Source organism: Somniosus microcephalus, chromosome 4, assembly GCF_052327205.1.
Source record: "Somniosus microcephalus isolate GS21.2 chromosome 4, FLI_Smic_1.0, whole genome shotgun sequence".
Taxonomy (NCBI): Eukaryota; Metazoa; Chordata; class Chondrichthyes; order Squaliformes; family Somniosidae; genus Somniosus; species Somniosus microcephalus.
Window position 1 is genome coordinate 339,324,377 of NC_140990.1, and position 71,409 is coordinate 339,395,785.

The window sequence follows — 71,409 nt, forward strand, 5'->3', positions numbered from 1 at the left end:
CTATGATGCATTTCCCATTCATTTAACTGGTTTGTGAATGGAGTTGTCCCAGTTTGAAATGTCCCGCTGGTTTCTTGAGTGCTGGGTAAACAGTACTTGAGTGCTAGGTAAACAATCCTTTGTCCTGTGGTTACCGCCCAACCGCAACTTGATTGACAGCAACCACTTAAGCCCTTGAGTCAACACTGCTGAGGGCTTGTGTAAACAGAGTCCTTTGTTCCGTGTTGAAACTTCCTAACCGCAGTTGATTGACAAATTCAAGTACTTAAGTACTCAGAAGCTGGTTTTTTTTCAATCCTTTCGTCAGCCAGTGCTGGGAGATCCTCCTTTCATATTAATACAGGCTGTCTTTCTCTTTTGCCACGGGGCCGGCTACAGCCATCTTTGATGTCCTGGGTTTTTAAAGTGCACTCCAACCAGGTTTTCTTTAATCAAATAATCTTCGGGGGCTGCCGAAATTTTGTGAACCTTACAAGGAGGAAAGGAAATTAATGGTTCCCATGCTTCTGGTATATACCTCAGTTGAGGAAGCGCTCAGTCAATGTGGGGAGAGGGGTTTCCCAGGAGGTCACACTGGAGATGGGTGTCAGGCTCAAAGCTTCCACAACAATGGGTATGCCTGGTAAAAGTTCCCCCAGACTTGAGACAACAAAGTTCTGCCACCTACAAATGATCATCGGTGAAAACTCCTTTTTAATGGTGCAGCTACAGCTGTTAGTAAGCAATCCACTTGTGAGGCCGCCAGGATTCACTGGCGTGTTCCAGAGGAGGCGTGCAGCACGGGGGTAATTTCTTAAATTCAGAAAGGCCTCTCAAAATGGGATCATAGAGGCAATTAACTGGTAGCTAAGGGCCTTAAGGGCCTATCCCGCCTCTTGGAGGCTGGATGGAAACGGGGTCTGAAACCATGAATGTGGGAAAATTGGTCGGAGGTGGGATGGAGGTAGGATCGGAGCCGCCCGCCATTTCTTTGCGATTTTTACAACTCACACGCCTCCAACCCCGCCTCCTCGGGCCTGGCAAAATCGAGCCCTAAGACCCCCGATTGGAGTATCAGCATTTTTGCCAGTTCTGCAGGATACTGAGCTCCCAAACAACGACTGACCCCAATTCAACACATTTCAGGCTGGGAGCTGCCACTCTAATTGTGACATTGCTGTTCCATGCCAGCTTTACGAATATGACGTGTTGCAAATTGTAAGTTGCGGCATTCTGTGGGATTTTACTCAGAACATTTGAGCCGCTTCTCTTATGGGCTCTGCATTTTCTCTTTGAATTACAGAATGTATTGCAACACCCACTTCTATTTAAAGGGACACACACTGGACAGCCCTGTCACTCTGCTGAGATACAAAGCTGTGTTCATGTCACCAAACATTGCATGAGCCTGTGAGCCGTCCTCCTCTTTGCGTCTGGCACATTAGGTGTTCAAGAAAATCATTGTCTCAACTTACACACAGGCAAGAAACACCGACCACCTTTTGAGAAGGTATGTGGATATTAATCAGCACTTTAATTGAATTGATTTTGTAAAAATACATTTTAGTGCTCAGCAAGGCGAGCTCTGTTGGTGCTGGGAATCAGATATATAATGGGGGAGAGGTTAACTCCCTAAGCTGCAATCAGAAGATGGGGAGAAAGGTAGTAAAATGGCCCAAGAATCTTCGCAAGAGCGTTATCAAACAAGATTTGACACCGAGCCACATAAGGAGATATTAGGGCAGGTGACCAAAAGCTTTGTCAAAGAGGTCGGTTTTAAGGAGTGTCTTAAAGGAGCGAGAGGCGGAGAGGTTTAGGGAGGGAATTCCAGAGCTTAGGGCCCAGGCAGCTGAAGGCACGGCCGCCAATGGTGGAGCGACTAAAATCGGGGATGCACAAGAGGCCAGAATTGGAGGAGCGCAGAGATCTCAGAGGGTTGTGGGGCTGGGGGAGGTTACAGAGACAGGGAGGGGGTGAGGCCATGGAGAGATTTGAAATCAAGGATGAGAATTTTGAAATCGAGGCGTTGCCGGACCGGGAGCCAATGTAGGTCAGCGAGCACAGGAGTGATGGGTGAACGGGACTCGGTGTGAGTTAGGACATGGGCAGCAGAGTTTTGGATGAGCTCAAGTCTATAGAGGGGGGAAGATGGGAGGTCGGCCAGGAGAGCTTTGGAATAGTCGAGTCTAGAGGTTACAAAGGCATGGATGAGGGTTTCAGCAGCAAATGAGCTGAGGCGGGGGCGGAGACAGGTGATGTTATGGAGGTGGAAGTTGTGATGAAATATTCCATTCATCACTGCCTGTGACTGTGGTTGGTTTCAGGTTCCCCCTTACCATTGTATTGCCTGTGACTGTGGTTGGTTTCAGGTTTCTCCTCACCATTGTATTGTGTATTGGAATGTATGGAATGTGTTGTGTGTAGGGCTCCGCCCATACCTGGCCTCTATGTAAGCCAGCTCAGTCTGGCCTCACAGCCAGTACTGCAGACCTCCAGGGAAGATACCTCTCTCCACTGCGTGTTATCTTCTAAGTTAATAAAAGCCTTGTTTTGTTTCGCTAACATCGAGTCTCGGGATTATTGAGGCACATCAATTTTATTAACTTATTTTTCAACACAATGGATCAACTCCTGAAACCCGAACGTTTGGATTTGGATCAGCATGCTCCGGACGCATCAGCACGCTTCGGACACTGGTTTATGTGTATGGAATTCTTCCTGGACAATTCCGCAGCCGTCAAAGACGCTACGGACGCTGCGAGTATGAAACTCGGAATTCTGCGGAATTGGGTAAGCCACCGGGTTTACCCCCTCATCCAAGACGCCAACACATACCTGACCGCCTGCGACATCTTAAAGGCGCATTACCAGCAGCCTATGAATGAGGTGTATGCTAGGCATCTGCTCGCCACTCGCGCACAGCGACCTGGGGAATCGGTGGAGGAGTTCCTATGCACCCTGAAAATGCTTGGCAAAGACTGCAAGTGCCGAGATGTAAAAGCCGCAGTGTACACCGACGAGCTTGTTCGCGATGCCTTTATCACAGGCCTCAGCTCCACTTACATCCGGCAAAGACTGCTGGAAAAAACGGGATTGGACCTGAAACAGGCTGCGGACACCGCGCGATCCCTGGATGTGGCCCAGAGAAACTCGGACGCCTACTCTTCAGCCCGCGCCGTCCATGCCGCCACGTGTGCACCAAGGGCGCCGCCATCTTGGAAGGCATCTTCCCCGCCCGGCAGCCCGACACCGTCGGGGCCCCGCTCTCGCCCCAGAAGCCCTACGACAGCCGCGACGCGTCGGGGACCCAACTGCTACTTCTGCGGGCAGCCAAAGCACACCAGAAACCTGTGCCCGGCGAAAGGCACCAGCTGCTTTAAGTGTGGTAAGAAGGGGCACTTTGGGAAGGTGTGCAGAGGGAACCCCGCTGGAAAACCAAAACCCGCCACCGCCGCGTGTGCGCCGTGGGAGCGGCCATCTTGGACGCCATCTTGCCCGACCTCGTGGGGTCCGCCATCTTGTGAGCAGACAGCGCGGACGCCATCTTGTCTCGATCAGGGCCCTACAGTGGCATCAGTCACAGTGGACCAGACCAGGCCCCACCCGCTATCCAAATCAATGGTGGACATCGAGGTAAACGGGCGCGGGGTTAAATGTTTAATTGACAGTGGAAGCACGGAGAGTTTTATCCACCCGGAACTGGCACGACAACTCTCCCTAAAGGTGGTCCCTACTCGGGGTACCATCTCTATGGCTGATAAAACCCAGACATCGACCATTCTGGGTTACTGCACGGTACAATTGTCCGTTAACGGGACTGTATATGATAATTTTAAAGTATTAATCATGAAGAATCTATGCGCGAGCGTGATCTTGGGCCTGGATTTCCAGTGCAACCACCAAAGCATCACGCTCAAGTACGGTGGGTCCCAGCCGCCCCTCACAGTGTGCGGCCTGGCTACCCTGAAGGTAAAGCCGCCTTCGCTATTCGCGAACCTTACCCCTAACTGCCGGCCAATAGCGACCAAAAGCAGGAGGTACAGCTGGGAGGACAGGCGGTTTATCGCAACCGAGGTAGACAGGCTCCTGAAAGAGCGCATTATTGAACGCAGCAATAGCCCGTGGCGCGCCCAAGTGGTGGTGGTAAGGGGTAGCGAGAAGAAACGGATGGTGATCGACTATAGCCAAACGATCAACAGGTACACCCAACTAGACGCCTACCCGTTACCCCGCATATCAGAAATGGTGAACCAAATCGCCCAATACCGGGTGTTCTCCACCATCGACCTCAAGTCAGCGTACCACCAGCTCCCTATCAGACCAGAGGACCGCCCGTACACCGCCTTCGAGGTGAACGGACGCCTCTACCAATTCCTCAGAGTCCCCTTTGGGGTGACGAATGGGGTCTCGGTCTTCCAGAGGGAGATGGATCGCATGGTCGATGACCACCACTTGCAGGCAACCTTCCCCTACCTCGACAACGTCACCATCTGCGGCCACAACCAGCAGGATCATGACTCGAACCTCGAGAGGTTCCTGAAAACCGCACAAAAACTCAACCTCACCTACAACGAGGACAAGTGCGTTTTCAACACCACGCGCCTCTGCATACTAGGCAGCGTGGTGGAGAATGGGGAAATCGGACCAGACCCCGACCGATTGTGCCCCCTACAGGAGCTGCCCCTGCCCAACACTCCCAAAGCCCTGAAAAGGTGCCTGGGGTTATTTTCTTATTATTCCCAATGGGTCCCCAACTACTCCGACAAAGCCCAGCCCCTCTTGAAAGCATCCTCTTTTCCGCTCTCTGCTGAGGCCCATGCCGCCTTCAAAAGCATTAAGCAGGATATTGAGTGGGCCACGCTACAGGCAGTGGACGAGAACACTCCATTTCAAGTGGAAAGTGATGCGTCTGACTTTGCCTTGGCGGCCACCCTCAACCAGGCGGGGCGGCCCGTAGCTTTCTTCTCGAGGACCCTCCAAGGGCCCGAGATCAGACACTCCTCCGTGGAAAAGGAGGCCCAAGCCATCGTGGAGGCAGTGCGCCACTGGCGCCACTACCTAGCCGGCAAACGCTTCACCCTACTTACCGACCAGCGGTCGGTAGCGTTTATGATCAATAATAAACAGAGGGGGAAGATCAAAAATGATAAGATTCTTAGGTGGCGGATCGAGCTCTCCACCTTCGATTATGACATCATTTACCGGCCAGGGGACCTTAACGAATCCCCAGATGCCCTCTCACGAGGGATGTGTGCCAGCGCCACCGGGGATCGGCTACAGACCCTCCACAACGACCTCTGCCACCCAGGGGTCACGCGGCTGTTCCACTTCATAAAGTCCCGCAACTTACCCTACTCGATTGAGGAAGTTCGGTCTCTGACCAGGAACTGCCGCACTTGCGCTGAGTGCAAGCCTCGGTTCTACCACCCTGATAGAGCCCACTTAATCAAAGCTACACGGCCCTTTGAGCGGCTCAGCTTAGATTTCAAGTGCCCCCTCCCGTCCGTCGACCGCAATGTTTACTTCCTGAACATTGTGGACGAATACTCCCGGTTCCCATTCGCCTTCCCCTGCCCAGACATGACCAGCGCCACGGTCATTAAATGCCTCAACAGCCTGTTCTGCCTGTTCGGTATGCCGAGCTACATCCACACGGATAGGGGGGCGTCCTTCATGAGTGAAGAGCTACGCCAGTACATGCTGTCCAGGGGTATCGCCACGAGCCGTACCACCAGCTACAACCCCCGGGGTAACGGTCAAGTGGAGCGAGAGAACGGGACAGTATGGAAAGCAGTCACTCTAGCTCTAAGGACCAAGGGCCTCCCTATCTCCCGCTGGCAGGAAGTCCTCTCAGATGTGCTCCATTCGATACGGTCGCTATTGTGTACTGCCACTAATGCCACGCCTCATGAACGAATGTTTAGCTTCCCCCGGAAATCCACCTCAGGCGTATCCATGCCGTCATGGCTCTCCACCCCGGGTCCGGTATTCGTGCGAAGGCATGTGAGGGGCCATAAGACGGACCCTCTCGTGGAGCCAGTGCACCTACTCCACGCCAACCCCCAATACGCGTATGTCCGGCACGCCGACGGAAGGGAGGACACCGTGTCAATAAATGACGTCGCCCCAGCCGGTAACAACAACAACCACGGCAATAGCAGCAACAACGACCACAGCAACTCTTACCCACCCACTACTCTTTCATCACCCCCGGAAGAACATCGACCAACGGCACCCCCACCAACTACCCCTTCAACAACCCTGGCGGCACCCCCGGCAGAGACCCAGGAGGCCACCGGGGACACCCAGCCGACACCCGCGACACCACAACAGCCACGTCGGTCGCAGAGGACTACCAAACCCCCGAACAGACTAAATCTATAGAAGGGGTGAATGTGATGAAATATTCCATTCATCACTGCCTGTGACTGTGGTTGGTTTCAGGTTCCCCCTTACCATTGTATTGCCTGTGACTGTGGTTGGTTTCAGGTTTCTCCTCACCATTGTATTGTGTATTGGAATGTATAGAATGTGTTGTGTGTAGGGCTCCACCCATACCTGGCCTCTATGTAAGCCAGCTCAGTCTGGCCTCACAGCCAGTACTGCAGACCTCCAGGGAAGATACCTCTCTCCACTGCGTGTTATCTTCTAAGTTAATAAAAGCCTTGTTTTGTTTCGCTAACATCGAGTCTCGGGGTTATTGAGGCACATCAGAAGTAGTCAGTCTTGGCGATGGGGCGGATATGTGGTCGGAAACTCATTTCAGGGTCAAATAGATCTGGTTCAACCTGTGACAATGACCTGGGAGAGGGATAGAGTCGATGGCTAGGGAACGGAGTTTGTGGTGGGGACCGAAGACAATGGCTTCGGTCTTCCCAATATTTAGTTGGAGGAAGTTTCTGCTCATCCAGGACTGGATGTCGGACAAGCAATCTGACAAATCAAAGACAGTGGAGGGGTCGAGAGAGGTGGCGGAGGGTGTCGTCAGCACACATGTGGAACCTGACGTGTTTTCGGATGATGTAGCCGATGGGCAGCATGTCGATGAGAAATAGGAAGGGTTCAAGGATAGATCCCTGGGGGACTCCAGATGTAATGGTGCGGGAGCGGGAAGAGAAGCCATTGATTCTCTGGCTACCACTGGATAGATAAGAATGGAACCAAGCGAGGGCAGACCCACCCAGCTGGAAGACAGAGGAGAGACGTCGGAGAAGTTCAACCGTGTCAAAGGCTGCACACAGGTTGGTGTAGTGTCCGCGCCTTAATAACACACGGACTGCAGGAGAACGATAATAATAGATGTTTACTGCACAGAGAGAATACTGAACTGATAGTACAGAAGCCTGCTACTGCTTTATATACAGGTGTGGTCACTGCCGGTACTACAGCATAAAAGCAGTTCTCTCTTAAAGGTACATACACAACAGTTGGGGAGAGGGGTTTCAGGAGACGGCTTGGTGGTGGAGAGAAGCTGGGGGTTATCTTTGCATTCCACGATGATCCTGGAACAGTGAGAAGTTTTGGCCGAGGAGACCAGGTCCCAATAGTGCTCTAGTGGCCCAGCACAGATAGTGAGAGGCTGTGAGAGGGGGACTGTAGATTTCTATGGCAGGATGAGTGGGGCTGAATTGCCTCCCCTCTCTGTCTTTAACTTTATGAAGCAGCTGTAGCTCCTATGACCGGAAAGCCCTGCAGCGGGTAGTCAAAACTGCCCAATGCATTACCGGCACCCGGCTACCGACCATAGAGCACATATACCAGAAACGCTGTTTACGGAGGTCACGTTCCATCATCAAAGGCCCTACCCACCCCAGCCACAGTCTGTTCACCCTCCTGCCATCTGGGAGACGCTACAGATGCATTCGCACCCGAACGACCAGATTTAGGAACAGCTTCTTCCCAGGGCTGTCATCCTACTGAACTCCACAAATAAACTCTAAAGCCTGCACATCTGCCAATGCACTTTATTATGGTTATGTTTATGTTAATGTATTACAAGCCAAATGTATGTTGAATGTTTAAATGTCTTAATCTAAATGTACACTCTCGGGAGCCGCAAGCCTACATTTCGTTGTACTGCACTTGTGCACTAACAATGACATTAAAGTTGACTATGATTCTGATTATTATGATTATGATTTAATGTAAATGGGTCGACAGCACCACCAGCAGGAACACGTTAGCACTGTGCTCCACAAGCTGAAACTGGAAAGATTAACCCATCCTCTTAAGACTAATTTCCTCTTCATCACTCCCATTGATTGTGACTCACTGGTTTGAGTCCCATCCATCGATAGAATCTTTTCCCACTATCACTGTGCCCTGGCTTCAGTTCTTCCCATAGGTTCCATGGTCTCAGTTCCTCCTATATGTTGCAGGGCCCCAGTTTTCCCAAAATGGGCACGTCAGCTCTGGCTCAGTGTTGGCACTCCCACCTCTGAGTCAGAAGGTCATGGGGACACTGGTGAATTGAGCACACAATCTGCAGTGCAGTACTGAGGGAGCGCTGCACTGTCGGAGGGTCAGTACTGAGGGAGCGCTGCACTGTCGGGGGGCCAGTACTGAGAGAGTGCTGCACTGTCGGAGGGTCAGTACTGAGGGAGCGCTGCACTGTCGGAGAGTCAGTACTGAGGGAGCGCTGCACTGTCGGGGGGCCAGTACTGAGGGAGTGCTGCACTGTCGGGGGGCCAGTACTGAGAGAGTGCTGCACTGTCGGAGGGTCAGTACTGAGGGAGCGCTGCACTGTCGGGGTGCCAGTACTGAGGGAGCGCTGCACTGTCGGAGGGTCAGTACTGAGAGAGTGCTGCACTGTCGGAGGGTCAGTACTGAGGGAGCGCTGCACTGTCGGGGGGCCAGTACTGAGGGAGTGCTGCACTGTCGGGGGGCCAGTACTGAGAGAGTGCTGCACTGTCGGAGGGTCAGTACTGAGGGAGTGCTGCACTGTCGGGGTGCCAGTACTGAGGGAGCGCTGCACTGTCGGAGGGTCAGTACTGAGGGAGTGCTGCACTGTCGGGGTGCCAGTACTGAGGGAGCGCTGCACTGTCGGAGGGTCAGTACTGAGGGAGTGCTGCACTGTCGGAGGGTCAGTACTGAGAGAGTGCTGCACTGTCGGAGGGTCAGTACTGAGGGAGCGCTGCACTGTCGGGGGGCCAGTACTGAGGGAGCGCTGCACTGTCGGAGGGTCAGTACTGAGAGAGTGCTGCACTGTCGGAGGGTCAGTACTGAGGGAGCGCTGCACTGTCGGGGGGCCAGTACTGAGGGAGTGCTGCACTGTCGGGGGGCCAGTACTGAGAGAGTGCTGCACTGTCGGAGGGTCAGTACTGAGGGAGCGCTGCACTGTCGGGGGGCCAGTACTGAGAGAGTGCTGCACTGTCGGGGGGCCAGTACTGAGAGAGTGCTGCACTGTCGGAGGGGCAGTACTGAGAGAGTGCTGCACTGTCGGGGGGCCAGTACTGAGAGAGTGCTGCACTGTCGGAGGGTCAGTACTGAGGGAGCGCTGCACTGCCGGAGGGGTAGTACTGAGGGAGCGCTGCACTGTCGGAGGTTCAGTACTGAGGGAATGCCGCACTGTCAGAGGGTCAGTACTGAGGGAGCGCTGCACTGTCGGAGGGGCAGTACTGAGGGAGCGCTGCACTGCCAGAGGGGCAGTTCTGAGGGAGCACCGCACTGTCGGAGGTTCAGTACTGAGGGAATGCCGCACTGTCAGAAGGTCAGTACTGAGGATGCGCTGCACTGTCGGAGGATCAGTACTGAGGGAGTGCTGCACTGTCGGAGGGTCAGTACTGGGGGAGTGCTGCACTGTCGGAGGGGCAGTACTGAGGGAGCGCTGCACTGTCGGAGGGGCAGTGCTGAGGGATTGCTGCATTGTCGGAGGCCAGTACTGAGGGAGCGCTGCACTGTCGGAGGTTCAGTACTGAGGGAATGCCGCACTGTCAGAGGGTCAGTACTGAGGGAGTGCTGCATTGTCGGAGGGTCAGTACTGAGGGAGCGCCGCACTGTCGGAGGGGCAGTACTGAGGGAGCGCTGCACTGTCAGAGGGTCAGTACTGAGGGAGTGCTGCAATGTCAGAGGGTCAGTACTGAGGGAGCGCTGCACTGTAAGATGGTCAGTACTGAGGGAGCACCGCACTGTCGAAGGGGCAGTACTGAGGGAGCGCTGCACTGTCAGAGGGTCAGTACTGAGGGAGCGCTGCAATGATGGAGGGGCAGTACTGAGGGAGTGCTGCACTGTCGGAGGGGCAGTACTGAGGGAGCGCTGCATTGTCGGAGGGGCATTACTGAGGGAGCGCTGCACTGTCAGAGGGTGAGTACTGAAGGAGTGCTGCACTGTCGGAGGGTCAGTACTGAAGGAGTGCTGCACTGTCAGAGGGTGAGTACTGAAGGAGTGCTGCACTGTCGGAGGGTCAGTACTGAGGGAGCGCTGCACTGACGGAGGGGCAGTACTGAGGGAGCGCTGCTCTGTCAGATGGTCAGTACTGAGGGAGTGCTGCACTGTCGGAGGGTCAGTACTGAGGGAGTGCTGCACTGTCGGAGGGTCAGTACTGAGGGAGCGCTGCACTATCGGATGGTCAGTACTCAGGGAGTGCTGCACTGACGGAGGGGCAGTACTGAGGGAGTGCTGCACTGTCAGATGGTCAGTACTGAGGGAGCACCGCACTGTCGAAGGGGCAGTACTGAGGGAGCGCTGCACTGTCAGATGGTCAGTACAGAGGGAGCACCGCACTGTCGAAGGGGCAGTACTGAGGGAGCGCTGCACTGTCAGAGGGTCAGTACTGAGGGAGCGCTGCAATGATGGAGGGGCAGTACTGAGGGAGTGCTGCACTGTCGGAGGGTCAGTACTGAGGGAGTGCTGCACTGTCGGAGGGTCAGTACTGAGGGAGCGCTGCACTATCGGATGGTCAGTACTCAGGGACTGCTGCACTGTTGGAGGGTCAGTACTGAGGGAGCGCTGCACTATCGGATGGTCAGTACTCAGGGAGCGCTGCACTGTCGGAGGGTCAGTACTGAGGGAGTGCCGCACTGTCGGAGGGTCAGTACTGAAGGAGTGCTGCACTGTCGGAGGGTCAGTACTAAGGGAGTGCCGCACTGTCAGAAGGTCAGTACTGAGGATGCGCTGCACTGTCGGAGGATCAGTACTGAGGGAGTGCTGCACTGTCGGAGGTTCAGTACTGGGGGAGTGCTGCACTGTCGGAGGGGCAGTACTGAGGGAGCGCTGCACTGTCGGAGGGGCAGTGCTGAGGGATTGCTGCATTGTCGGAGGTCAGTACTGAGGGAGCGCTGCACTGTCGGAGGTTCAGTACTGAGGGAATGCCGCACTGTCAGAAGGTCAGTACTGAGGATGCGCTGCACTGTCGGAGGATCAGTACTGAGGGAGTGCTGCACTGTCGGAGGGTCAGTACTGGGGGAGTGCTGCACTGTCGGAGGGGCAGTACTGAGGGAGCGCTGCACTGTCGGAGGGGCAGTGCTGAGGGATTGCTGCATTGTCGGAGGTCAGTACTGAGGGAGCGCTGCACTGTCGGAGGTTCAGTACTGAGGGAATGCCGCACTGTCAGAGGGTCAGTACTGAGGGAGTGCTGCATTGTCGGAGGTTCAGTACTGAGGGAATGCCGCACTGTCAGAGGGTCAGTACTGAGGGAGTGCTGCATTGTCGGAGGGTCAGTACTGAGGGAGTGCTGCACTGTCAGAGGGTCAGTACTGAGGGAGTGCTGCAATGTCAGAGGGTCAGTACTGAGGGAGCGCTGCACTGTAAGATGGTCAGTACTGAGGGAGCACCGCACTGTCGAAGGGGCAGTACTGAGGGAGCGCTGCACTGTCAGAGGGTCAGTACTGAGGGAGCGCTGCAATGATGGAGGGGCAGTACTGAGGGAGTGCTGCACTGTCGGAGGGGCAGTACTGAGGGAGCGCAGCACTGTCAGAGGGTGAGTACTGAAGGAGTGCTGCACTGTCGGAGGGTCAGTACTGAAGGAGTGCTGCACTGTCAGAGGGTGAGTACTGAAGAAGTGCTGCACTGTCGGAGGGTCAGTACTGAGGGAGCGCTGCACTGACGGAGGGGCAGTACTGAGGGAGCGCTGCTCTGTCAGATGGTCAGTACTGAGGGAGTGCTGCACTGTCGGAGGGTCAGTACTGAGGGAGTGCTGCACTGTCGGAGGGTCAGTACTGAGGGAGCGCTGCACTATCGGATGGTCAGTACTCAGGGAGTGCTGCACTGACGGAGGGGCAGTACTGAGGGAGTGCTGCACTGTCAGATGGTCAGTACTGAGGGAGCACCGCATTGTCGAAGGGGCAGTACTGAGGGAGCGCTGCACTGTCAGATGGTCAGTACTGAGGGAGCACCGCACTGTCGAAGGGGCAGTACTGAGGGAGCGCTGCACTGTCAGAGGGTCAGTACTGAGGGAGCGCTGCAATGATGGAGGGGCAGTACTGAGGGAGTGCTGCACTGTCGGAGGGTCAGTACTGAGGGAGTGCTGCACTGTCGGAGGGTCAGTACTGAGGGAGCGCTGCACTATCGGATGGTCAGTACTCAGGGAGTGCTGCACTGTTGGAGGGTCAGTACTGAGTGAGCGCTGCACTATCGGATGGTCAGTACTCAGGGAGCGCTGCACTGTCGGAGGGTCAGTACTGAGGGAGTGCCGCACTGTCGGAGGGTCAGTACTGAAGGAGTGCTGCACTGTCGGAGGGTCAGTACTAAGGGAGTGCTGCACTGTCAGAAGGTCAGTACTGAGGATGCGCTGCACTGTCGGAGGATCAGTACTGAGGGAGTGCTGCACTGTCGGAGGTTCAGTACTGGGGGAGTGCTGCACTGTCGGAGGGGCAGTACTGAGGGAGCGCTGCACTGTCAGAGGGGCAGTGCTGATGGATTGCTGCATTGTCGGAGGTCAGTACTGAGGGAGCGCTGCACTGTCGGAGGTTCAGTACTGAGGGAATGCCGCACTGTCAGAAGGTCAGTACTGAGGATGCGCTGCACTGTCGGAGGATCAGTACTGAGGGAGTGCTGCACTGTCGGAGGGTCAGTACTGGGGGAGTGCTGCACTGTCGGAGGGGCAGTACTGAGGGAATGCCGCACTGTCAGAGGGTCAGTACTGAGGGAGTGCTGCATTGTCGGAGGGTCAGTACTGAGGGAGTGCTGCACTGTCAGAGGGTCAGTACTGAGGGAGCGCCGCACTGTCGGAGGGGCAGTACTGAGGGAGCGCTGCACTGTCAGAGGGTCAGTACTGAGGGACTGCTGCAATGTCAGAGGGTCAGTACTGAGGGAGCGCTGCACTGTAAGATGGTCAGTACTGAGGGAGCACCGCACTGTCGAAGGGGCAGTACTGAGGGAGCGCTGCACTGTCAGAGGGTCAGTACTGAGGGAGCGCTGCAATGATGGAGGGGCAGTACTGAGGGAGTGCTGCACTGTCGGAGGGGCAGAACTGAGGGAGCGCTGCACTGTCGGAGGGGCAGTACTGAGGGAGCGCTGCACTGTCAGAGGGTGAGTACTGAAGGAGTGCTGCACTGTCGGAGGGTCAGTACTGAGGGAGTGCCGCACTGTCGGAGGGTCAGTACTGAAGGAGTGCTGCACTGTCGGAGGGTCAGTACTGAGGGAGTGCTGCACTGTCGGAGGGTCAGTACTGAAGGAGTGCTGCACTGTCGGAGGGGCAGTACTGAAGGAGTGCTGCACTGTCGGATGGGCAGTACTGAGGGAGCGCTGCAGTGTCGGAGGGGCAGTACTGAGGGAGGGCTGCAGTGTCGGAGGGGCAGTACTGAGGGAGTGCTGCATTGTCGGAGGGGCAGTACTGGGGGAGTGCTGCACTGTCAGAGGGTGAGTACTGAAGGAGCGCTGCACTGTCGGAGGGGCAGTACTGAGGGAGCGCTGCACTGTCGGATGGTCAGTACTCAGGGAACGCTGCAGTGTCGGAGGGTCAGTACTGAAGGAGTGCTGCACTGTCGGAGGGGCAGTACTCAGGGAGTGCTGCACTGTCGGAGGGGCAGTACTCAGGGAGCGCTGCACTGTCGGAGGGGCAGTACTGAGGGAGTGCTGCACTGTCGGAGGGGCAGTACTGAGGGAGCGCTGCACTGTCAGAGGGTCAGTACTGAGGGAGTGCTGCAATGTCAGAGGGTCAGTACTGAGGGAGCGCTGCACTGTAAGATGGTCAGTACTGAGGGAGCACCGCACTGTCGAAGGGGCAGTACTGAGGGAGCGCTGCACTGTCAGAGGGTCAGTACTGAGGGAGCGCTGCAATGATGGAGGGGCAGTACTGAGGGAGTGCTGCACTGTCGGAGGGGCAGTACTGAGGGAGCGCTGCACTGTCGGAGGGGCAGTACTGAGGGAGCGCTGCACTGTCAGAGGGTGAGTACTGAAGGAGTGCTGCACTGTCGGAGGGTCAGTACTGAAGGAGTGCTGCACTGTCAGAGGGTGAGTACTGAAGGAGTGCTGCACTGTCGGAGGGTCAGTACTGAGGGAGCGCTGCACTGATGGAGGGGCAGTACTGAGGGAGCGCTGCTCTGTCAGATGGTCAGTACTGAGGGAGTGCTGCACTGTCGGAGGGTCAGTACTGAGGGAGTGCTGCACTGTCAGATGGTCAGTACTGAGGGAGCACCGCACTGTCGAAGCGGCAGTACTGAGGGAGCGCTGCACTGTCAGATGGTCAGTACTGAGGGAGCACCGCACTGTCGAAGGGGCAGTATTGAGGGAGCGCTGCACTGTCAGAGGGTCAGTACTGAGGGAGCGCTGCAATGATGGAGGGGCAGTACTGAGGGAGTGCTGCACTGTCAGAGTGTCAGTACTGAGGGAGCGCTGCACTGTCGGAGAGTCAGTACTGAGGGAGCGCTGCACTGTCGGAGGGGCAGTACTGAGAGAGTGCTGCACTGTCGGAGGGTCAGTACTGAGAGAGTGCTGCACTGTCGGAGGGTCAGTACTGAGGGAGCGCTGCACTGTCGGAGGGTCAGTACTGAGAGAGTGCTGCACTGTCGGAGGGCCAGTACTGAGGGAGTGCTGCACTGTCGGGGGGCCAGTACTGAGAGAGTGCTGCACTGTCGGAGGGCCAGTACTGAGAGAGTGCTGCACTGTCGGAGGGCCAGTACTGAGCGAGTGCTGCACTGTCGGAGGGGCAGTACTGAGGGAGCGCTGCACTGTCGGAGGGTCAGTACTGAGGGAGCGCTGCACTGTCGGAGGGGCAGTACTGAGAGAGTGCTGCACTGTCGGAGGGTCAGTACTGAGAGAGTGCTGCACTGTCGGAGGGTCAGTACTGAGGGAGCGCTGCACTGTCGGAGGGTCAGTACTGAGGGAGCGCTGCACTGTCGGAGGGTCAGTACTGAGGGAGCGCTGCACTGTCGGGGGGCCAGTACTGAGGGAGTGCTGCACTGTCGGGGGGCCAGTACTGAGAGAGTGCTGCACTGTCGGAGGGTCAGTACTGAGAGAGCGCTGCACTGTCGGAGGGTCAGTACTGAGAGAGTGCTGCACTGTCGGAGGGTCAGTACTGAGGGAGCGCTGCACTGTCGGGGGGCCAGTACTGAGAGAGTGCTGCACTGTCGGAGGGTCAGTACTGAGAGAGTGCTGCACTGTCGGAGGGTCAGTACTGAGGGAGCGCTGCACTGTCGGGGGGCCAGTACTGAGGGAGCGCTGCACTGTCGGAGGGTCAGTACTGAGAGAGCGCTGCACTGTCGGAGGGGCAGTACTGAGAGAGTGCTGCACTGTCGGAGGGTCAGTACTGAGAGAGTGCTGCACTGTCGGAGGGTCAGTACTGAGGGAGCGCTGCACTGTCGGGGGGCCAGTACTGAGGGAGCGCTGCACTGTCGGAGGGTCAGTACTGAGGGAGCGCTGCACTGTCGGGGGGCCAGTACTGAGGGAGTGCTGCACTGTCGGGGGGCCAGTACTGAGAGAGTGCTGCACTGTCGGAGGGTCAGTACTGAGGGAGCGCTGCACTGTCGGGGTGCCAGTACTGAGGGAGCGCTGCACTGTCGGAGGGTCAGTACTGAGAGAGTGCTGCACTGTCGGAGGGTCAGTACTGAGGGAGCGCTGCACTGTCGGGGGGCCAGTACTGAGGGAGTGCTGCACTGTCGGGGGGCCAGTACTGAGAGAGTGCTGCACTGTCGGAGGGTCAGTACTGAGGGAGTGCTGCACTGTCGGGGTGCCAGTACTGAGGGAGCGCTGCACTGTCGGAGGGTCAGTACTGAGGGAGTGCTGCACTGTCGGGGTGCCAGTACTGAGGGAGCGCTGCACTGTCGGAGGGTCAGTACTGAGGGAGTGCTGCACTGTCGGAGGGTCAGTACTGAGAGAGTGCTGCACTGTCGGAGGGTCAGTACTGAGGGAGCGCTGCACTGTCGGGGGGCCAGTACTGAGGGAGCGCTGCACTGTCGGAGGGTCAGTACTGAGAGAGTGCTGCACTGTCGGAGGGTCAGTACTGAGGGAGCGCTGCACTGTCGGGGGGCCAGTACTGAGGGAGTGCTGCACTGTCGGGGGGCCAGTACTGAGAGAGTGCTGCACTGTCGGAGGGTCAGTACTGAGGGAGCGCTGCACTGTCGGGGGGCCAGTACTGAGAGAGTGCTGCACTGTCGGGGGGCCAGTACTGAGAGAGTGCTGCACTGTCGGAGGGGCAGTACTGAGAGAGTGCTGCACTGTCGGGGGGCCAGTACTGAGAGAGTGCTGCACTGTCGGAGGGTCAGTACTGAGGGAGCGCTGCACTGCCGGAGGGGTAGTACTGAGGGAGCGCTGCACTGTCGGAGGTTCAGTACTGAGGGAATGCCGCACTGTCAGAGGGTCAGTACTGAGGGAGCGCTGCACTGTCGGAGGGGCAGTACTGAGGGAGCGCTGCACTGCCAGAGGGGCAGTTCTGAGGGAGCACCGCACTGTCGGAGGTTCAGTACTGAGGGAATGCCGCACTGTCAGAAGGTCAGTACTGAGGATGCGCTGCACTGTCGGAGGATCAGTACTGAGGGAGTGCTGCACTGTCGGAGGGTCAGTACTGGGGGAGTGCTGCACTGTCGGAGGGGCAGTACTGAGGGAGCGCTGCACTGTCGGAGGGGCAGTGCTGAGGGATTGCTGCATTGTCGGAGGCCAGTACTGAGGGAGCGCTGCACTGTCGGAGGTTCAGTACTGAGGGAATGCCGCACTGTCAGAGGGTCAGTACTGAGGGAGTGCTGCATTGTCGGAGGGTCAGTACTGAGGGAGCGCCGCACTGTCGGAGGGGCAGTACTGAGGGAGCGCTGCACTGTCAGAGGGTCAGTACTGAGGGAGTGCTGCAATGTCAGAGGGTCAGTACTGAGGGAGCGCTGCACTGTAAGATGGTCAGTACTGAGGGAGCACCGCACTGTCGAAGGGGCAGTACTGAGGGAGCGCTGCACTGTCAGAGGGTCAGTACTGAGGGAGCGCTGCAATGATGGAGGGGCAGTACTGAGGGAGTGCTGCACTGTCGGAGGGGCAGTACTGAGGGAGCGCTGCATTGTCGGAGGGGCATTACTGAGGGAGCGCTGCACTGTCAGAGGGTGAGTACTGAAGGAGTGCTGCACTGTCGGAGGGTCAGTACTGAAGGAGTGCTGCACTGTCAGAGGGTGAGTACTGAAGGAGTGCTGCACTGTCGGAGGGTCAGTACTGAGGGAGCGCTGCACTGACGGAGGGGCAGTACTGAGGGAGCGCTGCTCTGTCAGATGGTCAGTACTGAGGGAGTGCTGCACTGTCGGAGGGTCAGTACTGAGGGAGTGCTGCACTGTCGGAGGGTCAGTACTGAGGGAGCGCTGCACTATCGGATGGTCAGTACTCAGGGAGTGCTGCACTGACGGAGGGGCAGTACTGAGGGAGTGCTGCACTGTCAGATGGTCAGTACTGAGGGAGCACCGCACTGTCGAAGGGGCAGTACTGAGGGAGCGCTGCACTGTCAGATGGTCAGTACAGAGGGAGCACCGCACTGTCGAAGGGGCAGTACTGAGGGAGCGCTGCACTGTCAGAGGGTCAGTACTGAGGGAGCGCTGCAATGATGGAGGGGCAGTACTGAGGGAGTGCTGCACTGTCGGAGGGTCAGTACTGAGGGAGTGCTGCACTGTCGGAGGGTCAGTACTGAGGGAGCGCTGCACTATCGGATGGTCAGTACTCAGGGACTGCTGCACTGTTGGAGGGTCAGTACTGAGGGAGCGCTGCACTATCGGATGGTCAGTACTCAGGGAGCGCTGCACTGTCGGAGGGTCAGTACTGAGGGAGTGCCGCACTGTCGGAGGGTCAGTACTGAAGGAGTGCTGCACTGTCGGAGGGTCAGTACTAAGGGAGTGCCGCACTGTCAGAAGGTCAGTACTGAGGATGCGCTGCACTGTCGGAGGATCAGTACTGAGGGAGTGCTGCACTGTCGGAGGTTCAGTACTGGGGGAGTGCTGCACTGTCGGAGGGGCAGTACTGAGGGAGCGCTGCACTGTCGGAGGGGCAGTGCTGAGGGATTGCTGCATTGTCGGAGGTCAGTACTGAGGGAGCGCTGCACTGTCGGAGGTTCAGTACTGAGGGAATGCCGCACTGTCAGAAGGTCAGTACTGAGGATGCGCTGCACTGTCGGAGGATCAGTACTGAGGGAGTGCTGCACTGTCGGAGGGTCAGTACTGGGGGAGTGCTGCACTGTCGGAGGGGCAGTACTGAGGGAGCGCTGCACTGTCGGAGGGGCAGTGCTGAGGGATTGCTGCATTGTCGGAGGTCAGTACTGAGGGAGCGCTGCACTGTCGGAGGTTCAGTACTGAGGGAATGCCGCACTGTCAGAGGGTCAGTACTGAGGGAGTGCTGCATTGTCGGAGGTTCAGTACTGAGGGAATGCCGCACTGTCAGAGGGTCAGTACTGAGGGAGTGCTGCATTGTCGGAGGGTCAGTACTGAGGGAGTGCTGCACTGTCAGAGGGTCAGTACTGAGGGAGTGCTGCAATGTCAGAGGGTCAGTACTGAGGGAGCGCTGCACTGTAAGATGGTCAGTACTGAGGGAGCACCGCACTGTCGAAGGGGCAGTACTGAGGGAGCGCTGCACTGTCAGAGGGTCAGTACTGAGGGAGCGCTGCAATGATGGAGGGGCAGTACTGAGGGAGTGCTGCACTGTCGGAGGGGCAGTACTGAGGGAGCGCAGCACTGTCAGAGGGTGAGTACTGAAGGAGTGCTGCACTGTCGGAGGGTCAGTACTGAAGGAGTGCTGCACTGTCAGAGGGTGAGTACTGAAGAAGTGCTGCACTGTCGGAGGGTCAGTACTGAGGGAGCGCTGCACTGACGGAGGGGCAGTACTGAGGGAGCGCTGCTCTGTCAGATGGTCAGTACTGAGGGAGTGCTGCACTGTCGGAGGGTCAGTACTGAGGGAGTGCTGCACTGTCGGAGGGTCAGTACTGAGGGAGCGCTGCACTATCGGATGGTCAGTACTCAGGGAGTGCTGCACTGACGGAGGGGCAGTACTGAGGGAGTGCTGCACTGTCAGATGGTCAGTACTGAGGGAGCACCGCATTGTCGAAGGGGCAGTACTGAGGGAGCGCTGCACTGTCAGATGGTCAGTACTGAGGGAGCACCGCACTGTCGAAGGGGCAGTACTGAGGGAGCGCTGCACTGTCAGAGGGTCAGTACTGAGGGAGCGCTGCAATGATGGAGGGGCAGTACTGAGGGAGTGCTGCACTGTCGGAGGGTCAGTACTGAGGGAGTGCTGCACTGTCGGAGGGTCAGTACTGAGGGAGCGCTGCACTATCGGATGGTCAGTACTCAGGGAGTGCTGCACTGTTGGAGGGTCAGTACTGAGTGAGCGCTGCACTATCGGATGGTCAGTACTCAGGGAGCGCTGCACTGTCGGAGGGTCAGTACTGAGGGAGTGCCGCACTGTCGGAGGGTCAGTACTGAAGGAGTGCTGCACTGTCGGAGGGTCAGTACTAAGGGAGTGCTGCACTGTCAGAAGGTCAGTACTGAGGATGCGCTGCACTGTCGGAGGATCAGTACTGAGGGAGTGCTGCACTGTCGGAGGTTCAGTACTGGGGGAGTGCTGCACTGTCGGAGGGGCAGTACTGAGGGAGCGCTGCACTGTCAGAGGGGCAGTGCTGATGGATTGCTGCATTGTCGGAGGTCAGTACTGAGGGAGCGCTGCACTGTCGGAGGTTCAGTACTGAGGGAATGCCGCACTGTCAGAAGGTCAGTACTGAGGATGCGCTGCACTGTCGGAGGATCAGTACTGAGGGAGTGCTGCACTGTCGGAGGGTCAGTACTGGGGGAGTGCTGCACTGTCGGAGGGGCAGTACTGAGGGAATGCCGCACTGTCAGAGGGTCAGTACTGAGGGAGTGCTGCATTGTCGGAGGGTCAGTACTGAGGGAGTGCTGCACTGTCAGAGGGTCAGTACTGAGGGAGCGCCGCACTGTCGGAGGGGCAGTACTGAGGGAGCGCTGCACTGTCAGAGGGTCAGTACTGAGGGACTGCTGCAATGTCAGAGGGTCAGTACTGAGGGAGCGCTGCACTGTAAGATGGTCAGTACTGAGGGAGCACCGCACTGTCGAAGGGGCAGTACTGAGGGAGCGCTGCACTGTCAGAGGGTCAGTACTGAGGGAGCGCTGCAATGATGGAGGGGCATTACTGAGGGAGTGCTGCACTGTCGGAGGGGCAGAACTGAGGGAGCGCTGCACTGTCGGAGGGGCAGTACTGAGGGAGCGCTGCACTGTCAGAGGGTGAGTACTGAAGGAGTGCTGCACTGTCGGAGGGTCAGTACTGAGGGAGTGCCGCACTGTCGGAGGGTCAGTACTGAAGGAGTGCTGCACTGTCGGAGGGTCAGTACTGAGGGAGTGCTGCACTGTCGGAGGGTCAGTACTGAAGGAGTGCTGCACTGTCGGAGGGGCAGTACTGAAGGAGTGCTGCACTGTCGGATGGGCAGTACTGAGGGAGCGCTGCAGTGTCGGAGGGGCAGTACTGAGGGAGGGCTGCAGTGTCGGAGGGGCAGTACTGAGGGAGTGCTGCATTGTCGGAGGGGCAGTACTGGGGGAGTGCTGCACTGTCAGAGGGTGAGTACTGAAGGAGCGCTGCACTGTCGGAGGGGCAGTACTGAGGGAGCGCTGCACTGTCGGATGGTCAGTACTCAGGGAACGCTGCAGTGTCGGAGGGTCAGTACTGAAGGAGTGCTGCACTGTCGGAGGGGCAGTACTCAGGGAGTGCTGCACTGTCGGAGGGGCAGTACTCAGGGAGCGCTGCACTGTCGGAGGGGCAGTACTGAGGGAGTGCTGCACTGTCGGAGGGGCAGTACTGAGGGAGCGCTGCACTGTCAGAGGGTCAGTACTGAGGGAGTGCTGCAATGTCAGAGGGTCAGTACTGAGGGAGCGCTGCACTGTAAGATGGTCAGTACTGAGGGAGCACCGCACTGTCGAAGGGGCAGTACTGAGGGAGCGCTGCACTGTCAGAGGGTCAGTACTGAGGGAGCGCTGCAATGATGGAGGGGCAGTACTGAGGGAGTGCTGCACTGTCGGAGGGGCAGTACTGAGGGAGCGCTGCACTGTCGGAGGGGCAGTACTGAGGGAGCGCTGCACTGTCAGAGGGTGAGTACTGAAGGAGTGCTGCACTGTCGGAGGGTCAGTACTGAAGGAGTGCTGCACTGTCAGAGGGTGAGTACTGAAGGAGTGCTGCACTGTCGGAGGGTCAGTACTGAGGGAGCGCTGCACTGATGGAGGGGCAGTACTGAGGGAGCGCTGCTCTGTCAGATGGTCAGTACTGAGGGAGTGCTGCACTGTCGGAGGGTCAGTACTGAGGGAGTGCTGCACTGTCAGATGGTCAGTACTGAGGGAGCACCGCACTGTCGAAGCGGCAGTACTGAGGGAGCGCTGCACTGTCAGATGGTCAGTACTGAGGGAGCACCGCACTGTCGAAGGGGCAGTATTGAGGGAGCGCTGCACTGTCAGAGGGTCAGTACTGAGGGAGCGCTGCAATGATGGAGGGGCAGTACTGAGGGAGTGCTGCACTGTCGGAGGGTCAGTACTGAGGGAGTGCTGCACTGTCGGAGGGTCACTACTGAGGGAGCGCTGCACTATCGGATGGTCAGTACTCAGGGAGTGCTGCACTGTCGGAGGGTCAGTACTGAGGAAGCGCTGCACTATCGGATGGTCAGTACTCAGGGAGCGCTGCACTGTCGGAGGGTCAGTACTGAGGGAGTGCCGCACTGTCGGAGGGTCAGTACTGAAGGAGTGCTGCACTGTCGGAGGGTCAGTACTGAGGGAGTGCTGCACTGTCGGAGGGTCAGTACTGAAGGAGTGCCGCACTGTCGGAGGGGCAGTACTGAAGGAGTGCTGCACTGTCGGAGGGGCAGTACTGAGGGAGCGCTGCAGTGTCGGAGGGGCAGTACTGAGGGAGTGCTGCAGTGTCGGAGGGGCAGTACTGAGGGAGTGCTGCAGTGTCGGAGGGGCAGTACTGAGGGAGTGCTGCACTGTCGGATGGTCAGTACTCAGGGAGCGCTGCAGTGTCGGAGGGGCAGTACTGAAGGAGTGCTGCACTGTCGGAGGGTCAGTACTCAGGGAGCGCTGCACTGTCGGAGGGGCAGTACTCAGGGAGCGCTGCACTGTCGGAGGGACAGTACTGAGGGAGTGCTGCAGTGTCGGAGGGGCAGTACTGAGGGAGTGCTGCAGTGTCGGAGGGGCAGTACTGAAGGAGTGCTGCACTGTCAGAGGGTGAGTACTGAAGGAGTGCTGCACTGTCGGAGGGTCAGTACTGAGGGAGCGCTGCACTGACGGAGGGGCAGTACTGAGGGAGCGCTGCTCTGTCAGATGGTCAGTACTGAGGGAGTGCTGCACTGTCGGAGGATCAGTACTGAGGGAGTGCTGCACTGTCGGAGGGTCAGTACTGAGGGAGCGCTGCACTATCGGATGGTCAGTACTCAGGGAGTGCTGCACTGACGGAGGGGCAGTACTGAGGGAGTGCTGCACTGTCAGATGGTCAGTACTGAGGGAGCCCTGCTCTGTCGAAGGGGCAGTACTGAGGGAGCGCTGCACTGTCAGATGGTCAGTACTGAGGGAGCACCGCACTGTCGAAGGGGCAGTACTGAGGGAGCGCTGCACTGTCAGAGGGTCAGTACTGAGGGAGCGCTGCAATGATGGAGGGGCAGTACTGAGGGAGTGCTGCACTGTCGGAGGGTCAGTACTGAGGGAGTGCTGCACTGTCGGAGGGTCAGTACTGAGGGAGCGCTGCACTATCGGATGGTCAGTACTCAGGGAGTGCTGCACTGTCGGAGGGTCAGTACTGAGGGAGCGCTGCACTATCGGATGGTCAGTACTCAGGGAGCGCTGCACTGTCGGAGGGTCAGTACTGAGGGAGTGCCGCACTGTCGGAGGGTCAGTACTGAAGGAGTGCTGCACTGTCGGAGGGTCAGTACTGAGGGAGTGCTGCACTGTCGGAGGGTCAGTACTGAAGGAGTGCCGCACTGTCGGAGGGGCAGTACTGAAGGAGTGCTGCACTGTCGGAGCGGCAGTACTGAGGGAGCGCTGCAGTGTCGGAGGGGCAGTACTGAGGGAGTGCTGCAGTGTCGGAGGGGCAGTACTGAGGGAGTGCTGCAGTGTCGGAGGGGCAGTACTGAGGGAGTGCTGCACTGTCGGATGGTCAGTACTCAGGGAGCGCTGCAGTGTCGGAGGGGCAGTACTGAGGGAGTGCTGCAGTGTCGGAGGGGCAGTACTGAGGGAGTGCTGCAGTGTCGGAGGGGCAGTACTCAGGGAGCGCTGCACTGTCGGAGGGGCAGTACTCAGGGAGCGCTGCACTGTCGGAGGGGCAGTACTGAGGGAGTGCTGCAGTGTCGGAGGGGCAGTACTGAGGGAGTGCTGCACTGTCGGAGGGGCAGTACTGAGGGAGTGCTGCACTGTCGGAGGGGCAGTACTGAGGGAGTGCTGCACTGTCAGAGGGTCAGTACTCAGGGAGTGCTGTATTGTCGGAGGGTCAGTACTGAGGGAGTGCTGCAGTGCCGGAGGGGCAGTACTGAGGGAGTGCTGCACTGTCGGAGGATCATACTGAGGGAGTGCTGCACTGTCGGAGGGGCAGTACTGAGGGAGTGCTGCACTGTCGGAGGGGCAGTACTGAGGGAGTGCTGCACTGTTGAATGTGGGGCGCCTTTCAGATAAGATGTTAAATGAAGGCCCCATTGTCCCTCATTGGTGGATCTAAAAGATCCTATGACATTAATGGAAGAGCAGGGAGCTTTCCCAGTGTCCTAACAAACAGTCCTCCCACAACAAACATCACTAAAACAGATTATCTGCTCATTTATCTCATTGCTGTTGGTGGGAGCTTGCTGTGCACAAAGTGGCTGCCTAATTTCCTACATTACAGCAGTGACTACACTTCAACTGCACTCCATTGACTGTGAAGCACCTTGGAATGTCCTATATATGTATATATATGCAAGTTCTTTCTTTCTTTTGGTTCTGCGGTCTCGGTGCCATCTGATCAGCCCTCCCAACTGCTGCGACAATTAAACCCAGGGTGTGTGAAATTCTCCCCATCCCAAATATTTCCTCAAATTTCCCTGCTCCTGCAGTACTGGAGATGCGAGGCTGAGATTAGTGTGCTGCTGAAAAACATAGAGGGGGCTAAATTGAATAAAGCCCAAAAACGGTCTCAGGGATCGCGATGCGTGACCTGCCCGTGCCCGTTGAAAGTACTGCAGGCAGCGTGCAAAATCCATGCTGCCTGCTGATGAATATGATTGCAGCACTGAGCCCAGCGCTAAATGTGCAGCTGGTTGGCTCCGTGCTCAACTGGGGACCCAATATCGTGGGAAGTCTGCTTTGTATTTAAAAATTGTCTGCAGAGTGAAAGGCTGTCTGCACTTCTTAAAGGGGAGGTGCTTTGTGATCGAAGTGCCTCATTCTGACTGGAGCTGGAAGATAGCAATGTCTCAACAAGGCAGAGAAAGGGAACCTCAGTTCTCCATTGCAGTACTGGAGGACTTGGTGCAGGGGTTCTATAGGTGGAGACATGTCCTCTACCCGTAGGGGGCCAGGAGGTCTTCCAGACGCACTTTTCGAAGGCAGTGCGAGCAGATCGCTGAAGTGTTCAATGAATCATAGAATCATAGAATGGTTACAGCACAGAAGGAGGCCATTTGGTCCATCGAGCCCATGCCGGCTCTCTGCAGGAGCACTTCAGCTAGTCCCACTCCCCTGCCCTTTCCCTGTAGCCCTGCAAATTTTTTTCCATCAGGTACTTATCCAATTCCCTTTTGAAAGCTATGATTGAGTCTGCCTCCACCACCCTCTCAGGCAGTGCGTTCCAGATCCTAACCACTCGCTGCGTAAAAAAGTTTCTCCTCTTGTCACCTTTGGTTCTTTTGCCAGTCACCTTAAATCTGTGTTCTCTGGTTCTCGACTCTTCCGCCAATGCGAACATTTTTTTTCCCGAAACCGGCCTTAACTGAAATGCGCCAGGGATCCACTCTGCTGCTGAAAAGTGTGTGCAGACATCAAGTAAGAACAGTGTCACACTTTGTTGTTTAGCCTTTCACAGTCAAATAGCCTACTAACACTCACTGTCCAGCGTCAAACATGAGAAATGGTAGCTTGAATTGGGAACCAGAAGACAACATCATCCTTAGGACCAGAATCGAGTAACATTCAGAGCCTTGAGGAGAGTAGAAAAGGAAAATCAACTCCCGCTGTCACTGGCTGTGAATGCACACGAGCCATGTGATCATCATAAAAAGCATATGCTTCTGAAATATTCCATTATTAAAGCCCTCTCGATATTCAGTGCACATACCTGGTATAACAGAACAAATCTGATATCATAGCTTGGTTATTTTCACAACGAAGGGTCACCAGGCTGGTTCCTGGGATGGGGGGATTGTCCTATGAGCAGAGATTGAGTAGACTAGGCCTATATTCTCTAGAGTTTAGAAGAATGAGAGGTGATCTCATTGAAACACACAAGATTCTTACAGGGCTTGACAGGGTAGATGCAGGGAGGATGTTTCCCCTGGCTGGGGAGTCTAGAACCAGGGGTCACAGTCTCAGAATAAGGGGCCGGCCATTTAGGACTGAGGTGAGGAGAAACTTCTTCACTCAGAGGATGGTGAATCTTTGGAATTCTCTACCCCAGAGGGCTGTGGAGGCTCAGTCCTTGAGTATATTCAAGGCAGAGATCGGTAGATTTTTGGATATTAAGGGAATCAAGGGATATGGGGATAGTGCTGGAAAGTGGAGATGAGGTAGAAGATCAACCAAGACCTTATTGAATGGCAGAGCAGGTTCAAAGAGCCGAATGGCTGACTCCTGCTCCTATTTCTTATGTTCTTACATTCCCTGATCTACCTTTTGTTTATTTCAGAAAATGGTTGAAAAAAAGGCAAATTTTGACGGCTTAGATTTCGGTACTCTATTTGAAAATTACACCAGTTATGATGACTACACTATTGACCCTGATGTGTCTCCCTGTACACGACTAATTAACAGTCGTTTGATCAACACGGCACTGGCTGCTGTCTATAGCCTGGTGTGTTTCCTCGCTGTGGCAGGGAACATGGTCGTAATGATTGTCCTACTTTACAATCGACGCACAACATCGTCCACTGACATCTACCTGCTGCATCTGGCCGTAGCCGATCTGCTCTTTGCTGTGACCTTGCCCTTTTGGGCAGTGGATGCCATGTCTGGGTGGGTGTTTGGTGATGCCCTGTGTAAGATTATCAGCATGTTACAGGAAGTTAACTTTTACAGTGGCATTCTGTTGCTGGCCTGTATCAGTATCGACCGCTATCTGGCCATTGTCCACTCTGCACAGGCCCACAAGCAGAAGAGACCATTTCTAATCAAGCTGGTTTGTGCTACTGTTTGGGTGCTGGCCATCGTTCTGTCTTTATCGATTCTGTACAAGGGTGAATATATCCCACCCGGTTTCAGCAGAACGATGTGTTATGAGACACTCGACGCTGAATCGGCTGAAACGTGGAGAGTGACCACCAGGTTTGTGCGGCACTTTATTGGGTTCCTCATCCCACTGGCTGTCATGATCTTCTGCTACAGCGTGACGATCCAGAAACTGTGTCAAACGAAGGGATTCCAGAAACAGAAAGCCATGAAGGTCATCATAGCGGTCGTGCTGGCTTTTCTCATTTGTTGGCTGCCACACAATATTACTGTGTTCATCGACACGCTGATGAGGAGCAAACTCATTGATGAGACTTGTGACATGCGCAATCATATCGACAGGGCTCTGTCTGCAACCCAAATTTTGGGATTCCTGCACAGCTGCATTAACCCAATCTTATACGCATTCATCGGGGTGAAATTCAGGAGGAACCTGGTCAACCTCTTGGCTGCAAAAGGAGTCATTAAACAAAGTGGAGATTCACAGCACAGGAGATCTGTATCCTCCTCTGTATCTGGACCCAATTCAACCACCATATAGACTCCTTGTGATAGAGATACTTCAACCAATCAATAAGGTGACTTCAATGGAAATTAAAGTTAGTTGATCCGAACCTGTCACATTCCTGCCAGGATGGTGAGGTTAAAACCCCCAAAGTGTCCGTTCCAGTTACATACAGATAACCAGCACAGTTTTGATTAGGAAGACAGACTTTTGAAAAATACAGTAGGTCCTCAGAAATTGCTATCTTTATAAAATGTGCCAGCTTTGAGTTCTCTTGTGATATATATTTGTAGCAATGGACTGTCTTTCGCAAATAAAATAACTATTACAATAAGTGGCATTGTCTCAATTACAGCCTGTAACCTTCACTATCAGCACATGCTCTGTGGCAGCTGTGATAAATGACAGGTTGGAAGATATCACAGAATTATAGAATTACAGCACAGAAGGAGGCCATTCGTCCCATCGTGTCTGTGCCAGCTCTTTGAAAGAGCTATCCAATTAATTCCGTTGCCCTGCCCCTTTCCCATAGCCCTGCAAACTTCAAGTATTTATCCAATTCCCTTTTGAAAGTTACTGTTTGAATCTGCTTCCACCGCCCTTTCAGGCAGCGCATTCCAGATCACAACAACTCGCTGTGCAAAAAATTCTCCTCATCTCCCCTCTGGTTCTTTTGCCAATTCTCTTAAATCTGTGCCCTCTGGTCACCGACTGTCGGCCACTGGAAACAGTTTCTCTCTATTACCCACCTGTCAGTGTGTAGTGTATGTGCCTTTAAGACAGAACTACTTTTACAGCTCCTGTATACTGTAGTACCGGCAGTGACCACACCTGTATATAAGCTTTGCGCATGCCTCTGTACCCCCAGTCTTGCGACTACCCTCCTCCAGTAAATACCTGTTTATTGTTAAGTTACAGCATCCGTGTGGTTATTTAATAACAGCACACCCTCAGAATCACGGATCTAGCACACTGGAAACAGTTTCTCCTAATTTACTCTATCAAAAACCTTCATGATTTTGAACACCTCTATTATATCTCCCCTTAACCTTCTCTGCTCCAAGGAGAACAATCCCAGCTTCTCCATGTCTCTCCACATAATTGAAGTCCCACAATCGCCGGTACCATCTTTCTCCTCTGCACCCTCTCTAAGGCATTTATATCCTTCCTAAAGCGTGGTGGCCAGAATTGGAAATGATGCTCCAGCTGCAGCCTAACCAGTGATGTTACCGAGGTGGAGGAGTTCCTGGAGGATGTACGGCTGCAGGAGTGGATGGTCGGTGGTCTTGTGTCTGGGATGACAGATGACAGTCTGTACTTCATTGACACAGGAGACGAAAAGAAAGATCTGAGTCATAGAGTCATAGGGCTGAAAATTCAGTAGGGTTAGCACCCCATTTGAGGCGCTAGAGGGCCTAGCGCCGGAGTTATGGCCGGTTTGTAAATTCAGTGGGGCCCTGCCATCGGCGTTAGACCGGTTGCGCTGCGCCGGCACCGATGACGTCATCGGTGTGCGCAGCATCCCGGTTGCCGTGGTGACGGGCCCCAACGCCAAAATTGAGTTGCGGCCGCCTCGCCCATGGCAGCCGCAACTAACGATGTTTCAGCAGAGTCCTACGCGAGTTAGCGCCGGCGCATTAAGGTCGCGCGGCGGCCGGCTGCTTTCCCGCCGGCCGCCTGCCCGCACCTCCCTCCCCGGACTCCTCCACCCCCCCCCGCGGAACAGATGCGTCTGGCCTGCGAGCCCGGCACTTCTCCGAGGTGCCGGGCTCATTTTTTTCAAGATTTCAACGGCCAGCGGGCGGGTGCAGGCAGCTCCTCCTTAACTGAAGGAGGAGGCCTGCACTTCCCCAGCCTGCCGCACCGCATCGGGTGCTGCAGCGCCGGAATTGCGCCGCAATGCGGCAGTCAGCGCCTATTTCGAGGCGCTGACACCCTCCTGTAGCGCCGGCAGCCGTTTGGGCGCGGCGCTACTGAATTTTTGGCGCACGCAGGGGGACTTAGCGCCGGCGCTAAATTTCCGGCGCTAAAGCCCTGGCGCGGCGCCAGCTGAATTTCTAGGCCATAGAGTTTTACAGCGCAGAAAGAGGCCCTTCGGCCCATCGTGTCTGCGCCGTCCATCAATCCCTGTCCAGTCTAATCCCATTTTCCAGCATTTGGTCCATAGCCTTGTATGCAATGGCATTTCAAGTGCCCATCCAAATGCTTCTTGAATGTTGTGAGGGTTCCTGCCTCTACCACCCTTTCAGGCAGTGAGTTCCAGCTTCCAACCACCCTCTGGGTGAAAAAGTTCCTCCTCAAATCCCCTCTAAATCTCCTGCCCCTTACCCTGAATCTATGCCCCCTTGTTATTGACCCCCCTACTAAGGGGAAAAGTTCCTCTTTATCTACCCTATCTATGCCCCTCATCATTTTGTACACCTCAATCAGGTCCCCCCTCAGCCTCCTTTGCTCCAAGGAAAACAACCCCAGCCTGTTTAGTCTTTCTTCATAGCTGAGGCGCTCCATCCCAGGTAACATCCTGGTGAATCTTCTCTGCACCCTCTCCAAAGCAATCACATCCTTCCTATAGTGAGGCGACCAGAACTGCACACAGTACTCCAGCTGTGGCCTCACCAGCATTTTGTACAGCTCCATCATAACCTCCCTGCTCTTATATTCTATGCCTCTGCTAATGAAGGCAAGTATCCCATATGCCTTTTTAACCACCTTATCTACCTGTTCCGCTGCCTCCAGGGACCTATGTACATGTACACCAAGGTCCCTCTGACCCTCTGTACTTCCTAGGGTCCTACCACTCATTGTGTATTCCCTTGCCTTATTTGTCCGTCCAAAATGCATCACCTCACACTTTTCAGGGTTAAATTCCATTTGCCACTTTTCCGCCCATCTGACCAACCCGTTAATATTGTCCTGTAGCCTGAGGCTTTCCTCCTCGCAATTTACCACCCCACCAATTTTCGTGTCATCCGCGAACTTACTGATCATACCTTTTACATTCTCATCCAAATCATTAATGTAGATCACAAACAGCAAGGGACCCAGCACCGATCCCTGAGGTACCCCACTGGACACAGGCTTCCAGTCACAAAAGCAACCTTCGACCATCACCCTCTGCCTCCTGCCACTCAGCCAATTTAGGATCCAACGCACCAAGGCCCCCTGGATCCCATGGGCTCTTCTCTTCTTGACCAGTCTCCTATGCGGGACTTTGTCAAAAGCTTTACTGAAGTCCATGTAAACCACATCCACAGCATTTCCCTCATCCACACACTTAGTCACCCCCACGAAAAATTCAATCAGATTGGTCAGACATGATTTACCCTTGACAAAGCCATGCTGACTATCCCCGATTAATCCTTGCCTCTCCAAGTGGAGACTAATTTTGTCCCTCAGAATTTTTTCCAATAATTTCCCTACCACAGATGTTAGGCTCACTGGCCTGTAATTCCCTGGTTTATCCCTGCTACCCTTCTTGAATAATGGTACTACATTAGCTGTTCTCCAGTCCTCTGGTACATCCCCTGTGGCCAGAGAGGTTCTGAAAATTTGTGTCAGAGCCCCTGCAATCTCCTCCTTTGCCTCACACAACAGCCTGGGATACATCTCGTCCGGGCCTGGGGATTTATCCACTTTTTGGCCTGCTAAAACCGCTAGTACCTCCTCCCTCTCGATGCTAATATGTTCAAGTATGTCACAGTCCCCTTGCCCAACTTCTATGCCTACATCGTCTTTCTCCATAGTGAACACAGAGGCAAAAAATTCATTTAAAACCCCACCTACTTCATCTGGCTCTACACACAGCTTGCCACTTTGGTCCCTAATGGGCCCTACCCTTTCCCTGGTTATCCTCTTGCCCTTAATATACTTATAAAACATCTTAGGATTTTCCTTTATTTTGCTCGCCAGTGTTATTTCATGGCCCCTCCTCGCCCTCCTAATTTCCTTTTTAAGTATGCCCCTGCACCTTTTATACTCCTCTAGGGCTTCCTCCGTCTTTTGTCTTTTGTAACTGCCAAAAGCCCCCCTTTTTTTCCTAATGCATTTTTGTATATCCCTTGTCATCCAAGGTTCCCTTTGCTTGTTGGTCCCACCCTTGACCTTTACAGGAACATGTTGGTGTTGTACTCTCTCTATTTCCCTTCTGAAAGCCTCCCACTGTTTTGATGTGGATTTTCCTATAAGTAGCTGCTCCCAGTCCACTTTGGCCAGATCCTGCTTTATCTTATTAAAATTGGCCTTCCCCCAATTTAGAACCCTTATTTCCGGGCCGTCTTTGTCTTTTTCCATGAACACCTTAAATCTCACCGAATTATGGTCACTATCGCCAAAATGCCCTCCTACAGACACTTCCACCACCTGCCCGGCTACATTCCCTAGAATTAGGTCCAGTACCGCCCCCTCTCTTGTAGGACTTTCTACATGTTGGCTCAAAAAGCTCTTCTGGATGCACTTTAAGAATTTTGCACCCTCTAAGCCTTTCACATTCTGACTATCCCAATTTATATTGGGGAAGTTGAAATCCCCCACTATTATTACCCTATTATTTTCACACTTTTCTGAGATTTGCCTACATATCTGTTCCTCTATCTCCCCCTGACTGTTTGGGGGCCTATAGTACACTCCCAGCAAAGTGCTTGCCCCCTTTTTGTTTTTAAGTTCTACCCATATGGCCTCATTAGAGGAACCCGCTAATATATCATCCCTCCTTACAGCAGTAATTGACTCCTTAATTAATATTGCAACACCCCCTCCCCTTTTACACCCACCTCTGTCTCGCCTGAAGATTCTATACCCTGGAATATTGAGCTGCCAGTCCTGACCCTCCCTCAACCATGTCTCCGTGATAGCAACAATATCGTCCTCCCATGTGTTCAACAACAACTTCAGTTCATCCACCTTATTTGCAAGACTCCTTGCATTAAAATAAATGCCTTCCAGCCCTGCCATATTCCCTTTTGCCTTCACATATTTGCTCTGCCTTCCCTGCTGACTTGTTTTTTCCTCCGTATTTGGCTGTACATCACCCCCTACTATAGCTCCACTCTGTATCCCATCCCCCTGCCGAGTTAGTTTAAACCGCCCCCAGCAGTGCTAGCAAACCTCCCCGCAAGGATATTGGTTCCCCTCTGGTTCAGGTGTAAACCGTCCGACTTGTACAAGTCCCACCTTTCCCAGAAGCAGACCCAGTGATCCAGGAAACTAAAGCCCTCCCTGCTGCACCATCCCTTTAGCCACGCAATCATCTGTTCTATCCTCCTATTCCTATACTCACTAGCACGTGGCACCGGGAGTAATCCAGAAATTACAACCTTTGAGGTCCTGCTCCTTAATCTTGCCCCTAGCTCCCTAAATTCTTGCTGCAGGACCTCATCCCTCTTTTTACCTATGTCGTTGGTACCAATGTGGACCACGACCTCTGGCTGTTCACCCTCCCCCTCCAGAATGCCCTGCAGCCGCTCAGTGACATCCTTGACCCTGGCACCAGGGAGGCAACAAACCATCCTGGATTCACGTCTACGGCCACAGAAACGCCCATCTGTTCCCCTGACTATAGAATCCCCTACCACTATTGCTCTCCCACTCTTTTTCCTCCCTTCCTGGGCAGCAGGATCACCCCCAGTGCCAGGAAGCTGGCTGCTGCTGCCTTCCCCTGGTGAGTCATCCCCCTCAACAGTATCCAAATCGGTATACCTGTTTGAGAGGGGAATGGTCACAGGGGTTTTCTGCACTACCTGCCTACTTCTATTGCTCCGCCTGATGGTCACCCCTTTCCTTTCTTCCTGTGCAACCCTTCCCTGCAGTGTGACCAACTCACTAAACGTGCTATCCACGAACTTCTCAGCATCGTGAATGCTCCACAACCCATCCACCAGCATCTCCAGCGCCTCAATGCGGTCTGCTAGTGGCTGCAGATGGATGCATTTCCTGCACACGTGGTCATCAGGGGCAGTGTCCCTGAATTCCCACATGGAGCAAGAGGAGCACATCACGGGGCTGGGCTCTCCTGGCATGACTTACCCTTTAATTAATTTAAATTAATTTACTATCACCAATTTAAGATATCTCTAAGGCACTTGTATAGTCTACCACAGTCCCTGCTACACCAGAAAAGACCCTAGTAACTATAAACTACAGAGTTAAAGTTTAAAAAAGAGAAATACTCACCAACCAATCACTTACCTGCTCCCTGGTGACATCACAAACTGATTACTTTTTACCTCTCTCCCCGCTGCTGAGTTGGTAAGCCTCGCTGCTCTCCCCCGAACTGGTCGGGCCTTGTAGCTGCCGCCGGTTTTCAAGCCGGGCTCCTCCTCCGCTGCTGCTCTCCCCCGAACTGGTCGGGCCTTGTAGCTGCCGCCGGTTTTCAAGCCGGGCTCCTCCTCCGCTGCTGCTCTCCCCCGAACTGGTCGGGCCTTGTAGCTGCCGCCGGTTTTCAAGCCGGGCTCCTCCTCCGCTGCTGCTCTCCCCCGAACTGGTCGGGCCTTGTAGCTGCCGCCGGTTTTCAAGCCGGGCTCCTCCTCCGCTGCTGCTCTCCCCCGAACTGGTCGGGCCTTGTAGCTGCCGCCGGTTTTCAAGCCGGGCTCCTCCTCCGCTGCTGCTCTCCCCCGAACTGGTCGGGCCTTGTAGCTGCCGCCGGTTTTCAAGTCGGGCTCCTCCTCCGCTGCTGCTCTCCCCCGAACTGGGCTCCTCCTCCGCAGCAGCTCCATAATAAAGGAAAACTGAAGCCTCTGCGTATCAACCTAATTCTACATCCTAATCAGTGATTTCTAAAGGTTTAGCATAACTTCCTTGCTTTTGTATTCTATGGGGTAGATTTTGCCGAACCTGTTGGGAAGAAGGCGGGACTTCCCCTTTCAGGTTTTTGACCCGCCTACTTCGACGTCCGGCCAATCCGCGTGATTTTCCCTTGATTGACCTTGTTAAGCCCGCCCAGCGGGCTCAGCAGGCCAATTAAGGGCCACCCGGCAACAGGTGACGTCACAGACTGAAATTTCATCTGTCAAGAGTTCTTGACAGATGAAATATCAGTGTTTCACAGCTGTTTGAAGCTGTGAAACACTGACAGTCTGAGTTCTAACATGAGTCCTTCTGCACAGACTCAGATAGAACTCTCACCGACACTCAAAGCTGAAGGCTATCACTTTTCACAGATCACAGCCGTTCAGCTTTAAGCGCCGGCTGCGTGATGCGCTCCCGACGGCTACAGGAAGAAAGGCTGTTAAGGTAAGTACAGGTAAGTAAAAGTTCTTTACACACTTTAGACACACCAAACACACTTACCTTTGCACTCATGCACCCATCACTCACCTGAACACCGACATCGCGACCCCTCCAACTCCTTCAACCCGACGGCCCGCCTGCCCTGCCTGGCGTGGTTTGGAGCCGTCGGGAATCCCACACGAAACCCCTCAAAATAGGGATTAGGCTAAAAACTGCCTGTTAACTACCTGTTAACAGGCAGTTAATTGGCACTAATCCCTTCCCGCCTGGTTTCGGCGGGGTTTTGGGCGGGATGGTGTCGGGACCCCCGAATTCGGGATTTCCCCCCACCCCCACACGCCTGAAACCCCGCCTGACGGCTCCCCGAAAATCTAGCCCTATGTCTCTGTTAATAAAGCCAAGGATCCCGTCTGCTTTTTGAACAGCCTTCTCGACTTGTCCTGCTACCTTCAGAGGTTTGTGTACGTACACCCCCCAGCTCTCTCTGTTCCTGCACCACCTGCAACATTGTACCAACTCCTCCTTTACTGTGACACTCGCAGCATCCTCTTCTTTAGTGAAGACAGATGCAAAGTACTCGTTTAGTACCTCAGCCGTACCCTCTGCCTCCATGTATAGGTCTCCTTTTTGGTCCCTAATCGGCCCCACCCCTCCCCTTACTACCCTTTTACTAGTCCTTCCCATTCACTCTGTTTAGGCTCCTCATAATTTTATACACCTCAATTATGCCTTTTGCCTCAACAAGAAGATCTTTCTGATCCCTCCTCGGCCCCTTCCTTTGACTAACCTTTCACTATTTAAGTGTTTATAAATGACTTTTGGGTTTCCTTTTATGTTACCCACTAATCTTTTCTCACACACTCTCTTTGCCCCTCTTATTTCCTTTTTCAGTTCTCCTCTGCACTTTCTACTTGGTTCTCTGCTGAATTATGAACACTGATCAAGAAGGTACTTTTGTACACATTTCAGGAATCCCTCCCTCTCTTTGCCCTTTGTCCTGTTATTGTCCCAGTCTATATTAGTGATAATGTGGGGGGAGGGGGGGGGCGTCAATTATCCTACTCTAAAGTTCTTGCATCTTTCTGCAATTTGCCTGAAGATTTGCTTCTCTATCTCCTACTCACTATTTGGTGGCCTATAATATACACCAAACAGTGTAATAGCTCCTCTATTCTTCCTTAACTTTACCAAATAGATTCTGTCTTTGAACCCCTAGTACATCACCCCTTTCTAGTGCTATAAAAGTATCTTTCATCAATATTGCCACCACCACCACTCCTTTTTTTTCCTTCCCTATCTTTCCTGAATACCTTGTAGCCAGGAACATGCAAGGATTTTTCACGTCGACGGTTAATTAACAAGTTAAAGGGATGAATTCAGGCAAAGGAGAAACTGGTTAAAGCAAGAGAAGGAATCAGCAAAACAGAAATGGGGTGAATATGAAGGAATAGCGAAAGGGATTAAAATCCAAAGTAGAGATCGAAACAGAAAACTTGAAAAGGAGTATCTGACCCAAACTAATGGTCTGAAAGATTTCTCCATCTCAGCTGCAGGGACTCACAACAGAAAACAGCTCAACAAGCAGGCGAAACGGTACCGTGTAATAATATATGAGCACTAATGCTGATTAAGGAAGACATTGTAGTGTTGGAAAGGGAGGATGTTCTTGAGGGGACAAGGACAGAATCCATTTGGTTAGAGTTGAGGAGCAAAAAAGCTATGATCGCACTATTGTGGGTATTCTATAGGCCTCCAAATAGTGAGAGAGAGGTGGAGGAACAAATCTGCAGGGAAATCGCAGAGATATGTAAGAGTTGTAGGGGGAGAAATTGGGTGAGTAGCGCCACCTGTTAGCGCCTAAAGAGGCAGTCAGTGGCTGTAGCGCCACTGGCTGCGTCTCCGGCGATATTCAGTAGGGGCGCTAATGGTGGCGTTAGGCATTTGCGTTGCGCCACCACCGATGATGTCATCGGTGTGCGCAGCGCCTCATTCGTGCCCCGTTCGCGATATTTGGTAGCGAACGCCGCAGTTGCGCCGCTCGCTACCCGCGCCCGGTTCACGGGGCCTTACTGTGCCGGCAGCGGCGCAAGTTAAGGTGGAGGTGCGGGGCGGCCGCTTTTTCGGCGGCCGCCTGCCAGCACCTCCGTCCCCGGCCTCCTAACCCCCCACCCCACGGCATTGCCGGCTGTTTCCCGAGAGCCTGGCACTTCTCCTTGGTGCCGGGCTCATTTGCCGGCTCTCGCGATCGGGGCTTGCGCTGTTGCAGGCACCTCCCCCTTAACAGTGGGAGGAAGGCCTGCAGTACCACAGCGTGCCGTGCCGCAGCATGTGGCGCTGCGGCACGTAGTGCTGCGAAATTCACTTTCAGCGCCCTAAGAGGGACGCGGAGCGCCTCAAGCCGCGCCCCATCTCCCTCTAGGGGCACTTCAACTGAATTTCTCCGATCGCTGCGCTAAATCCTGCGCTCAGCCGACTTTTGCGCCACTTTGGCGCCCCAACCCAATTTCTAGGCCATATTGGGGACATTAATTACCCAAAATTGATTGCGATAATGCTAGGGTAAAGGGAAAGGAATTTCTGAAATGTGTTCAGGAGAATTTCCTTGACCAGTATATTTTTGGACCAACTAGGAAGGAGGCATTGCTGGATCCGGTGCTGGGGAATGAGCTGGGCCAGGTCTGTGGGAGAACACTTGGGTACAAGTGATCATCGTATCATAAGATTTAGATTAGCAATGGGGAAGCAAGGAACAATCTAGATTGGAACTTCTAAACTGGAATAGGGCTAACTTCAATGGGAAGCGAAAGGATCTAGCCAGGGTAAAATGGAACCAAAGACTGACAGGAAAAACTGTAACGGAACAATGGGTGATCTTTAAGGAGGAGATGTTCCAAGTACAGGCTAGGTACATTCCAACAAGAGGGAAGGGTAAGGGAACCAAAGCAAGGGCTCCTTGGATGACAAGGGAGATAGAGAAGATGATGAAGCAAAAAAAGAGGGTGTATGATATATGTCAGGTGAATTCTTCAAGGGAGAACCAGACCAAATACAAGAGGATGAGAGGGGATGTGAAGATGAAAATAAGATTGGCAAAGAGAGAATATGAGAGTAGAATGGCGGTTAACATAAAAGTGAACCCAAAAATCTTCTGTAAACAGTAAGCGGGTAGTAAGAGGCGGGGTGGGGCCTAATAGAGACAAAGAAGGTGATATATGCTTAGAGGCGCAGGGAAAGGCTAGAATACTCAATGAGTACTTTGTATCGGTGTTTACTAAGGAGGTGGATGCTGACAAAATATCGGTGGAAGTGGAAAAGATAGAAGCAATGGAAGGGGAGAAAATTGATAGACAGGATGTACTAGAAAGGCTGGGTATGCTTAGAGTGGACAAGTCGCCTGGTCCAGGTGGCTTCCATCCCAGGTTGCTAAGCGAATTGGGGGGGGAGATAGCAGAAGGGCTTGCCATAATTTTGCAATCTTCCCTAGGTGCGGGGGAGGTGCCTGAGGATTTAAAGTGGCAAATGTGACACCATTGTTCAAGAAAGGGTGTAAGGACAATCCTAGTAACTACAGGCCAGTCAGTTTAACATCAGTGGTGGGTAAAGTTTTAGAAACAATAATCAAGGAAAAATTAACAGGCACTTGGAGGGAGAAGCTAATTAAGGAGAGCCAACATGGATTTGTAAAAGGCAGATCGTATTTGACTAATCTAATTGAATTTTTTGATGAAGTAACAAAGGATTCATGAAGGGAATGAAATGGATGTCTACATGGATTTTCAGAAGGCGTTTGACAAAGTATCACATAGAAGGCTGGTTAACAAAATTGAGGCTCGTGGAATAGGTGGGTCAGTGGCAGCTTGGATAAGGATTTGGCTTAAGGACAGAAACAGAAAACAGCGAGTTGTGGTAAATGGCTGTTTTTCAGACTGGAGGATGGTAGACTGTGGTGTTCCCCAAGGGTCAGTGCTGGGGCCACTGGTTTTTTTGATATATATAAATGACCTGGATATTGGAATACAGAATAGAATCTCTAAATTTGCCGATGACACCAAACTTGGGGGGTGGCAAACAGTGAGGATGATACCAATCGACTGCAAAAGGACATAGAAAGGCTAGCAGAATGGGCAGACAAGTGGCAGATGGAATTTAATACAGAGAAGTGTGAGGTGATGCAATTTGGCAGAAGGAACAGGGAGAGGCAATATACACTTAATGGCACAGTTTTAAAGAGTGTGCAAGGACAGAGGGACCTGGGAGTTAATGTGCACAGGTCCCTGAAGGTGGCAGGACATATTGAGAGAGTGGTTAGCAAAGCATATGGGATCTTGGGCTTCATAAATAAAGGTATTGAGTACAAAAGTAGAGAAGTTATGCTGAACCTTTATAAAGTGCTGGTTAGTCCGCAACTGGGGTATTGCGTCCAGTTCTGGTCACCACACTTTAGGAAGGATGTGAAGGTCCTTGAGAGGGTGCAGTGGAGATTTACCAGAATGGTTCCGGGGTTGGGGGATCTTAGTTACAAGGACAGGTTGGAGAAGCTGGATTTGTTTTCATTAGAGCAAAGGAGGTTGAGGGGTGATTGACAGAGGTGTACAAGATTATGACGGGTTTGGATAGGCTAGACGGGGAAAGGCTGTTCCCTCTAGTTGATGGTACAAGGACCAAGGGACACAGATTTAAGGTTTTGGGCAAGAAATAGAGGGAAGATGTGAGGAAAAACTTTTTTACGCTGCGAGTGGTGAGGACCTGGAACTCGCTGCCGACGGAAGTGGTGGAAACGGAGACACTCAATGTTTTCAAGGGGAGACTGGATAGGCACTTGAGGGAAATAAACCTGCAGGGCTACGGGGATAGAGCGGGGGAATGGGACTGATTGGATTGCTCTCCAGAGAGCCGGCATGGACTCGATGGACCGAATGGCCTCCTTCTGTGCTGTTATGACTCTATGACTAATGCATTTGTGATGATTTTCTTTTTTCAATTATTTTAATTATTTTATCTTAACTTTAAAATTGTGGGTAAAGTAATTTGATAATAATAACTAAAAGAGGTCATTTTTTAAAATCACAGTGCCAGCAGACACATCAGAAATTAATGTGTGTTGTGCACTGTTTTCCAGCCAGATACAATTAAGGATCAGCAAGTTGTGTGCAGCATGTGTCTAGATTTTCAATCTGTGCTGTAGACGGGAGCATAAAGTTGGAAAATGGTGCTTTAAGTGTTCATATGCTAATCTCACACTTCAATTTCATCCTTAAATTGGCCGTTTGACTGAAAAGGATCCGTGCTCTGGGATGTGAAAATGTCACATACGTGTCCAAAGATGTGCGGGTTAGGTTGATTGGCTATGATAAATTGACCCTTAGTGTTAGGGGGATTAAATACGTGGGGTTACGGGGATCGGGTGGGATATGTGTCGGTGCAGGCTCGATGGGCCGAAATGGCCTCTATCTGCACTGTGCGGTTTCTGTGATTCTGTGATTCTGTGCTGTAGAATGTTAGATGTACTGAGGCCAATAATGTTGTCTCAGCACAGCAGGGCATCAGAGGGCAAGAAGCTGGCCTCGTCCGATAATGCAAGGTCTCTTCATGTTTTGATGTAAGAAGTCACACAACACCAGGTTGTAGTCCAACAGCTTTATTTGAAATCACAAGCTTTCGGAGCGCTTGTGATTTCAAATAAAGCTGTTGGACTATAACCTGGTGTTGTGTGACTTCTTACATTTGTCCACCCCAGTCCAACTCCGGCATCTCCACACCATGTTTTGATGGCACACTCAGCACTTAGCATACGATGCACTGGGAGCACGCCAAGCTCTTAAGAGACTATTGGCTGCCCATAACGTGGTGATTCTTGCTAGCAGAAAAATGATTGGGGACAGAATGGTCCCCATTCAGTAATCAGGCTTTGGAGGTCTTGCTGCCGGAGGTTCTGCAGCAAGGTGTGGGCCTAGTTGGAGGAGAAGACTACCTTGCAGTAAAGAATACCACAAGAGCAGCATAGATGGACATGACAGAGCACATCAATAATGTCTCACCTGTGTCCCTAACCTGGGAGCAGGTGAGGAAGAAATGTTTCGGACTGAGTAAGTTTCCGAAGGTAATTGTGCAAAGAAAGGCCAACACATTATCAGTTTATTGTGACAGTTCTTTATTGCTCCTCACTGTAAACTTGGCAAAGTATCACATAAGGAGAATGCAGCAAATTGCACCAAATTTTCATTTTTCTAGATGCACAGGATTGTTCATGTTCTTCTGTGCAGTGTTACCATATCAAAGCTCCAACCACATCGGCCATTTCTTAATGCTGCATATTCACACACTCAAGGTAGCTAGTATCCTTCGCACTTGGATAGTGTTAAGTATGTGTATTGTATTGAACAATTAACACAAAGACTTAAACGTATAACTCAAACAGGTCTTTACTGGTTGGAGGTAGGGACTACACGTAGGTCTTTACTTCATGCCCACAGGCGGGAACTGAGGGGAGATCAGTACCCACAGTACTATTTATACCCCTATGGCCAGGAGTGGTACTGCGTATCACTACGCCCTACAAGTAGTGCAGTCCTGTCCATAGGTTCAAAGTAGCACACATATTACATACACAACAGATAGCAGTCATCTTCCCTCACAATCTTCTTTGCAGCATATGTCCCTTTTACATCTGCTTGAAGATAACAGGAGGGAATGCTTGTAGACAAGAAGAGGGCCACCAACTGTTCATGATTTTGAACACCTCTATCAAATCTCCTCTTCCCCTTCTCTGTTCTAAGGTAGCGCAGTGGTAATGTCACTGGGCTAGTAATCCAGTAGGCCTTGGACTAATTATCCATGAGACATGAGTTTAAACCCCACCACAGCAGCTAGGGAATTTAAATTCAGTTAATTAAATAAATCTGGAATTAAAAAACTTGTATCAGTAATGGTAACCATGAATTGTTGTAAAAACCCACCTTTAGGGAAGGGAAATCTGCTGGCCTATATGTGAGTCTGGACCCCATGATGTTTCATGGTTTTAGGTCAAGCATGGGCAATGAAAGCTCCTGCTGATTACCACCTACCACCCTCCCTCAGCTGATGAATCAGTACTCCTCCGTGTTGGAGACCACTTGGAAGAAGCACTGAGAGTAGCAAGAGCACAGAATGTACGCTGGGTGGGGGACTTCAATGTCCATCACCAAGAGTGGCTCAGTAGCACCACTACTGATTGAATTGGCTGAGTCCTGAAGGACATAGCTGCCAGTCTGGTCCTGTGACAGGTGACAGATAGATAGAAGATAGGAGCAGGAGTAGGCCATTTGGCCCCTCAAGCCTGTTCCACCATTCAATGGGATCATGGCTGATCATCCAAATTCAGTACCTGGTCCCTGCTTTCTCTCCATATCCCTTGATCTCTTTAGCCTTAAGAATTATATCGAACTCCGTCTTGAATATATTTAATGAATTGGCCTCTACTGCCTTCTGTGGTAGAGAATTCCATAGGTTCACCACTCTCTGGGTGAAGAAGTTCCTCCTCATCTCTGTCCTAAATGGCTTACCTCTTATCCTTAGACTGTGACCCCTGGTTCTGGACTCCCCGGCCATCGGGAACATCCTTAGAGTCATAGAGTCATAGAGTAATACAGCACGGATAGAGGCCCTTCGGCCCATCGTGTCCATGCCGGCCATCAAGCCCTGTCTAATCTAATCCCATATTCCAGCATTTGGCCCGTAGCCTTGTATGCTATGGCATTTCAAATGCTCATCCAAATGCTTCTTAAATGTTGTGAGGGTTTCTGCCTCCACAACCCTTTCAGGCAGTGAGTTCCAGACTCCAACCACCCTCTGGGTGAAAAAGTTCTTTCTCAAATCCCCTCTAAACCTCCCGCCCTTTACCTTGAATCTATGCCCCCTAGTTATTGACCCCTCTACTAAGGGGAAAAGCTCCTCAGCATCCATCCTATCTATGCCCCTCACAATTTTGTACACCTCAATCATGTCCCCCCTCAGCCTCCTCTGCTCCAAGGAAAACAAACCCAATCTGCCCAGTCTCTCTTCATAGCTGAAGCGCTCCAGCCCTGGTAACATCCTGGTGAACCTCCTCTGCACCCTCTCTAACGCGATCACATCTTTCCTGTAGTGTGGCGACCAGAACTGCACACAGTATTCCAGCTGTGGCCTAACCAGTGTTTTATACAGCTCCATCATAACCTCCTTGCTCTTATATTCTATGCCTCGGCTAATGAAGGCAAGTATCCCATATGCCTTTTTTACCACCTTATCCACCTGTTCCGCCGCCTTCAGGGATCTGTGTACCTGCACACCCAGATCCCTCTGACCCTCCGTCTTGCCTAGGGTCTTCCTGTGTCTAGTCCTGTTAGAATTTTATAAGTTTCAATGAGATCCCCTCTCATTCTTCTAAAGTCCAACGAGTATAAACCCAATCGACCCAATCTCTCCTCATACGTCATTCCTGCCATCCCAGGTATCAGCCTGGTGAATCTTCGCTGCACTCCCTCCATGGCAAGAACATCCTTCCTCAGATAAGGTGACCAAAACTGCACACAATACTCAAGGTGTGGTCTCACCAAGGCCCTATACAACTGCAGCAAGACATCCTTGTTCCTGTACTCAAACCCTCTCGCTACGAAGACCAACATACCATTTGCCTTCTTAGCCGCCTGCTGCAACTGCATGCTTACCTTCAGCAACGGATGCACAAGGACACCGAGGTCTCGTTGCACTTCCCCTTCTCCCAATCTATTGCCATTCAGATAATAATCTGCCTTCCTGTTTTTGACACCAAAGTGGATAACCTTGCATTTATCCACATTATATTGCATCTGCCATGCTTCTGCCCAATCACCCAACCGGTCCAAATCATACTGGAGTTTCTTGGCATCCTCCTCACAGCACACACGCCCACCCAGCTTTGTGTCATCTGCAAACTTGGAGATATTACATATAGTTCCCTTGTCTAGATCATTAATATATATTGTGAACAGCTGGGGTCCTAGGACCGATCCCTGCGGTACCCCACTGGTCACTGCCTGCCACTCAGAAAAAGACCCATTTATTCCAACTCTTTGCTTTCTGTCTGCCAACCAGTTCTCTATCCAAGTCAATACCTTGCCCCCAATCTCATGTGCCTTTACTTTACACGCTAATCTCTTATGTGGGACCTTATCAAAAGCCTTCTGAAAGTCCAAATACACCACATCCACTGGTCAATGGTGACCCCCAAGAAGTTGATGGTGGGAGATTCGGTGATGGTAATGCCATTGAATGTCAAGGGGCGGTGGTTAGACTCTCGCTTGTTGGAAATAGCCATTGCCTGGTACTTGTGTGGCGTGAATTTTACCTGCCACTTATCAGCCCAAGCCTGAATGTCGTTCAGGTCTTGTTGCATACGGGCATGGACTGTTTCATTATCTGAGGAGTTGCGAATGGCACTGAACACTGTGCAGCCATCGGCGAACATCCCCATTTCTTCTGCTTTTTTTGTGCCTTTCTTCTCCTTCCTGCTCCATGGTTAGGCCCTTTTGCAGGATAAAACTGTGCAGAACCAAAGCTGGGAACTGAATGTTCCAGGGTACTCAACATTTAGGAAGGACAGACAAAAAGGAAAGAGGTGGCATAGCGCTGTTAATAAGGGATGAGATCGGTACGGTAGAGATAAAAGATCTTGGCTCGGCAGATCGTGATGTAGAACTGGAATCAGTTTGGGTGGACCGAAGAAACAGCAAAGGGCGGAAAACATTGGTGAGTGTTGTGTATAGGCCACCAAACAGTAATGGTAATGTAGAGCACAGTATCAATCAAGAGATTAGAAGTCTCACCAAGGCCCTATACAACTGCAGCGAGTTGTGCGAGTTAGGTTGATTGGCTATGATAAATTGACCCTTAGTGTTAGGGGGATTAAATACGTGGGGTTACGGGGATAGGGTGGGATATGTGTTGGTGTAGGGGTTACGGGGATCGGGTGGGATATGTGTCGGTGCAGGCTCGATGGGCCGAAATGGCCTCTATCTGCACTGTGGGGTTTCTGTGATTCTGTGATTCTGTGAAGTGCATGTAACAAGGGCAATACGGTAATCATGGGGGGGCTTTAATCTACATATTGACTGGGCAAATCAAATTACCACTAATGGTGTGGAGGACGAATTCTTGGAATGCATGCGAGATGATTTCCTGGATCAGTATGTGGAGGAACCAACCAGGGAACAGGCTATTCTTGATCTGGTACTGTGTAATGAGAAAGGGCTAATCAATAATCTTGTGGTAAAGGGGCCTTTAGGGACAAGTGACCATAATATGATTGAATTTTACATTAAGTTTGAGTGATATAGTCCAATCTGAAACTAAGGTCTTCAATCTAAACAGAGGAAACTACAAGGGTATGAGGGACAAGTTGGCCATGGTAGATTGGGAGCCTACACTAAAAGGTATGAAGGACATACAATGACTAACATTCAAGGAAATAATGCATAATTTGCAACAAACATATATTCCTCTAGGGCATAAAAACCCAAAAGGAAAAGTGATCCAACCATGGCTAACAAAAGAAATTAAAGCTAGTATTAAGTCAAAGGAGGAAGCTTATAAAGTTGCCAGAAAAAACAGTCAGCCTGAGGATTGGGATCTTTTTAGAAATCAGCAAAGGGGGACCAAGAAATAGATAAAGAAAGGGAAAATGGAATATGAGCACAAACTAGCAAAAAATATAAAAACGGATTGTAAAAGCATCTATAGGTATGTGAAAAGGAAAAGACTGGCGAAGGTAAATGTAGGTCCTTTACAGTCAGAGACGAGGGAATTTATAATGGGAAATAAGGAAATGGCAGAGAAAATAAATACTTTGTTTCTGTCTTCACGGAGGGAGACACAAAAAACCTCCCAGAAATACGAGAAAACCAAGGGTATGACGAGAATGAGGAACTTAAAGAAATTATTAGCAGTAAAAAAACAGTACTAGCAAAATTAATGGGATTAATCCCAAGGACCGGATGATCTACATCCTAGGGTTTTGAAAGAGGTGGCCATTGGGAGAGTGCACGCATTGGTTGTCATCTTCCAAAATTCTATAGATTCTGGAACGGTTCCTGCAGATTGGAGGATAGCAAATGTAACCCCGCTATTTAAGAAAGGAGGGAGAGAGAAAACGGGGAACTACAGACTTGTTAGCCTCACATCAATAGTTGGGAAAATGCTAGAATCTATTATAAAGGATGCAATAACTGGGCACTTGGAAACTAATAGTAAGATTGGGCAGTGTCAACATGGATTTATGAAAGGGAAATCCTGTTTGACAAACCTATTGGAGTTCTTTGAGGGTGTAAATAGTGGAGTAGACAAAGGGGAACCGGTAGATGTGGTGTATTTGGATTTTCAGAAGGCCTTCGATAAGGTCCCACACAAGAGGTTGGTGAACAAAATTAGGGCACATGGAATTGGGGGTAATATACTAGCATGGATTGAGAATTGGTTAACAGACAGAAAACAAAGAGTAGGGATAAACGGGTCTTATTCAGGATGGCAGGCTGTGTCTAGTGGGGTACTGCAAGGAAAGGTGCTTGGGCCCCAGCTATTCACAATCTATATCAATGATTTGGATGAGGGGACTAAATGTAACATTTCCAAATTTGCTGATGATACAAAGCTGGGTGGCAGTGTCAGTTGCAAAGAGGATGTGAAGAGGCTTCAAGGGGATCTCAACAGGCTCAGTGAGTGGGCGAGAACATGGCAGATGGAATATAATGTGGATAAATGTGAAGTTATCCAGTTTGGTAGAAAAAACAGAAAGGCAGGGTATTTCCTAAATGGTGAAAGATTGGGGAATGCAGATGCTCAAAGGGACCTGGGTGTCTTTGTACATGAGTCACTGAAAGTGAATGTGCAGGTGCAGCAAGCCATTGGGAAGGAAAATGGTATGCTGGCCTTCATTACAAGAGGATTTGAGTACAGGAGTAAAGAAGTCTTACTCCAATTATATAGGGCCTTGGTGAGACCACACCTGGAGTACTGTGTACAACTTTGGTCTCCTTACCGAAGGAAGGATATACTTGCCATAGAGGGAGTGCAACGAAGGTTCACGAGATTGATTCCTGGGATGGCGGGACTGTCGTATGAGAAGAGATTGAGTAAACTAGGCCTGTATTCTCTTGAATTCAGAGGAATGAGAGGGGATCTCATTGAAGCATACAAAGTTATTACAGGGCTTGATAGGATGGATGCTGGGAGAATGTTTCCCTTGGCTGGGGAGTCTAGAACCAGGGGCCACAGCCTCAAGATAAAGGGTAGGCCATTCAGGACTGAGATGAGAAGAAATTTCTTCAGACAGAGGGTGGTGAATCTTTGGAATTCTCTACCCCAGAGGGCTGTGGAGGCTCAGTCAGTGGGAATATTCAAAACAGAAGTCGATAGATTTCTGACTAGTAAGGGCATCAAGGGATATGGCGATAGGGCCGGTGAATGGAGTTGAGGCAGAAGATCAGCCAGCTGGGGCAGTCGGGAGAGCAGGAGGCCAGTAACTGGTGAGTTTAAAAGCTCACCTTTCGCGGGCTTTTTCTTTCACAGCTGGTGCAGTCGGGAGAGCAGGAGGCCAGTAACTCTTATATAGGTGGAGCTGTTGCTAAACCCGAAACACTACAGTGTAGTGTCTCCCACCCTTCCACCTCCTCTAACGTTTTAGGGGTTAGGGGAAGTTGAAAAGGTAGGTTCAATTTATTTTATTTCAGGAGCCTAACCTAGGTGGAAAAGGTTCCAGGACAGGAGGCGGCAGTGAAAATACAACACCAGAAAACAGGTAGGTGACTGGTTGGTGAGTACTTTCACAAACTTATTCTAAGTAGAATTCAATAATTAAGCTAAATCGTAGTAAATAAAAGGGTATTGTAAGGGTTAAGTCATGGAAGGGCAGCTCGGACCCGTGTCATGCTCCTCCTGTGCCATGTGGGAAATCAGGGACACTGTCCCTGACAACTATGTGTGCAGGAAGTGTGTCCAGCTGCAGCTCCTAGCGGACCGCATGGCGGCGCTGGAGCTGTGAATGGACTCACTCTGGAGCATACGCGATGCTGAGGATGTTGTGGATAGCACATTCAGTGAGTTGGTCACACCGCAGGTAAAGGCTAGCTCAGACAGTAAATGGGTGACCAAAAGGCAGGGTAAAGGCAGGAAGGTAGTGCAGGAGTCACCTGCGGTCATCTCCCTCCAAAACAGGTTTACCGTTTTGGGTACTGTTGGGGGAGATGACTTATCAGGGGAAGGCACCAGCAGCCAGGTTCAGGGCACCATGACTGGCTCTGCTGCACAGAAGGGCGGGAAAAAGAGGGATAGGGCTATAGTGATAGGGGATTCAATTGTAAGGGGGATAGATAGGAGTTTCTGTGGCCGAGACCGAGACTCCAAGATGGTATGTTGCCTCCCTGGTGCAAGGGTCAAGGATGTCTTGGAGCGGGTGCAGAGCATTCTGAAGGGGGAGGGGGATCAGCCAGTTGTCGTGGTACATGTAGGTACCAACGATGTAGGTAAAAAGAGGGAGGAGGTCCTACAAGCTGAATTTAGGGAGTTAGGAGCTAAATTGAAAAGTAGGACCTCAAAGGTAGTAATCTCTGGATTGCTACCAGTGCCACGAGCTAATAAGTTTAGAGAGAGTAAGATAGATAAGCTAAATACGTGGCTTGAGCAGTGGTGCAAGGGAGAGGGATTTAAATTCTTGAGGCATTGGAACCAGTTCTTGGGGAGGAGTGACCTGTACCAAGGGGACGGTCTACACCTGAACTGTGAGGGAGCCGATGTCCTCGGGGTAATATTTTCGAGGGCGGTTCGGGAGGATTTAAACTAATTTGGCAGGGGGATGGGAACCTAGATAGTGGAAAAGAGGGAAGTCATATGAAGTCAGAAATAGATGGTAGAAAGGTGAGAAGCAATAAGCAAAGGAGAGAAACACAAAGGGCCAAACTAATTCATAATGAGAGTGTGAAAAAAGCAAGCCTGAAGGCTTTGTATCTTAATGCTAGAAGCATTAGGAACAAGGTGGATGAATTAGTTGTGGAAATAGAGGTAAACAAGTATGATTTGATTGGGATTACAGAAACGTGGCTGCAGGGTGGGCAAGGCTGGGAACTTAACATCCAGGGATATACAATATTTAGGAAGGATCGGCAAAAAGGTAGGGGAGGTGGGGTAGCATTGCTGGTAAAGGAGGGGATTAATGCAATGGAAAGGAAGGATATTAACTCGGATGAAACGGAATCTGTATGGGTAGAAATGAGAAATAGCAAGGGGAGGAAAACGTTAGTGGGTGTGATATATAGGCCTCCAAATAGTAATATGGAGGTGAGGGAAGGCATAAAAAGGGAAATTAGAGAAGCGTGCGATAAGAGCACAGCTGTCATCATGGGTGACTTTAATTTACATATTGATTGGACTACCCAAATTAGTAAAAATTCTGAGGAGGAGGAATTCCTGGAATGTTTTCGGGACGGTTATCTGGACCAATATGTCGAGGAGCCGACTCGAGATCAGGCCATTTTAGACTGGGTATTGTGCAATGAGAAGGGACTTATCAGCAATCTTCTTGTACGAGGCCCCTTGGGTCAGAGCGATCATAATATGATCGAGCTCTCAGTCGAGATGGAGAGTGAGGAAATTGAATCAGAGACTAAGGTCCAGAACTTAAATAAAGGGAATTACGAGGGTATGAGACGGGAATTGGGTAAGATTGATTGGGTGGTGTTTCTGGGGGGATTGACAGTGGATAGACAATGGCAAGCATTCAAAGATAGAATGGAAGAATTCCAGAACATGTTTATACCGGTTTGGCATAAAAATAAACCTAAAAAGGTGACTCGACCGTGGATAACGAGGGAAATTAGGGACAGCATAAAATCAAAAAAAAGGGCATATCAACTGGCAAAAAAAAGCACCAGACCGGAAGATTGGGGGCAGTACAGGATACAGCAAAAGAGGACAAAGGGATTAATCAGGAAGGGGAAAATAGAATACGAAAGTAAACTTGCAGCAAACATAAAGACAGACTGCAAAAGCTTTTATCGGTATATCAGGAGGAAAAGACTGGTAAAATCCCAAGTCGGTCCCTTGCAGTCCGATTCGGGAGAATATATAATGGAGAATAAGGAAATGGCAGACCAATTAAACTCATACTTTGGTTCTGTATTCACAAAGGAGGACACAAATAACCTCCCAGGAATATCGGCAAACATAGGGACTAATGAGAGGGAGGAGCTGACAGAAATTAGTATCTCTAGGGATATGGTGTTGGGTAAGTTGAGGGGACTGAAGGCCGACAAATCCCCGGGGCCTGATAAACTACATCCTAGGGTACTTAAGGAGGTGGCCCTGGAGATAGCAGATGCTCTAAGGATCATCTTCCGGAACTCCATTGACTCGGGAACAGTACCCGTGGATTGGAGGGTAGCTAATGTTACCCCAATATTTAAAAAGGGGGGTAGAGAGAAAGCAGGGAATTATAGACCAGTAAGCCTTACATCGGTTGTGGGCAAAATGCTAGAGTCCATTATTAAGGATAAAATAGCGGAGCACTTGACAAATGGGGAAAGGATCGGACAGAGTCAACATGGATTTACAAAGGGTAAATCGTGTTTGACTAATCTGCTGGAATTTTTTGAGGAAGTAACTGGTAAAATAGATGGGGGAGAGCCAGTGGATGTGGTGTACCTTGACTTCCAGAAAGCCTTCGATAAGGTTCCACACAAAAGATTATCATGCAAAATTAAGGCTCATGGGATTGGGGGCAAAGTATTAACGTGGATAGAGAACTGGCTGGCAGATAGAAAACAGAGAGTTGGAATAAACGGCTCGTTTTCGGAGTGGCAGGCAGTGACCGGCGGGGTGCCGCAAGGATCTGTCCTGGGACCCCAGCTGTTCACAATATATATAAATGATCTGGATCAGGGAATTGGATGCAATATTTCCAAATTCGCTGACGACACTAAACTAGGAGGAGGGGTGGGCTCTGATGAGGATGTCAGGAGGCTACAGTGCGATTTGGACAGGTTGGGGGAATGGGCGGATACGTGGCAGATGCACTATAATGTGGATAAATGCGAGGTTATCCACTTTGGGGGTAAAAACAGGAGGGTAGATTATTATCTAAATGGCAATAGATTGGGAGATGGGGAAGTGCAGAGGGACCTGGGTGTTCTTGTGCACCAGTCACTGAAGGAGAGCATGCAGGTGCAACAGGCGATTAAGAAGGCAAATGGTATGTTGGCCTTCATATCAAGGGGGTTCGAGTATAGGAATAGGGATACCTTACTACAGCTGTACAAGGTGCTGGTGAGACCGCATCTGGAGTATTGTGTACAGTTTTGGTCGCCCCATCTGCGGAAGGATGTTCTTGCCATGGAAAGAGTGCAACGGCGATTCACCAGGCTGATACCTGGAATGGCGGGAATGACCTACGAAGAGAGATTAAATAGTTTGGGCTTGTACTCACTGGAGTTTAGAAGATTGAGAGGGGATCTCATCGAAACATATAAAATTATGGCAGGCCTGGACAGGCTGAATTCAGAGAGAATGTTTCCAATGGCCGGGGAGCACAGAACCAGGGGCCACAGTCTAAAAATAGCGGGCAAATCATTTAAAACAGAGATGAGGAAGAATTTCTTCACTCAAAGAGTGGTGAGCCTGTGGAATTCCCTGCCACAGAGGGCTGTGAAGGCTAATTCAATAAATATTTTCAAGAGAGAATTGGATATATTTCTGAAGGCTAAGGGGATTAAGGGTTTCGGAGAAAAGGCGGGGACGGGGTACTGAACTGGTAAGATCAGCTATGATCTCAGACGAAGATCAGCCATGATCTCATTGAATGGCGGAGCAGGCTCGAAGGGCCGAATGGCCTACTCCTGTTCCTATCTCTATGTTTCTATGTTTCTATGATCCCATTGAATGGCGGAGCAGGCTCGAAGAGCCGAATGGCCTACTCCTGCTCCTATTTCTTATGTTCTAAGCACTCATTTTGGAGGCCTCGGCTGGGCTGTACTCCAGCACGCCCCTGGATCTGTTGAAGCAATTGCATTGCTGTTTAATGATGTTGAAGGCACCATGAGCTGTGAGCACAGTGAATTTCCTTGGTCCTCTAACATCCTTCAAATAACGCTGTCACCACTGACCATCACAAGATGAAGGAATCGTGGGAGCGGCCAGGGTAATGAACATTGATGTGCACAATTCTGTTCCTATGGCTGCAGACCACCTGCGGACTTATGGACTGGCAGTCCTTCCCATTCAAGAATGGAGTTACATAAAGGTAGGGGGTACATTGAGCAATATGAATGTGGTAAATTATGCTCTGTGCTTGCAGGAATCCTGCCATACAATCGAGGTGGTGGGTTCTTTTTTGTGGCTTTTCACAGGAAAATGGATGAAAACCCTGGCCATCACAAACAATGAGGTTCATTTTCACTTTCTGTCTTTGTATTTTGTGTTACATGAAGACTCCAAACAGCCCAAGTCAGCATGTCAGCAGTCTGACTGATTTAATCTCGGTTGTCTAATCAGGCAAAGAGAGATCCGAATTAATGAGAACTTAATTATCCAATAGGGCAGCAGAGAGAGAGATGTTTCCTCTCTTGATCTTTGGGCTCTATTTAAGCAGCAGAGACTCAGATTTTTTTTTATTCGTTCACGGGATGTGGGCGTCGCTGGCAAGGCTGACATTTATTGCCCATCCCGAGTTGCCCTCGAGAAGGTGGAGGTGAGCCGCCTTCTTGAACCGCTACAGTCCGTGAGGTGAAGGTGCTCCCACAGTGCTGTGAGGTAGATGTCAGCCCGTGGCTCATGTTGGTAGCACCCTCGCCTGGGAGTCAGAAGGTCCTGGGTCCACCACCCTCTGGGTGAAAACATTTCTCCTCAACTCTCCTCTAATCCTTCTACCAATTACTTTAAATCTGTGCCCTCTGGTTATTGACCTCTCTGCTAAGGGAAATAGGTCCTTCCTATCCACTCTATCTAGGCCCCTCATAATTTTATACACCTCAATTAAATCTCCCCTCAGCCTCCTCTGTTCCAAAGAAAACAACCCCAGCCTATCCAATCTTTCCTCAGAGCTAAAATTCTCCAGTCCTGGCAACATCCTCATAAATTTCCTCTGCACCCTCTCTAGTGCAATCACATCCTTCCTGTAATGTGGTAACCAGAACTGCATGCAATATTCTAGCTGCGGCCTAAATAGTGTTTTACACAGTTCAAGCATAACCTCCCTGCTCTTGTATTCTATGCCTCGGCTAATAATAAAGGAAAATAAAGAAGGCTAAGGCCTTCCTAACCAGCTTATCTACCTGGTGGGACTTCTGCCATGAAGAGGGCATCCACTGCTGCTGAGGGCCGGGAATGCGAACAGTGTCCTGCTGCAGCACTAGAAGGGAGGAGCCCATTTAAAGGAGGTAGAACAGTGCCAAAGATCAGAAGTTTTTTTTTTTGAGGCCTTGTCTGAGGCATGGCCTAAAACTAGATAATCTTTAGCGCCTGAGGAAGGGAGAGATGCTCACTACTGACCCCCTGCCTCCAAAAGAAGCATTGGTGGGCCTTCCACTGCTGCCTCAGAGACTAACGCCTCCCCTCTCTTGGTGGTCCCTGGGTTGGCGGGATCAGCCGTAGAAGAGAGGGGAACTTGCCAGGTTGCCAATCCCCACCTCACGCATTGGGATCTAAAGCAAACAGGCACTAGGCTTCATTCACAGGAACCACTACAAAACAAAGCACACCATTTTGTCCTCATACAAGACCTTGGTTAGGCCTCATTTAGAATACTAGGTCCAGTTTTGAACCCCTCACATGGTGGGGGATATTGAGGCATTGGAAAAGGTACCCCAGGTTCAGATTGTTCCCCGGGTTAAAACACCTCAGATACCCAAATAGGCTTAAAGAGCTGGCTCTGTATACTTTAAAGAAGCATAGGGCTAAAAAATTGAGCAGTGCCCCGTTTGGGGAGCTAACTTCGCTGGGGTGTTACTTTAAGCGCCCCAGAAACATTAGCGCCCCCGCGCCTGAAATTGAGTGGTTGCGTCCCAAGAAGGCAGCGTCGCGCTGCGGTACTGCAGGCCTTCCTCCCCGTCTTAAATGGAAGGGGCCTTGCGCAGCGCGACCCGGGGCCCAGCTGGGCCCCCGAGGATCGGGAGTGCCGGCAGAAGAGCCCGGCACTCAAGAGAAGTGCCGGGCTCACGGAGCGCAGCCGGCACTCCGCGGGGGTGGGGGGGGGGGGGATCCGTTCAGGAGGCCGGGGACAGGAGCGCAGGCAGGTGCTGGCAGGCGGCCAGCAACAAAAATGGCCGCCCCACACCTCGCCTTTAAATTGCGCCTCCCCGGCTGCAGGTAGGCCCCCCTGACCCCGTCGGACATAGCGTCCGGAGGTAAGTCAGGGGGCGCTCCCGAAGATCGCAGCCGGAGTACGAGCGGGGCGCTGTGCATGGCAATTACGTCATCACCGGTGGCGCAGCGCCATGGGGCACTACCGGTTAGCGCCGCCGCTAACCTCCCGCTGAATTTCGCAGGAGGCCTGGGTGGTGCCGCGCCCGGGTGCTAGTTGCTTTGCGCCCCGTTAACGCCCTCAATCTTCTGATCTTTGGGGCTGTTCTACCTCCTTTAAATGGCCTCCTCCCTTCTAGTGCTATAGCAGGACACTATCCACATTCCGGCCCTCAGCAGCAATGGACACCCTCTTTTTGCCCCATAGACTCTATAGAGGTCTATATCAACAACAAAAACACGTTGTATTTATACTGCGCCTTTAACATAGTTAAACGTCCCAAGGCGCTTCACAGGAGCGATTATCAAACAAAATTTGACACCAAGCCATATAAGGACAAATTAGGACAGATAACCAAAAGCTTGATCAAAGAGGTAGGTGTTCAGGAGCATCTTAAAGGAGGAGAGAGAGGTAGAGAGGAGGAGAGGTTCAGGGGGGAATTCCGGAGCTTAGGACCGAGGCAACAGAAGACACGGCCACCAATGGTTGAGTGATTAAAATCAGGGATGCTCAAGAGGGCAGAATTAGGGGAGTGCAGACCTCTCGGGGAGTTGTAGGGCTGGAGGAGGTTACGGAGATAGGGAGGGGCGAGGCCATGGAGGATTTGACAACTAGCATGAGAGTTTTAAAATCGAGGCGTTGCTTAACCGGAGCCAATGTAGATCAGCGATCACAGGGGTGATGGGCGAACGGGACTTGGTGCGAGTTAGGACATGGGCAGCAGAGTCTTGGATGGCCTCAGGTTTACGTAGGGCGGAATGTGGGAGGCCGGCCAGGAGTATGTTGGAATAATCAAGTCTAGAGGTAACAAAGGCATTGATGACGGTTTCAGCAGCAAATGAGCAGAAGCATGGATGGAGATGGGCGATGTTACGGAGGTGGAAATTGGCAGTCTTAGTTATGCTGTGGATATGTGGTCGGAAGCTTATTTCAGAGTCAAATATGGCACCAAGGTTGCGAATAGTGTGGTTCAGCCTCAGACAGATGTTAGGGAGAGGGATGGAGTCAGTGGCTAGGGAATGGAGTTTGTGGCAGGGACTGAAAACAATGGCTTCGGTTGTTGTGTATGTAACCTGTTCCACCTTAAGAGATGTACTACTTTCTCAGGCTGCTGTAGACGTAATACCGGGGGTGAACACACCGGTATATAAGCACTGTGCAGTAATCTTGTATTCAGTATAGTCCCTACCTCCAACCAGTAAAGACCTGTTTTTATTGTTACTCATTAGTCTGTGTCTTAATTAACTAAATAATTCACAGACTTAACATCGGTCTTCCCAATATTTAATTGGAGAACATTTCTACCCATCCAGAACTGGATGTCGGACAAGCAGTCTGACAATTTAGAGACCGTGGAGGGGTCGAGAGAAGTGGTAGTGAGGTAGAGCTGGGTGTCGTCAGCGTACATGTGGAAACTGACGCTGTGTTTTCGGATGATGTCGCCAAGGGGAAACATATAGATGAGAAATAGGAGGGGGCCAAGGATAGATCCTGGGGGACACCAGAGGTAACAATGCGGGAGTGGGGAGAGAAGCCATTGCAGGTGATTCTCTGGCTACGATTAGATAGATAAGAATGGAACCAGGTGAGTGCAGTCCCATCCAGTTGGATGACAGAGGAGAGGTGTTGAAGAAGGATGGAGTGGTCAACCGTGTCAAAGGCTGCAGACAAGTCAAGAAGGACGAGGAGGGATAGTTTACCTCTGTCACAGACACAAAGGATGTCATTTGTGACTTTGATGAGAGCCGGTTCAGTACTGTGGCAGGGGCGGAAACCTGATTGGAGGGATTCAAACATGGAATTGTGGGAAAGATGGGCACGGATTTGGGAGGCGACAACACGTTCAAGGACTTTGGAGCGGAACGAGAGGTTGGAGATGGGGCGGTAGTTTGCAAGGACGGAGGGGTCAAGGGTTGTTTTTTTGAGGAGAGGGGTGATGACGGCAGATTTGAGGGAGAGGGGGGCAGTACCTGAGGAGAGAGAACCGTTAACAATATCAGCTAACATGGGAGCCAGAAAAGGAAGTTGGGTGGTCAGCAGTTTGGTGGGAATAGGGTCGAGGGAGCAGGAGGTGGGTCTCATGGACAAGATGAGCGCGGAGAGAGCATAAGGGGAGATAGGAGAGAAACTGGAGAAAGATGTGAGTTCAGGGTTAGGGCAGGGGGGAACCTGAGAGGAATTTGGCCCGGTGGGCTAGGGGAAGGAAGGGAAGTGGCAGAGGCAGTGGATCGGATGGTCTCAATCTTAGAGACAAAGAAGTCCATGAGCTCCTTGCGCTTGCTATTGGAGGTGAGGGTAGAAGAGACAGGGGAGAGGGGTTTAAGAAGACAGTTAGCAGCAGAGTTACAGTCGAGGGTTATCTTTGCATTCCGGAATGATCCTGCAATAGTGAACAGTTTTGGCAGATGAGAGCTTTATGTGGTCTAGCCAGATCTGGCGGGGAATGACTAAACCAGTTAGCTGCCATATCCATTCAAGTCTGCGTGCCTTGGACTTAAGGGAATGGAGATGAGGGCCGTACCAGTGGGAATGGCGAGGGTGAGAGAGAGTAATTGATTTAGTAGGGACTAGGGCCTCAAAGGTGGTAGTGAGGGTATGGCTAAGCATATCAGTAGCTGCAGAAATATTATGGTGAATGGAGGGTCATTTGCTGGACAGTTGGGATTTCCTAAGTGCAGCTGTAAGAGAGTTGGGAGGGAGTTTTTTTCTAGAAGCGGACACAGAAGGAAGTAGGGTTGGCGGGCGGGGTTGGGGGGAAGTGGGATGTGGGTGGAGAGAGATACAAGGAAGTGGTCAGAGATGGCCTTATCGCTGATTAACACGGTGGGAGTAGCAAGGCCACAAGGTCAAGGGGTGGCCGTGAATATGGGTAATATATAAAATAATGAAGGGGCTAGATTGTTTTTACGTGGACAAATTGTTTTTACCGGATAAGTTAGAGCGGACCAGAGGTCACGCTTACAGGTAATGTAAGGCAGAACTAGGTTGGATGTTAGGCTGTTCTCTTCCCAGTGGAATAGGTTGCCGACTCGTGCGATTCACTGCATACCTTCAAGAGGGAGATGGACCTGATTCCGGCTGGAGTGGCGATCACTTTGTAAAAGAGACAGGTGTCCTGTAACATAAATCAGGGTCAATACAATTTCCTGGAATCGTTTAGATCGCCTAACGGGATTGGAGAAGAAGTCTCCTGATATTTTCCCCCTAATATGGCCTTGCTTTTTATCGTTTCTTTGTCTCTTCCAGGGAATGACTTGGTCTCGGGTGGGTAGGGAGTATCTGTATCAGGGTGCATAAAACAACATTTTTCAAGTCTTTTTCATATTTGTATTTCCTTATACCAGGCGTCATCCTAGTGAACCTGCTGCCACTCCAGCTACTGACTCTAATGGCACCTTTTAGCACATTGAAGGCTGGGACGTACAACTCCAGTTGTGACATTTTTGACCACACCCAGGCTTCCCAGCTATGACATATAACGTGCTCACAGAGCTACGACAATCTGCGGGATTTTGCTAATGAGGACTTGAGTCACTTCTCAGAGGCACTGTGCATTCTGTCTTTAAATTACTTAATGTATTGCAGCACTCTTCCCACTTTACAGAACACCCAGTTCTATTTGACAGGACACGCTGGACATGCCCCTCACGTTTCTGAGATATAAAGCTGTGTTCACGCCACTGAACGTTATAGCAGCCACCCGATTTTGTGCCCTCCTGATTTTGTCTCTTCCACACGGGTCAAGAAAATAATTTAATCAGCTTAAAGACATTTTTTGTGAAGGTATGTGGAATTTATTCTGAAGTTCAATTGATTTGATCATTTCAACAGTTTTTGCACAATGTAAGGAGGCTTTCCGTGAATATTGGCAAACACTGACATTTATTTTCTGTTGTTATTACTGACATTTATTCACTTGCTGCCCCCTGGTACTCAATGCTCCGAGGGTCATGTCGTTTATAGATGGAATCAGCAAAAATAATGATAAGAAAAACAAAGTAAAATGTTGTTTTGTGCAGGCAGTATAGAAGTTGGTAAGTAGATTGGGACGGCTTTCAATACAAAATGTGCTTCTCGTCCAGCTAGTATCAATTTTTTTATGGAAAACAGAATTAGCGCAATGTGCAATGTTTTCATGTTTTATTGAGGGTTTTCAACATAAACAACATTACAATTATGCTTTTGGGGTAGGTAAATCTGATTTTATCAAATATTTGTCAGATTTTATCAGTTAAAGACAATAACTGGGGACTTTTATATTACTCCCAGGACATCAACACACAGTCCAGGCTGACATGGGGTGCTCCATTGTTGCAGGTGCCACCTCTTAGCTGAGATGTTAAACCAAGGCTCCCATCTGCCTGTTTGAGGGGATGTGAAGGAATACCATGGCACTATTGAAAGAAGAGCAGGAAATTCTCCTTGGGGGCTAAATTCAGTTGATTTGCACCTTCCGTTAGCGCCTTAAGAAATTCAGCGGGAGGCTAGTGGCACGCTAACTGTTAGTGCCGCGCCGCGCTGTGCCGCCGGTGATGACGTCCTTGCCGTGCGCAGTGCCCCGCTCGCACCCCAGCTGTAATATTGGGTGGCGCCCCCTGACTTACCGCCCAACGCTATGTCCGCCGGGGTCAGGGGGGCCTACCTGCGGCCGGGGCGGCGTTAGTTAAAGGGGAGGTGGCGGGCGGCCATTTTTGTTGCTGGCCGCCTGCCAGCACCTGCCCCCGTTGTTGTCCACGGCCCCCGTGAAGCCCCCCCGCGGGGTATCGGCTGCTCTCCATGAGCCCGGCACTCCCCTTGAGTGCCGGGCTCGTTTGCCGGCACTCCTGATCCCTGGTGGCCCAGCTGGGCGCCGGGACATGCTGTGCCAGGACCCTCCCCTTTAATAAGGTAGAGCCCCGTGGCTGATATTGCCTCGCAGCGCCCCAAGAGGGCCGCGGTGTGCTTCCAGTAGCGCCCCTCCTCCCTCTCGGGGCGCTACCTGGGAAAATTGGCCGCGGGGACGCTAATATTTTAGTGCCCCAGCGAAGGTAGCACCCCAAGAGGGCCGCGGCGTGCTTCCAGTAGCGCCCCTCCTCTCTCTCGGGGCGCTACCTGGGAAAATCGGCCGCGGGGACGCTAATATTTTAGTGCCCCGGCGAAGGTAGCGCCCCAAGAGGGAGGGGGCGCTACTCAATTTTTACCAGCTTGTGTCCTGGCTAATATTCATGTCTCAACCAACATCACTAAAAATAGACAAAGTGATCATTCATTTCATTTTTGGTTTAAGAACATAAGAAATAGGAGCAGGAGTCGGCCATTTGGCCCTTCGAGCCTGCTCTGCCATTCAATGAGATCATGCCTGATCTTCTACCTCAACTTCACTTTCCTGCACTATCTCCATATCCCTTGATTCCCTTAATATTCAAAAATCTATCGATCTCTGTCTTGAATATACTCAACGACTGAGCCTCCACCGCCCTCTGGGGCAGAGAATTCCAAAGATTCACCTCCCTCTGAGTGAAGAAATTTCTCCTCACCTCAGTCCTAAATGGCCGACCCCTTATTCTGAGACTGTTACCTCTGAGGGCCTTGGTTCTACACTCCCCAGCCAGGGGAAACATCCCCCCAGCATCTACCCTGTCAAGCCCTGTAAAATTTTTGTATGTTTTAATGAGATCACCTCTCATTCTTCTAAACTCTAGAGAATATAGGCCTAGTCTACTCAATCTCTCCTCATAGGACAATCCCCCCATCCCAGGAACCAGTCTGGTGAACCTCCGTTGCACTCCCTCTATGGCAAGTATATCCTTCCTTAGGTAAGGAGACCAAAACTGTACACAATACTCCAGGTGTGGTCTCACCAGGACCCTATATAATTGCAATAAGACATCTTTACTCTTATACTCAAATCCTGTTGTATAAAGGCCAACATACCATTTGCTTTCCTAATTGCTTGCTGTACCTGCATGTTAACTTTCAGTGATTCATGTACAAGGGCACCCAGGTCCCTCTGAACACCAACATTTCCCAATCTCTCACCATTTAAAAAATACTCTGCTTTTCTATTTTTCCTACCAAAGTGGATAACTTCATATTTCTCCACATTATATTCCATTTGCCATGTTCTTGCCCATTCACTTAGCCTGTCTATATCCCCATGAAGCCTCCTTGCATCCTCCTCACAACTTACATTCCCACCCAGCTTTGTATCATCAGCAAACTTGGATATATTACATTTGGTCCCCTCATCCAAATCATTGATGACGATTGTGAATAGCTGAGGCCCAAGCACTGATCCTTGCGGTATCCCACTAGTTACAGACTGCCAACCTGAAAATGACCCGTTTATTCCTACTCTCTGTTTTCTGTCCGTTAACCAATCCTCAATCCATGCTAGTATATTACCCCCAATCCCATGAGCCCTAATTTTGTTTAATAACCTCTTTTGTGGCACCTTATCGATTGCCTTCTGAAAATCCAAATACACCACAGCCACTGGTTCCCCCTTATCTATTCTGTTAGTTACAACCTCAAAAAATTCTAACAGATTTGTCAAACACGATTTCCCTTTCATAAATCCGTGTTGAGTCTGCCCAATCCTATTATTATTTTCTAAGTGCCCTGTTACCACGTCCTTAATAATAGATTCTAGCATTTTCCCTACTACTGATGTCAGGCTAACTGGTCTGTAGTTCCTCATTTTCTCTCTCCCTCCTTTCTTAAATAGTGGGGTTACATTTGCTGCCTTCCAATCCATGGGAAACATTCCAGAAGCTATGGAATTTTGGAAAATGGCAACCAATGCATCCAATATCTCTATAGCCACCTCTTTCAAAACCCTAGGATATAGGCCATTGGGTCCAGTGGATTTATCGGCTTTCATCCCATTAATTTCTCCAGTGCCATTGTTTTACTGATACTAATTTCTTTCAGTTCCTCGTTCTCGCTAGAGCCTTGGTTATCCACTATTTCTGGGAAGTTTTTTGCGCCTTCTTCCGTGAAGACAGACACAAAGGGCAGGATTTTGCTAGCCCCGAGGAGGCGGGTATGGAGGTGGGACTGCCAGTTGCAGAAAGTGGTGGCGGCAGGCAAAGCCGCCCTCATCCCACCTCCGTGCCTTTTCCAGGAGGCGGGAAGCCTCCCTGACCCGGGTCCCGTTTCCTTGAGGCGGGAAAGGAATTAAACCCTTCGAACTGCCTGTTAACAGGTAGTTAATAGGCAGAAAAAAGGATTAGTCCCATTTTACCTTTTCAAGTGAGGCTTCCCGACCTCAGGGAACCCCACCAGTGTGGAGGAGGTGAGTAGGGGGTCTGCAGGGGTCAGAGGGGTCTGAAAGTGCAATGTAGAGGTGAGTGATGGGTGCAAGTGTGGAGTGGTAAGTATGTGAGGTGAGTGTAAAGTGTTAGAAAATGTTAACTTACCTTTGTTTCTGCCTACAGCCTTCAGCTGCTCTGGATCCGAAGTCCCGACATCTTCATTGTAGATTTCACAGACTGGCTGTTGGATCCTCCGAACCAACAGTCATCTGATTTCTACAAAGTAGAAAGGTTTGATGAGTCCTGAACACAAGGGCTTATCAAACTACACAGAATGTCAGTGTTTGACAGCTTCACAGGGCTGTCAAATGCTGACATTTCTTCTTTCAATAAATTTTGACAGATGGCACGTCAGACATTGGCGTGCCCTGTCAGCGACTTCCCCCTAATTGGCCTGCTGAGCCCGCAGGGCGGGCTTAACAAGGTCAATCAGGGGAAAATCCCGCTGGTTGACCAGAAGATGATAGAGGCGGGACTGAGACCTGGCAAGCAGCAGTCCTGCCTCCAACACATCTCCATTCAGAAAATCCAGCCCAAAGTATTTGTTTAATTTCTCTGCGATTTCCTTATTCCCCATTATAATTTCTCCTGTCTCAGCCTGTAAGGGACCCACATTTACTTTTGCTAATCTTTTGCTTTTTACATACCTATAGAAGCTTTTACAGTCTGTTTTTATGTCTCTCGCTAGTTTACTCTCATATTCTATTTTCCCTTTCTTTATCATATTCTTGGTCCTCCTTTGCTGAATTCTAAAATCCTCCCAATCCTCAGGCTTGCTACTCTTTTTGGCAACATTATAAGCCTCTTCCATTGATCTAATACTATATTTAACTTCTCTTGCTAACCACGATTGGGCCATTTTTTCTGTGGGGTTTTGGTGCCTTAAAGGAATGTATATTTGTTGTAAATTATGTATTAATTCTTTAAATGCTAGCCATTGCTTGTCTACCGTCATACCTTTTAATATAGTTTTCCAATCTACCTTAGCCAACTTGCCCCTTAGACCTATGTAGTTTGCTTTGTTTAGATTTAAGACCCTAGTTTCAGATTTAACTAAATCACTTTCAAACTCAATATAAAATTCTATCATATTAAGGTCACTCTTCCTAAAGGCCCCTTTACTATATGGTTATTAATTAACCTTTTCTCATTGCACAATATTAGATCTAAAATAGCCTATTCTCTAGTTGGTTCCTTAACATACTGATCTAGAAAACTATCTTGCATACATTCCATGTATTCGTCCTCCACACTATAACTGCAAATTTGGTTTGCCCAGTCTATATGTAGATTAAAGTCCCCCATGATTACTGTATTACCCTTGTTACATGTACCTCTAATTTCCTGATTTATACTCTGCCCTACATTACAGCTACTGTTTGGGGGCCTATAAACAACTCCCACCAATGTTTTCTGCCCCTTGCTGTTTCTTAGCTCCACCCAAACTGATTCTACTTCTTGATTTTCGGAGCTAAGATCCTTTCTCTCTACTGTCTTTATCCCATCCTTTATTATCAGCGCTACCCCTCCTCCTTTCCATTTTGCCTATCTCTTCTAAAAGTTAAGTTTCCTGGAATATTTAGTTCCTAACCTTGGCCACTTTGCAACCACGTCTCCGTTATGGCTATTCCTGTTCATTTCTATCTGCACCAATAATTCATCTATTTTGTTATGAAGGCTTCGCACATTCAAATATAGTGCCTTTAGCTTTAAGTGTCAAAGGCGCTATATACATTTTTTCTCTCCCACATGGCAGCTGTCTCCCATTCTGCCAGCACATTTCACACCTAATCTAGAGCCGTCTTTTGTCTCCACTAGTCCGATCACCATCTCGTCTCATTTTGAATACCTCTCAATGTCTCGTCACTTCTTTTGTTCTCTCGCAGCCCTGCCTTTCGATCTATTTCATTCCTTTCCAGTTTTGAAAAAGAGTTAGACCCGAAACGTTGACTCTAATTTCTCTCCACGGATGTTGCCTGGCCTGCTGAGTTTTTCCAGCATTTTCTGTTGTTATTTCGGATTTCCAGCATCTGCAGTATTTTGCTATCGCACTATATAATTTGTTGGTTCAAAAACTCCCTTGATATTTAGTGCTTATGCTTGGTATAAAAGTACAGATCTGATATCTTAGTTTTATTCTCATTTCCTGATCTACTTATTCTTTCTTTCAGAAAATGAAGATATCAGACTTCGACTTTGAGTCTTTTGAAAATTTCACCAATATTAATGACTACATTTATGATGGGGAGACGTCCCCTTGTACACCAATAATTAACAGTCATTCAATTAGCGTGGTAATTTCTGCTGTCTATAGCCTGGTGTGTTTCCTCGCTGTGGCAGGGAACATGGTCATAATGATTGTCCTACTTTACAATCGACGCACAATATCGTCCACTGACATCTACCTGCTGCATCTGGCCGTAGCCGATCTGCTCTTTGCTGTGACCTTGCCCTTTTGGGCAGTGGATGCCATATCTGGGTGGGTGTTTGGTGATGCCCTGTGTAAGATTATCAGCATGTTACAGGAAGTTAACTTTTACAGTGGCATTCTGTTGCTGGCCTGTATCAGTATCGACCGCTATCTGGCCATTGTCCACGCTGCACAGGCCCACAAGCAGAGGAGACCATTTCTAATCAAGCTGGTTTGTGCTGCTGTTTGGGTGCTGGCCATCATTCTGTCTTTACCGATTCTGTACAAGGGTGAATATACCCCACCCGGTTTCAGCAGAATGATGTGTTATGAGATACTTGAAGGTAAATCGGCTGAAACGTGGAGAGTGACAACCAGGTTTTTGCGGCACTTTATTGGGTTCCTCATCCCACTGGCTGTCATGATCTTCTGCTACAGCGTGACGATCCAGAAACTGTGTCAAACGAAGGGATTCCAGAAACAGAAAGCCATGAAGGTCATCATAGCGGTCGTGCTGGCTTTTCTCATTTGTTGGCTGCCGTACAACGTTACTGTGTTCATCGACACGCTGATGAGGAGCAAACTCATTGATGAGACTTGTGACAGGCACAATCATATCGACAGGGCTCTGTCTACAACCCAAAGTTTGGGATTCCTGCACAGCTGCATTAATCCAATCTTATACGCATTCATCGGGGTGAAATTCAGGAGGAACCTGGTCAAACTCTTGGCTGCAAAAGGAATCATTAAACAAAGCGCCAAGTCACAATATGAGAGATCTGTGTCCTCCTCCTCTGTATCTAAACTTACTTCATCGACAATATAGGCTCCTTGTGATGGAGATGGTGGGGCCAATTAGAAAGTTAACAGATGAAAAATAGGAAGAGCTGAATGTAGTGAAGTTCCGAAGAATTAAATCAAGTCACAGTGCTGTGCTGGTTTCAGGTCTAATAAATAAGCTGTAAATAAGCTGTTTCCTGTTTGGTTCAATGTGCTGGCATCCAATGCATGATGGTCAGAAATAAAGCTTGAGTTTTTTCAGTGTGACCCATGTGTTGGGATCATATAAGACCTCCGTCCTAATGATACGTCTGTCCCCATTGCATTAACAACCCCGTAATGTTCAGGATTGCTAACACTCTGAGCAAAGACTACGCTTTTCTGCTTCCAATTGATACGTATATTATCCAGTCAGCGAATAGCCACAAGGACCATTCGCTTCACAGTTTCTACCCTGAATGTAATGGAATTGAATTAGACACAGCTGTGGAACTGTGGGCCATTTCTTCATTCACACCATTCTCAGAACTGACCTTGTTCCATCTTTATTTTGGTGCGGACAGGTTGCCGTGTGCTTCAGTACTCTAGGGTAATTTATTCAGACTGGAACCGTCCATCAACAGTGTTCTTACAATTTCTTATGTTCCTTGTGGGAGCTTGCTGTGTGCAATTTGGCTGCCGCGTTTCAACAACAGCAACATCAACTTGTATCTATATAGCACCTTTAATGTAGTAAAATGGCCCAAGGTGCTTCACAGGAGTATTGTAAGACAAAAAATTTGACACCGAGCCACATAAGGAGAAATTAGGGACGATGACCAAAAGCTTGGCCAAAGACTTGGTTTTAAGGAGTGTCTTAAAGGAGGAAAGAGAAGTAGAGAGACAGAGAGGTCTAGGGAGGGAATTCCAGAGCTTAGGGCCCAGGCAGCTGAAGGCACGGCCACCAATGGTGGAGCGATAAAAATCAGGGATGCGCAAGAGGGCAGAATTAGAGGAGTGCAGAGCTTTGGGAGGGTTGTGAGGCTGGAGAAGGTTACAGAGCTAGGAAGGGGCGAGGCCGTGGAGGGATTTGAAAACAAGGATGAGAATTTTAAAATCCAGGTGTTGCTTAACCGGGAGCCAATGTATGTCAGCGAGCACAGGGGTGATGGGTGAACAGGACATGGTGCGAGTTAGGACATGGGCAGCTGAGTTTTGGATGACCTCAAGTTTACACAGGGTATAATGTGTGAGGCTGGCCAGGAGTGCGTTGGAATAGTCAAGTCTAGAGGTAACAAATGCATGGATGTGGGTTTCAGCAGCGGATGAGCTTAGGCAAGGGCAGAGACGGGCAATGTTCCGGCGGTGGAAATAGGCGGTCTTAGTTAAGCTGCGGATATGCGGTCGGAAGCTCATTTCAGGGTCAAATATGACACCAAGGTTGCGAACAGTCTAGTTTAGCCTCAGACAGATGTTCGGGAGAGAGATGGAATAGATGGCTAGAGAATGGGGTTTGTGGTGGGGACTGAAAACAATGGCTTCGGTCTTTCCAATATTTAACTGGAGAAAATTTATGCTCATCCAGTACTGGATGTCGGCCAAGCAGTCTGACAATTTAGAGACCGTGGAGGTGTCGAGAAAACTGCTGGTGAGGTAGAGCTGGGTGTCGTCAGCATACATGTGGAATGTGATGATGTATCAGTTTCCTCCATTACAACAGTGACTCCACTTCAAAAGTATTTAATTGGCTGTAAAGCACTTTGGGACGTCCTGAAGTTGTGAAAGGTGCTATAGAAATGGAATTCTTTCTTTTTTTATGCTATTATGAGTGCCTCCTCTAGATGATCCCAGCCATGGTGACAGTAGCAATGTCACAATTAGCCTGTAGAACTCACTATTTGCTGTAAATTTTGCTGTAACTTGACCAAATGTTATGCATCATCATGCTTCGCAAGGGCAAAGACTGGTTGTTGTGAGAACTTTGCAAAATAAACTCTTTGACTTGTAAGCTGTGAAAGCTGCCAATTGTCTTTCAACAGATATGGAAAGCAAGCTTTTAAAGTTCTGTGGGTACAGACTATTGACTGTGATATCAGTGCAAAAACAGAAACATCTTCAGACTTGAAACCCATGGATGCTCGACGAACTATTGATAAGAAGAACTGAAAAATAACTGATGACCATTTTGCCATATAGTTAGAGACACGTACACAGTGGGAGGGTTGCCAAGTTTTAAGATATAAAAGATGTTGTAAAAAACATTGGCAAAATTATCGCTATCTCCTCCCCCAATTCCCTTAGCAACCTGGGATGCAAGCCATCTGGACCAGGCGACTTATCCACTCTAAGCATATCCAGTCTTTCTAGTACATCCTGCCTATCAGTTTTCACCCCTCCCATTGCTTCTACCTTTTCTACTTCTACTGATATTTTGTCAGCATCCACCTCCTTAGTAAACACCGATAAAAAGTACTCATTGAGTATTCTAGCCTTGCCCTGCGCCTCGAAGCATACATCACCTTCTTTGTCCCTAATAGGCTCCACCCCGCCTCTTACTACCCGCTTACTGTTTAGATTTATAGGTTCCTTTTTATGTTAACCGCCATTCTACTTTCATATTCTCTCTTTGCCAATCTTATTTTCATCTTCACATCCCCTCCCAACTTATGGTATTTGGTCTGGTTCTCCCTTGAAGAATTCACCCGACATTCATCATACCCCCTCTTTTTTTGTTTCATCACCTTCTCTTGTGTTAAATTTGTTCATTTCAATTTAAGAATTTGCATCTAGAAGTGGGAGAATCTTTGTGATTTGCATTTTTTAAAGTTAAAGACACAGCTGTGGATATATTTTGACTGGGACAGCTTGTACAGCAAACTGTAAATCAGAGGCAGTTTGTTTTACAAACGATAAGCTTCAGCCTTGAAGTTACGGTTGCCAAGGTTTCTGATCGTGTCTGGTAGAAAATGAGTCTGGACTTTTTTTGAAAGTACTTTGTTTTCATTGGATTAAAAAATTGCTATTGTTTGATTTTATTTTAAATCAATTTGAACGTTTACAAGGCACTGTCTTCATAATTTGGTTACTGCAAGTCCGAGACGCCCACTTTCTAAGTTTTTAACAAGTAACCTCCAGTGAAATAAAGGCAGGAGAAAAAGGAAAGGTTCTGTCCCTTTTCTACTTTCAGTGTCGTGATGTCTGAAAAAGACTTGTATGAATGTTTCGAAGCTACAAGCTGAGGGTATCTCCTCCCTCTTTTGCTTTCAAGTGGTACTGGTTACTTTAAGATATTGGTTTGAATTGAATTAAAGTTATTGAGGTTAATTAACCTGTTTAAACCAGACTTTTATTGTGGCCACGGTGAAATTCTGGTTGGTGTAAATTGTGTGAAAGCCTCTAGTTCTGGAAATGAGGCAATCATACCAACAATTGGTATTTTTTTGAAATTTCTGACCAATTTCAAGTATGTGTGACCAGGAAAAAAGCAAAGAAATGCTATTGTTGTGTGTGGAGTTGTTTCACAGAATGTTTGTAGTGGTGTTACTAATGACGTCTGATGTTTTTACCTGCTGAATTGAATTGATCAGAATCTTTGCAAGTTTTAAAGGCACAAAGATTTTGCAAAAGTAAAAGTTTTTTTATTGACGAGTTTTAAATGGTATCTGGGTTTGTCTTCTTTGAAAAAAAAGTTAACTTACCGATTAAATTGTGAAAATCCAACTGTCTTTTTCGATCGGGAAAGTTAAAAAAAATGTTTTTTTACGTGAAGTGATGCAATTGCGTGCATCTGACAATTTGCTCTGCTGTATTACAAACCTGTAAAGGAGTTAACCTTTTCTGCTGACAGCTTTAAAAAAAAAATCACCACACAACTTTTTATTACTGAATGAAATTTAAAGATAGTGTACATTGTTACATTTAAGTTTCTTAATTTTAAGTGAATATTTCCCCACATTGACTGAAGGGAATCAGGAATTGACGAATTAACCCATTGAGCTCATAGGAAAGGGGGGTCACCATTGACCAGAAACTTAACTGGACCAGCCACATAAATACTGTGGCAACAAGAGCAGGTCAGAGGCTAGATATTCTGCGGCGAGTATTAGGACTCGGCCAGCTCAGTCAGTAGTGGTGCTATGGAGCCACTCTTGGTGATGGACATTGAAGTCCCCCACCCAGCGTACATTCTGTGCCCTTGCTACTCTCAGTGCTTCTTCCAAGTGGTGTTCAACATGGGGGAGTACTGATTCATCAGCTGAGGGAGGGCGGTAGGTGGTAATCAGCAGGAGGTTTCCTTGCCCATGCTTGACCTGAAGCCATGAGACTTCATGTGGTCCAGAGTCAATGTTGAGGACTCCCAGGGCCACTCCTTCCCGACTGTATAGCACTGTGCCACCGCCCCTGGTGGGTCTGTCCTGTCGGTGGGACAGGACATACCCAGGGATGGAGATGGAGGAGTTCGGGACATTGGCTGAAAGGTATGATTCTGTGAGTATGACTGTGTTAAGCTGTTGCTTGACTAGTCTGTGGGACAGCTCTCCCAATTTTGGCACAAGTCTCCAGATGTTGGTGAGGAGGACTTTGCAGGGTCGACTGGGCTGGGTGTGCCGTTGCCGTGTCCGTAGCCGGGTGGTCTGATTGGTTTCATTCTTATTGTTTTTGGATTTTTGATATAACTGAATGGCTTGCTAGGCCATTTCAGAGGGCAGTTAAGAGTTAACCACATTGCTGTGGGTCTGGAGCCACATATAGGCCAGACCAGATAAAGATATTAGTGAACCAGATGGGTTTTTACAAGAATCCAATAGGTCCATGGTCACTATTGCTGATACTAGCTTTTTATTCCAGATTTATTTAATTAACTGAATTTAAATTCCCCGGCTGCCAAGGTGGGATTTGAACTCACGTCGCTGGATCATTAGTCCAAGCCTTTGGATTACTAGCCCAGTGACATTACCACAAAGCTACTGTTCGCTTGATGTAGCACTCGACTTCCCTCTTGGAGCGCTGAAGCTGAATTTCCTGGCAGGAGATAATCATTAGCGCCTGGTGCTACTTTAACTACTTTTCAAAAGTTAGCGCTCTAACCGGGGCACAATGGAATTTCTCGCCACAGGAGACGGGGTGAACCTTTGAATATTGTACAGGACAAAATTCTAAACTGGAGAGAGAAGCAAAACACTAGAAAAGGAGAACTCTAAGCAGATTCGAGGTGATGGTTGGTTTTATGAGTCCATTCAGAAATGAACATTTAAAAAGAGGAAACTAGTATATTCACAGAGGTAATGGGAGTATCTGATCTACAGTAATGGGAGTATCTGATCCACAGTAATGGGAGTATCTGATCCACAGTAATGGGAGTATCTGATCTACAGTAATGGGAGTATCTGATCTACAGTAATGGGAGTATCTGATCCACAATAATGGGAGTATCTGACCCACAGTAATGGGAGTATCTGATCCACAGTAATGGGAGTATCTGATCTACAGTAATGGGAGTATCTGATCTACAGTAATGGGAGTATCTGATCCACAATAGTGGGAGTATCTGACCCACAGTAATGGGAGTATCTGATCCACAGTAATGGGAGTATCTGACCCACAGTAATGGGAGTATCTGATCCACAGTAATGGGAGTATCTGACCCACAGTAATGGGAGTATCTGATCCACAGTAATGGGAGTATCTGACCCAAAGTAATGGGAGTATCTGACCCACAGTAATGGGAGTATCTGGCCCACAGTAATGGGAGTATCTGATCCACAGTAATGGGAGTATCTGATCCACAGTAATGGGAGTATCTGACCCACAGTAATGGGAGTATCTGGCCCACAGTAATGGGAGTATCTGACCCACAGTAATGGGAGTATCTGACCCACAGTAATGGGAGTATCTGATCCACAATAATGGGAGTATCTGATCTACAGTAATGGGAGTATCTGATCCACAATAATGGGAGTATCTGACCCACAGTAATGGGAGTATCTGACCCACAGTAATGGGAGCATCTGATCTACAGTAATGGGAGCATCTGATCCACAGTAATGGGAGTATCTGACCCACAGTAATGGGAGTATCTGACCCACAGTAATGGGAGTATCTGATCTACAGTAATGGGAGTATCTGACCCACAGTAATGGGAGTATCTGATCCACAGTAATGGGAGTATCTGATCCACAGCAATGGGAGTATCTGATCCACAGTAATGGGAGTATCTGATCCACAGTAATGGGAGTATCTGATCCACAGTAATGGGAGTATCTGACCCACAGTAATGGGAGTATCTGATCTACAGTAATGGGAGTACCTGATCCACAGTAATGGGAGTGTCTGGCCCACAGTAATGGGAGTATCTGATCTACAGTAATGGGAGTATCTGATCCACAGTAATGGGAGTATCTGACCCACAGTAATGGGAGTATCTGACCCACAGTAATGGGAGTATCTGATCCACAGTAATGGGAGTATCTGACCCACAGTAATGGGAGTATCTGATCCACAGTAATGGGAGTATCTGACCACAGTAATGGGAGTATCTGACCCACAGTAATGGGAGTATCTGACCCACAGTAATGGGAGTATCTGATCCACAGTAATGGGAGTGTCTGGCCCACAGTAATGGGAGTATCTGATCCACAGTAATGGGAGTATCTGACCCACAGTAATGGGAGTATCTGACCCAAAGTAATGGGAGTATCTGATCTACAGTAATGGGAGCATCTGATCCACAGTAATGGGAGTATCTGATCCACAGTAATGGGAGCATCTGATCCACAGTAATGGGAGTATCTGACCCACAGTAATGGGAGTATCTGACCCACAGTAATGGGAGTATCTGATCCACAGTAATGGGAGTATCTGATCCACAGTAATGGGAGTATCTGACCCACAGTAATGGGAGTATCTGACCCACAGTAATGGGAGTATCTGACCCACAGTAATGGGAGTATCTGATCCAC

General features: G+C 50.3%; 2 protein-coding genes across 2 annotated transcripts; both read left to right on the forward strand.

Moving 5' to 3' along the window:
- Positions 1-1,299: 1,299 nt before the first annotated feature.
- Positions 1,300-27,590, forward strand: LOC147120722 (C-X-C chemokine receptor type 1-like). The gene is made up of 2 exons (XM_085986951.1): positions 1,300-1,489; positions 26,224-27,590. The coding sequence occupies exon 2, from the start codon at positions 26,227-26,229 to the stop codon at positions 27,301-27,303; it is 1,077 nt and encodes a 358-aa protein (XP_085843077.1). The 5' UTR covers positions 1,300-1,489; positions 26,224-26,226; the 3' UTR covers positions 27,304-27,590.
- Positions 27,591-63,427: 35,837 nt separating this feature from the next.
- LOC147120723 (C-X-C chemokine receptor type 1-like) lies at positions 63,428-68,213 on the forward strand. The gene has a single exon (XM_085986952.1). It carries the CDS (start codon positions 63,456-63,458, stop codon positions 64,515-64,517), a length of 1,062 nt encoding a protein of 353 aa, XP_085843078.1. The 5' UTR covers positions 63,428-63,455; the 3' UTR covers positions 64,518-68,213.
- The last annotated feature ends 3,196 nt before the right edge of the window (positions 68,214-71,409 follow it).

Excerpts from the sequence above, each read along its gene's own strand:
- LOC147120722 (XM_085986951.1), top strand. The coding sequence starts at position 26,227 with ATGGTTGAAAAAAAGGCAAATTTTGACGGCTTAGATTTCGGTACTCTA.
- LOC147120723 (XM_085986952.1), top strand. The coding sequence starts at position 63,456 with ATGAAGATATCAGACTTCGACTTTGAGTCTTTTGAAAATTTCACCAAT.